This window comes from Microchirus variegatus (assembly GCF_963457635.1).
Source record: "Microchirus variegatus genome assembly, chromosome: 21".
NCBI classification, from domain to species: Eukaryota; Metazoa; Chordata; class Actinopteri; order Pleuronectiformes; family Soleidae; genus Microchirus; species Microchirus variegatus.
Window position 1 is genome coordinate 2,425,961 of NC_139822.1, and position 56,419 is coordinate 2,482,379.

The window sequence follows — 56,419 nt, forward strand, 5'->3', positions numbered from 1 at the left end:
AGAACGTGGCTCTGCAGGAGGAATGGGACGACATCCCCCAAGGCCACGATCGACAACCTGGTGATGTCCATGCGTCGCCGGTGTACCACTCTGCGTGAGGCTAATGGTGGACACATACGTTATTGAAGTTTGTGAACTTGGATCATCGACCCCCATTGTGTTCTTCCTGCCATTACTCCAGGACTTTTGTTTTTGAAATTGATCCTAATGCTCGCAAATTAAAGCCACTTTATTGATAAATTATTAATTTAAATAATTACTCTGTTTTGTCACATAACAATAACTATACGTTTTTCTTTGTGCGTTTATATTTTTGTTGAGTGTATATTTTTCTGCTGCATCTGCTGTTCAGGAGACGGGATCCTTACGTCGCGATTCCAGGCTCTTTCAGACTGCTTGTAGAGCCCGAGAATACAATAAAACCCAGCGTTCTCCGCAGTGGCTGAACTGTTTGTTTCCAAACTTTAGGGCTTCATAAACGAGGTAATGGCGCAGATACACACCAAAAAAACAGCGTAAATTGGAACTTCCAGTCTATGGGAGCTTTAATAGAAACTGTTTTCTATATCATAGCCAGACTGTGATTCACAATAATCCTTTGAAAATCAACAATTAATTTAATACACTTAGTAAGAGCTTAGTTGTATTAGCAAATGAGTTAAGCCATACCGTACCAAGGTGGCAATATATTAGAGACAGATAGATATGTTTTTGTTTTTTTTCTTCAGGGCCGATGCTGATTATTCGTAGTCAAAGAGGCCGATAACCGATATCTGGAGCCGATATTCATTTTCAGTAAAAGTTAAAATATTGCCGTCAAAATCTTGAATAATACAAACACCAACACTTTAGCTTTATGTTTCTTAAACAGCTTTTCAGATTTGCAACATGTTAAAGTTTTCTTTTAGAAAATAGACATATTTGTTTTAAAATTCTAACAAAATGTGCAGGAAGCTCACAGGCTCAGCAGCATCTCTTATAAAGTTAACTCAAATTTTAAATTAATAAATGTATATCTTAGCGTCTGTCGGATTAAAAAAGAATGGCAGATGCCGATATGCGTCAAAATGCCATATGAAGGAATGCTTTAAAATAAAACACAATCAAACTAGATAGGTTGGCACATGTTTGGAACACTGTTGATGTGCAGATTCCACCATATACGTATTTTAGAACACACTGTAACCGCAGCTTAAAGCTAATTTTCTCCAAATCCTCCACTGTTGTGACACAGAGGTGAAAAACAAAGCAGCAGCGGGACAACATTTAAATGTTGACACGTTGACGTCTCACGTGAATTCGACTTGAATATCAATCCAGCAATTAGACTGTGGAAACACGTAGAGCTCTATATTTACGTTCTGGATCCCCCTTTTTCCTCCTTTTCACCTTTCTATTCACACACACACACACACACACACTCCTCCACCTCTAACCCCCCCTGCTGTTTGATTGAAGAAATGAATTCATATTATCAGGTGCTGGAGCTTCTTGACTCCCCCCCGAAATCACATACACATACTGTAGTTTTATTTGAGGAAAAGTGCTGTTGATGATGTTGGTGGAATAAACAGTGGAGGATGTGGAGGAAATTGTTTTTTTTTTTTCTTTTCTGTGGCCCAGCAGGAGGCTGCTGGGTAAAGCTTGAATAACAAATGAGTTTTGTTGAGGATTTGGCTAATCATCTCAGAGCCACTGCTGCCCCCGAGACAACTGGATTTATCAGAGAGAGAAAGAGAGAAAGAGAGAGAGAGAGACCCAGCACTTGAACTGCGGACCCCGGACTCTAATTAACGGTGACCGCAAATGAAAAGCAGCTGGCAATAATTACACAATTAAAGTGCCTTTGGGGGGAAGAAAAGCATAATTTCTGCAGCCATCGCCATAAATCTTGTGCTGTCTGAGTCCATACGTTTAACATGAACTTTTCCTCAGCAGGTTAATGCATTACTCATATAAAAAAACACAGTATCCCTTTGTGTTTTCTTTGGACCTGCTTTATAACAAAGCGTATATATATATGATGGGGGGCGGCCTACAGATCAGTGAGCCTGCAGAGCTGTTGGAGCACACAGAGCCGACACCTCCACTTACGCCGCCATGTGTGAACTATTCTCGCCTCATTTTCTCCTCCTCTCTTCTCAAAGTCAAGCCGTGAACCCAGTGTTTCGTAAACCCCACAGTTGCTGGGATAAACCCGTGTTCCGCCGGGTTGATCTCATGAGTTAAAGGGAAAGGAAAATTCAACAGTTGAATTTCACTTGAGTCATTCTCCCCCCCCCCCCTTTGACGAAACTGAGTTACGCGCAATGGGAAAAGAAAAGAGAGAAAGAAAGAAAAAGAGTTGAAAACAATCCTACGAACACATTCACGTGTCTTTCGGCGAACATTTGGTTTTACTTTGGGTAATTCCGCTGAAACTCAAGGCAGCCGGTGACCGCTCCTCTGAAAACACGGCAGCCACCAACAGATGAGCAATTAAGCAATTACACCCATTTGGCAAAGTAAGCCATAAACACCTCTAAGTGTATTGTGAATGGAGCCAGCACACGTTCCATTGGAAACTCAGCCGTGATCTTTTGTCAGACGCCCTCGGGGATGATTAATAGTTTAATTTTTCAAAATTATTTAGACACACAAATAACTTGATAAAACGAGGGGCTATTACCACATCTTGTAATAGACGTGTTACAATGATGAAAGCTTTAATTTGTTTTTAGAGCACTTACAGGGGTTAGAAAAGCCACCTCACTCCCCGTCATCAATCATGTGTCACTTAACAGAAGTGTTATATTATGGGGGGGAAATACAAACATAGCGGCTTAAATGCATGCTCCCTGACAGCCGACTCTTCCCAGCTCTTTGAATCTCTGCTTACTGTTTTCACTGTAAAGAAAATTACAAGTAGTCGTCTGGCAGAAGGTTTGTCGTTCGCTGAATGAAGGAGTGGCACGTCACCACTCCGTAGCAGGTTGTAATTAAAATGGACAGAGCTTCTTATATGCTCGGTAAATCAGATGGTTAATGATGTGCAGGTTTATGGATGTTATCAAATGTCAGGGATGTGTAAGAAAAAAAAATATGTCGATATATAAAGGATTTGGTGTAATCAACTTGACAGACTGAATATTGTGCATTGTTAAACTGCTCATTGCATCCAGTCATTTCACCAGTGTGGGTTTATCTGTAACGTTGTCCTTTGGTAACTTCCTGTCGACAAGTTTCACCTAAATTTGGTAGGAATCACAAGAAACTATAAAAAAATAAAAATAAAGAAATCCCTGAAAAAAAAGATATCTCTGTCAATTTAACTTGACAGGATCAGACACACCGTCAGACTGGAGTTTAATCCAGATCTGATTCAGATTACAGATTTGGCAGCAACTGAAATTAGGGATAGGCCGGGCCGATTATCGGTGCCAATATTTGACATTCTGACGCAAATCAGCCTTTTTTTCTATCCGACAGCTGATAAGAGATCAATTTATTTATTGATTGAACATTTTAACTTTATAGGAGATGCTGCTGACCCTAGGAACTCTCTGCACTTTTTGTTTTTGTTTGAACTTAAAACAAAGATAAGTGAAAGATGAAATAACATTTCAGTATTATATTGAAATTTTGGAAAAATGTATTTACTGTAAAAAAAAAAAACTTTAGGGAGCTATTTATTTGTTTAACTTAATAAGACATGCCTGGTATTTTAAAACAAAGATATCTATTGTCTAAGATTTTTTTTTAAATGTAACTAAATGTGAATATCGGTTCCAAATATCGGTTATCGGCCTCCTTGACTACTAATAATCGGTATCGGCCCTGAAAAAATCCATATCGGTCTATCTCTAATTGAAATTTTACATGGTTCAGTCCCATTTAAGTTCAGATCTAAGTGACGTCTTAACAGATCAGGATGAATTTTGTCATGATTATGTAACATGGTCAGCGCTATAAGCAGGTAAAGCCTTGGTGGAGGTCCGATGCTTCCACACTAAATGTCAATATTGAATAAAAAAGACAGAAAGAAAATGATTAACACCATTTCTATCGTGTAGAAATGTTCCGTATTTTACTTTGCGGTCTTCATTTGATGCAAATAATTAAACGACACAGGAATTTGCATCACTGCCATTCCCACCGACGCTGATTAGAGCCGAAACCAAAACCCCCAGGTTTTTCTTTTACTTTTTGACCAGTAGGGATGTGGTCTAACTGTGTTGTTTCAGGACTGTGTCAAACCCACCTGCCCAGTGTCCAGTCACCTGACTCCTGGAGTACGGGATCACATGTTTCATATTAAAGTCAGTGAAATTAAGGTCAGGATTCTACGACAAAAAGTCAGGAACTCAGAGATTAAAGACAGAATTCTAAGGGGGAAAAAAGTCACAAAGTCCAGGATCGGGTTTCCATTTTGCAAACCAAACATCCTTGTGAACTTACATTCCCGAAGCACAATGATGTCACTCATTGACATCTACAATCGAAATATGAACGTTATATTTTAATGTTTGCGTGAAAATGTATTGCAAATTTTCACACAAAAAAAAAGACATGTGCTCCCACCTGCTGCTGCTGATGAGCAAATTTGGAATAAATGACATAAACAGTAGTTCCACAAAATTGAAAGGCCAAATCACCACAGACGGATAAGTCGTAATGACATAAATAAAGAACACCCATCTGAAAATCGGGGCTATATGAGAAAAAATGTTGCCTTAAAACAATCTGTGTGTTACTCTAATATTGAACTTGCACTGATAAAAACACAGGTTTACACAGGCATTTAACCACCTGTGTAGTGACTTTACTGTCATGAAAGGCGCCTCCAAATAAAATGCGTTATTATTATTATTATTATTATTATTATTATTACATGTGCTACTACAGTGGAGCCTGTGGATGGCAGCCAACTGTGCCCCTGTCACATAAAGAAGATACACACACTCAGAGTGACATGGGTTGTCAGACCATCAGTGCAATTATCTGAAGAGCACACATGATGAATATTATTATAGTTGATTAGTTTTCTTATTAAAAGACCAGTGACCCCCAGCTTTTATTTGTGCAATAATTTGCTTGAGTGCAAGTGCTGTCAGAAAAGGATGGAAGAGAGGATAAGGGCCACGTGTGAATGTTTTTTTTTTTTTTAATAAACAAAATAAAAAAAATAAATAGAAGAAAAATGAATTGTTAATCAGAATTCTGAGATTACAATCAGGATTCTGACTCTGAGAATAAAAATCAGGATTCTGACATGATTTGACATTAAAGTCAGGATGCTGAGATTAAAGTCAGGATTCTGATAATAAAAGTCAGAATTCTGTAAACAAAAAAAAAAGTCAGAAATAAATTTTAAAAATGCTAAGAATAATGGCGAGAATAAAAGTCAGAATTTGGAAATTAAAGTCAGAATTTGAGGTTAAAGTCACGATTCTGAGATTAAAGTCATGATTCTGAGATTAAAGACAGGATTGTGAGAAAAAAGAAAGACATCTGAGATAGATAAAAAAAAAAATACAAAGAATAAAGTCAGAATTTGAGATTAAATTCGGGATTCTGAGATTAAAAATCAAGATTCTGAAATTAAAGTCAGGATTCTGAGAATAAAAATCAGGATTCTGGGGGGGTCTGGATTCTGAGAAACAAAGAAGAAAGAAGTCTGAGAAAAATAAAAAATGCTGAGAATAAAATGAATTATTCTGAAGTTAAAGTTTATTATTAAACTACTAAATAAACTATTATTATTTGAGATTAAAGTCAGGATTCTGAGAAAAAAAGAAGTCTGAGATGAAAAAAAAAAAAATGCCAGAATAAATAATAAAAGAATAAAACCAGGATTGTGAGAGTAAAAAGTCAGAATTCTGTGAAATTAAAATGTCAGAATTATGACTTAAGGTTCCAAAAATCTCAGGTACAGTCATTTTACATTTGACATAATTAACCCTCCATCACACTGAGTTAAGTGTGTGGTCCACATACTTTCCCAATTTGAAGACATTTTATGTTTCAATCAAAGTGTTACTTTTAAATACAGGTGTGTATCTTTTGCCCCCTCGAAGCATAAGCATCAGGAATGGAAAGAAAGGCAGGATTATTTCTTTAATTCAAACCTGCGCTGTACAGCAAAGTGTTTATAGCAGAAGGCTAAGTGCTGTAAGTGTAGTTCAAGGGGATTACAAATCTCCCTGCTGTTCAAGGTCCAGTAACATCCTCACAGTGATCCCACTGTCCCCACGCTGCTCTCTTCCTACCAGACCTGTGTGTGTGTGTGTGTGTGTGTGTGTGTGTGTGTGTGTGTGTGTGTGTGTGTGTGTGTGTGTGTGTGTGTGTGTGTGTGTGTGTGTGTGTGTGTGTGTGTGTGTGTGTGTGTGTGTGTGTGTTTTCTTCTTCTTCACATCTGAAGATGATGTTTTGTTATATTGCAGTTCAAGTTCAAGAGGTGGCGCGGCGTATGAAGTTAAAAGGGGCTCCTGCATTAAATGTAATCACTGTGGCAGGACCAAAATCTGAAGCAGATTTCGGAGTATTTATGTTCCTTTTCCTCTTGCAGGGGAAGGATTTAAACAGTGCACGTTTCGGCTGTTCCCAAACCATTTGGCTGTGTACTGTAAATGAGTTTGGGTGCCTGTTTTTGCGAGCCGGGGCCTTGTTGACACATCAGCGTGCTGCCACACAAACGCAGAACCTTACTGGGACCGTGAGCGTTCCAGTGCATTTCAAGCGTCTTGACAGACTTCAGGGTTAAGATGTTCTGAATTAGATTTGAATTACAACCACTAAATGCCCCTGTCAAAGCTCATTATGGCTGACACTGCCCATGTGTGTTTGGCTGAATCGCTCTTCTAGAAGCGGGCTCGGAGGCTTCAACAAAGAAATACTCCAAAGGCATTCGCCTCAGAAATTGTCACAGTGTAAGGGGGGAAACAGGGAGGTATTTCTCAGCTAAGAACTCTAATCCACACTCGGCCTCCAGCTGTGGCTTGGCAAATCAAGCGGACCTGCAGCAAGTTTGCACCGGAGGTAAAGCCAACATGCGTTATTTGGAGGTAAACACGTTTTTTTTTTTTTTTTTTACTTAAATTATGTTTTAATTTAATTGTAAAGGCAACAACACCCCTTTACTTCTGCCACACTTTAGCGTTTCGTCAGGTCACATCACTTCCCTATGTGTTGACAGAGGATGAGTGGGTTTGCACGCAGCCCCGCGCGCACATACGCATATGGATGTGTTTACAGGATGCAGTTAAATCCTCCTCAGTGGCTGCAGATGTTTAAGCTCACTCCTCCTGACACAGTAATTGCTGGGTAAAGGGGGGAGGTGGTTGGTGGCGGGGATGGGGGGAGAGGCTATCCCCCCCCCCCCCCCTCCCAAAACAATGGTCAGCTTTGCCGAGAAAAAATGAAAGGCCGATAAAATAAATTAAAATTCCTGTGTGAGACGGTGAAAATAAACAGCACGCCTGGAATGGCACCGAGAGTCCACAGAGAGGGACTCTGTGATTTCTCAGGCATCCGCTCTGCCGGCACTGACACTGCAAGGAGGACCATACTCTCTCCCCCCCCCCCCCCCCCCCCTCTCTCTCTCTCTCTTCGCTGACAGCTCAGGTGTGAGAGAGTCACAGTGAATTGCCTCCCCCCTCCCTCTGAACCCCCTGCCACCCTCACCTCCAATCACATCCTTTATTCTGTGACCCAAAAATGTAATTAAACCTCTTTCATGCTAAAAATTAGCAGCTATACATACACCATAATATCGCCCAATATTCCACCTTGACTTCTGTAATTCTGTTCCCTCTTCAACTACTATTTGTATTTAATTTTTACACAATGCAGGAATCCAGAAGTACATTTTTTTAAGGTTTTCTCAAGACCTTCTCAAAATATTAAGATCTTATTGCCACTTCAAGCTGTAATCAGCAACACATATTTAAAGGTGCATTATGTAATAAATGTAAAGCAACTGGCCATAAAATCCTCCTAATATGTCACAGAGACTCAGGAATAATGTTCATATAACAAACTGAACTCACCAACAACAACAGTACAGACAAAATATTTGTATTAAAAAAAATATTTTGCAGACTGCAAATCATGTTTATGTTTTGAAATCATGTTTTGGCATGTGGCGCCACCTACCGCCATCTACCAATCATTGCAGTCAGTAGAGTCTCAGCTGCCGAGCAACCACGGGTTGCCAGTTACGTCAAAAAAGGAAACCTAAAAGACCTCGGTATTTTGAATTTGAATGTAGTAACTGTTTTTGGCCACATTCTTACATATGGCACCTTTAACTTACAAAAACGGTTTTAGTTTTCAATAAACCTACATTTTCCCATGTCTGATGATTTTGGGTTTTATTTTGTGTGTTTTCTGGTATTATTTCACACCAGGAGGAGCGTGTTCGCTGTCGCAAGATGTGAAAAGTCACGTGTACATCCACAGTCCGAGCCTTGCAGGACGAAAATAAATAGGAAAAGAGACTAAATGACCTCGGCAGTAACATATAATATGGATATCAGTATTAGTATCTGTCACTAAAAGTGTCAATTTAACACCAATTCTGATTAGGACAAGATACAATCTGGATTTGTGTTCAATCTAACGCCTTTAGTGTAGAGAGTGAGTAGAGAGTAGAGAGTGCTTTACTGTGTCACAGTGGAACAGTGTCATGCAACGGAGTCTGTATTTCTCAAATAATAATACATCTAAAGGATTAAATAGACTCTTTTAGTGTGACTTTAACACTATTCCATTTACAAGCACTGACAGTATATTGGCACGTGAAACATAAACCAGTCCACGTCCAACATCTTGCAACACTGGAAATTAATGCAAATTTACCAATGCATGGAATATTGTCTCCAGTGTTGCACATGTAATAAGCGAGGACAAATCAAGTATTGTGCACAAAATTGTATGCACTTTGACCATAGGAGCTTGACAAACATGATATTATGTCAGGGTGTTCTGCAACATGTGAATCCACCTTTTTATGGTCTTTTTTATTTGAATTTACTGTAACTGTAACAGTGTAGTTTCTCTTCTTTAAAAACAGGCCTCAGACATTTATTAAACCTGTCATAGGTATATATCCTCTGTGTCACATTAGCAGTGTGAGTACTGGCCGGGAAACAATATGTTTATGTCCATCACATTTTTGTTTATGGTGGTGAATAAAAACCCTTAAATCACCTCTATCTCTGCCAACAGAAATCTCACAGAGTTTCTCAAAACACCGTATTAATGTCCTTACGTCATTTTTTCGCACAGGCATGTTATTGTTTTCTCTCAAAATGCCGTTTTTAGAGAGCCGAGCAGTTTATTTCGCGTTTACAATGGCTCTCATGAGCACTGATGTAATTGGACTCTAAAAAGCAGGTCCAGCAACACCTCGTTACTCGCCGGGGTGGCCTCGCTGTTGCCTTTGCCCCCTCAACCCCCTCGAGGCGCCCGTTTCTGTGACGCAAACACAGCCACCCCTCTGCAACGCAGAAGCCCGCTGTCCACCCAGCCCACACCTCTCCTCCCTCTGTGCATGGGTGTGCGTTACACAAAGCAAGTGCAAATGATGTAGTGAGTAATATCCACAGAGTCGGTGCTCATGTTTAAGGAAAAACAGTTACTGAGCCGTTATTATCAGGCGTGGGATTAGAGTGGGATTTGGCCGGCTGTAAATATTTCACAGCTCCATTAAAGGTGGAGAGAGAGAAAAAGGAATGGGTGGCGGGATTTGAGAGGGGCAGTGTCGGGTGTACATGTTGGTGTTCAGGATGGGATGGTGAGGGTGAGGGGGCCTGGACACAAGGCTTAGCTAATTCTCTCATTCTGGACCTGAGGTGGGGGGTTGATGGGAGCAGTGTTTCCATCTGAAAGCACTTCATTAAGGGCAGCAGCGTGCTGCGGCTTTGCCCTGACCGCTCAGGGCGGGTATTAAACAGCTGAGTGTGAAAGCTGAGAGTCCCGAGCCAAATTCAGCCCAAAGAGAAGCCCTGATTTATGCCTCATCATCATCATCATCATCATCATCAGTCGTCCAGGTTTCAGCTTACACTTAAACTGGTGGAGAGCGCTATATTGGCCAAATGAGCTTTGATGCAGTTTAGGGATATTGCACAAACAACCAATCCTGAGTTTAGAGGGATTACTTTGCCTGTAAGTAATGCAACGTGATAGTGCACGCACACACACACACAGAGCAGAGGCCCACACACACACACACAGAGCAGAGTCCATAACGGGACATGTGTTTCTGCAAATGATATGTCCCATTTTATATTTACATAAATTATAACTGCCTTATTGTTATTATTGTTATTATTACTATTATAGTAGTAGTAGTAGTAGTATCATTGTAGTTGTTGTTGTTACTAAACTGTCCAATGCACAGTGTTTAAATAGCAGACGCCCAGAAGGGCTTTAGCTACTTCTAGTAAACAAAGAGCATAATTACATTCATTTGTACATTAGAGCGCAAGAGTGAGTTGTGAAAAATAGCTCATCTATGACGTCTTAAATGTTGTTTTAGAAAGTAAAATCAAATAATCACATCACAGAGAGCAGATGGAGAAAAGCTCATCATACTCACAGACTTCACTCATGCTGTAAACCAGTATTGGGAAAGGAGGAAATTCAAAGTCAATTTCAATGAACTTAAAGATAATATACAGGTTAAAGAAATGACCTTTATGAGTACAGGCGTGAAAAGATCAAGAAAATAGCTCAGACATTTGTATACAATGATTACATTTGGCAACTTCATTATTCTATAATTCTCTTTATTGTTTTTATTTAAAAACATTTATTTTAATTTATACAGCAATTGTTGTTTATTCACTTTTTCCTCCTTTGAAGCATTCCTGATTAAATTAAGTAAATTATGTCAACGTTTGTCACTTTCAAAAAGAAAAAAAGCTAAATAAAAGCTGCTTTAAAAGCGTTTTTTTTGGTTAAAATGTCGAAGGGATCGTTCAGGATTTTATGAACTGGAAGTATTCTCCCCTTGCTGAGTCCCTGAGCCGAGACCCAGCATAAGACAGGCATGCTCATGCTCTCTCTGATAAAATGGCTGCCAGTTGGGACGTAGAAAAGAAATTATCCTCCTGGTCTTGTTTTTGTTTTTTTCCTTTGGCTCATTTTATAGTGACACAGATTTGTTTTGTTAGATATCGCAGGTTTTTATTATTATTTATTATTTATTATTTTAACCATAAAAGGGCCAGGAAATGTACTTTGACTATAAGTGCTTTTGCCCATTTTTCCAGAATAACTTTCAATATCTGGCAGTTACTTACAATTAAGTGCATGTTAAAATAGTGCATTAACAATTTAAAATGAAGAAAACTAAATTTTAAATGTGAACAGTATTAAACATAGTTTTTGTCTCAATGTCCAAAAACTGTGCAAGTGACACCACTGGAATTTTTCCCGATAGCACAAACCCTTGTGTAATTACGGTAGTGCAAAACGGGCTTTGTGTCGTAGACAAATGTGTCGTCTACGCTCGGTGTTAAATGGTTAAAGTTTAGCTTTGTATCTCAGCTGGTAGCCATGTTTTCAGTAAGAGCATCCATGTCTCAGAATGGTTTCCATTGAAGCTCACATGTATCTGTAAAACGATCCCTCGAAGAGGGTTTTCACAAAATTGTCATTGCTGTGGAATAATGTAATCATCTATTCTCGGGGGGGGGGGGGGGGGGGGGGGGGCCTCTCAGCTTGGGGCCCCCTCTTGCACTGCCCCTGCCATGAGTGTAAATACACCACTGCAAATAAAAAAGTCAGTGCTAAAGCTGCAAGGGGCCAACATGGGGGGAAAAGCCTCCACAGTAACAGTGTAATATTATACTTATGCTCTTTATTTTTCTTTCAAAAAGTGCATGTGTCATATTGAGCTCCCATCTACAAATAGGAATTGAGGCTTTATGCACGGCAGCATTTCTGTCTGGCACGTGAACAGACGGCCCGAATGGAACCAATGTCTCATCTCTGTGCCCCAAAATGGCATGGTTGTTAAGAAGGAAAATACGTGAGATGAGAGGCATGGATATCAGATTATCATCAAGTAGCACCAGAGCCCCTGGTATTTTGTCGAAAATTTTGGTATTAAATATCTGCTTCAAAGTGGCTAATTACGCTAAGTCCCGATTTCATGGTCACAGCTGTAGCGCATTACCAATCACAACAGCTTGACGTACGAGACCGTTGCGGTTTCTCTGCATGGGGAGATGCTGTGGCTTATCTCTGCTGGTATCAATGTCACTGATGCTCAGCAGAACCATCTGTACTGATAGCTCCATCTCATCTTCATCAGCCTGCAGATTCCGCAGGTTTACCTTCAGTTTCTGTAAAAGAGCACTATTAGCAGGACTGTATGCATGGGGACCGTATCTATGTTCCCCGGGTCCTATGTTCCCCGCTTTGTATGTGACCGGGGAACATAGGACCCTTTCTCTAACCCTAATCCTAACCCTACCCTTTTTAAAAAAAAGGGTCCTATGTTCCCCTGTCACATACAAAGTGGACCTTTTTTGGGAGAAACGGGGAACATAGGACCCGGGGAACATAGGTACGACCCCGTATGCATGTTCCTCGTGATCGTCAGAATACGTTTTGTTTACACCAAGTAGCAATAGTGGATTTGACCCTATTCTTTTTACACACCAGTAGTGAACACACACAAAGTACCTGAAGTAGACAGCTTCAGATTCATTGTCATGGTTAAATGTCTTGCTGTGGAGAGAGATAATTCTGTTGTATTAGTTTTACATTGTTTTGAGTATGCTGTATGACTGAAATTGTTGTATCTGTGCCTTTACCTGTCTTGGCCAGGACCCTCTTTGCAAAAAATGTGTTTTACTCCCTGATTAAATCAAGGTTAAATAAATAAACACAATGAACACTGAGCAGCATGCTCTTTTGTAATCCGGTGTCTAACACAATTTTCAGCCCAGTGTTCTGGTTTCTGACTAGTTCTGACAAGTCGTGTGTTTCGGGGTAATCGCTCTGATTGGCATGTGATATGCAAGTTGGCAGTCCCCGAGTGTGAAATAGTCAAAGACCTGCCCATGCCTTTCCAGATCACGTACACTCAGCGTGTTAAATGCTGAAACTGTTTTTCTTTGGCCGTATTTACACGGCACGGTGCCGTGACCCAATTCTGATGCTTTTCTCCCAGTGTCAGAAGGAAGAAAAAAAAAAAAAAACACATATGGATTCAGATATTGTCAGGTGACATTCAGGCCTCATTTGTATGTGGAAATAAATCAGATATGAATCTGATATGTGTATTTGGGTCTGAAATCTAAAGCTGAGGACAATATTCACAGTCATTAGCGATTTTGAAAAGGGTAAACAAACATCGCCGTCGAGGTTTTGATTGGTTCCTGTCTTCTTCTAAGTATTTCAAGGAAATTCTTGGGAAAGGATGTCGTTCTTGTCTGTTTGTTCAGTAAAGCTTCCGCTTCAAAACACGAAATGCTGGTTTGTCTTTGGGCTCGTGAAGAAACATGACAGTGCAAGAGCAAAGAACTTGTAAAGCAAAGAACTTAAAGGTGAAGTAAGTAGTTTATAGTGCCATCTAGAGGAGAGGCTGAAATTTACAACAAAGAACTGCTCCTCTGCTCACCCCCTCCCTTCCCTGAGCGCTACGGTGTCCTCAGCTGGTCAAATGTCGTCCTTGTTGTCTTTCTCCGTCTCAGCAGATGAGGTTCGTGAGGTGAGGGAGAGGCCGAGCTACCACGGCCGTAGCAGACGAAGCGGAGAGAGAGGAGGCGGGACTTCAGCTACAACTAAAGAGACGCTTGATTTGTTCTCTCGCGTTTGTCCTTACAGGCTCCGGTAGAAACATGGCGTCTCGCTGCTAACAGTGGCTATGCAACCGTGGCCCGCGACCATGTTATTTTACATGACTTTTTGAAACACTACGAAAACGAAACAAAAAATATTATACGGCAACTAGACAATGCAGGAGCACATTATATGTATAAAAAAGTGAATTTGTGTAGTATTTAAGTGAACATAAATACTACACAGTGTCCCTTTAAAAACACATAAAGGGGTCTTAATCATTTTGAGTGTTATATTCAGTAACTGCCAATAAATGTTCCTAAATGATTAACACTGGACCTTTAAAATGTGAATTCCATCTTTCTCTCTCACACACACACACACACGCACACCGTCACTGCCAGTTCTTCTGTGGTGCTGCGTGATTTTGCTGCGTAAACATGATACTCAGGCCGAGAAGCTTAATATGATCAGGGTCTAATTTAAAGTGACACACGGAGATTACTGCAGACCAATTCCTCAAAGCACACAACAATCATTCGACTTAGTTCGTCTTCTAATAATGCACGTCTGCTGTTGGCCTACATTTCATTTCAGCGAACCAGGCACAATCATGCTAATATTTTGAGTTAGTCTAGGCTTCAGGAGAGTCAGCAGGACACCATTTTGTCTTACAGTATAGTATTTACAAAAACAATGTGCAGTACAAGATACTAAAGATCATACAGTAAATACGGCAGCAAAAGATATTGTTTACATCACGTGTCAAACTCAAGGCCCGGGGGCCAGATGTGGCCCGCCACTTCATTTTATGTGGCCCGCGAGGTCTATGCTGCTTTAAGGCGTGTGTTGACCATAAACTACATTTCCCACAATGCATGGTGATCGTGTTACCCGTGAAGTGACGGCATCCCGCCACTAGTGGTTGCTCGGCAGCTGAGACTCTACTGACTGCAATGATTGGTAGATGGCGGTAGGTGGCGCCACATGCCAAAACATATTTTTTTTAATGCAAATATTTTGTCTGTACTGTTGTTGCTGGTGAGTTCAGTTTGTTATATGAACATTATTCCTGAGTCTCTGTGACATATTAGGAGGATTTTATGGTCAGTTGTTTTAGATTTATTACATAATGCACCTTTAACATTATAAACTTACCCACAAGATGTTTAGAGAGATCCCCCTGCCTGCAGGTGTGGAGACGTGCATCACTTTCAAGTGTCCCCTGGAGATGGTGATAATGATGGTGTTACTTCAAGAGCTCAATATTTCCTCAGGTGGTACTGATCGACCAAACTTTCCACCCACAGCATTTGTCTCGTAAAAATGACATCACAGGGGATAATTTTAAGCTGCACTCTTTTGAATTTAAAGCTACAATATGCAACACACTTTCTGCGGGCCGCCATTGGCCCCCGGTCCACACTTTGAGAACCAATGCTCTAAAGCATCCATTGGTCTAATCCTCTAGCAGAGACAAATCAGAAAAAAACATAACCTTGTTGGCGGAGGTACTAACTACGACCTCCCGTAGTACTCACAGTCATGTTAGGGCCCTGACTCCCTCCGACTTTTATCAGACCATGACCCAAGATCTGGGGGCACTAAAGAGCCCTGGGGCTATGAACGGGTTTGTGCCCTATGCCACTATCACATGTTTGGCTGACCAGACCTCCGTGCCAAATTTCAAGAGTTTTTATGGACGTTAACCCCAATAAAAATAATAATCTCAACAGAAACAATAGGTACCTCGCACTTCGTGCCACGAGCCATTGACCCTGGAACATTAGTGCTCGGGCCCTAATAATAATGTATTTTATTGTACTGTAACAACATCATTCACAATAAAAATAAACTCTTCTATAATGCAGGAATTAAATAAATCTCACAACATGAAAATATCATTAGAAGCATTAAAACACAAATCTAGATCTGTCCTGCTGTTTTAATTATTGTCCCTGAGAATGTGTCTCATACCACAAAAGCATGTAATAAATACGGCATTTATTTAAAATGTTATCATTATTCATTCATGTATGCAGGGGTGCGTTTTCGAGAGTATACAACAAGCAGGTATTTGTTCATTTGTTTAAAAATACACCTCATCAGTGTGTGCAAATCTTGTCATGAGCATTAATAATTGAATAGAACCTACACAAGTATCAATAATGACACATAAAACAATGCAGTAATTGTTGCCATTCTGATATTATAAATTATTGCATATACTGTATGAGGGGGAGCTGATGGGAAGAAGTTAATAGGCTGAATAAGAAGAAGTAACCACATACCCTTGAAAGTTGAGCACTAAAGACATTTCATGAACATGGACACAATTTGGCACCATGGGAACACCAAGGTGCCAAATTGTGTCCATGTCCATTTTGACCCAAATAATCATGATTATCATTATTTATTTCATTTTTTTTTTCAATAATCGAGCAGTCCTAATTTATAGTACACAATAGGACAATAATAAAAACATAGCATATCAGGCCTTGAATGAAAAATTTTGAAGAATCTTTTTCCCCCCGCAAAAAAAACCCCACAGATCTTGCCCTGATCAGTTTTCATGGCACGTAGCAGCAGAGCAGACTGAATACTTGAAAGTCAACTCGACATTTATTGGAAATGCAGCTGCTCACTAATAAAGGATCGTTGCCTTGAACCCGATAATGAAAAAGCCAGAGAAGTCGGGGAAGAGAAATGATTCTCATACACATCTGATAAACGGAGTTTGTGCGTTGGCGGCTTCATAAAATGTGTCTCCTCCTCGCAGGAGTGAACTCCATGTGGCTGCAGATAATGTCGTATTTTTCTTGCGTTCAAATCAAATGCACAATTAGTCGAAAATTCAGTGACTGTGAAATACAGTCGGTGACAGCCACGCTTGGTGAAAATGAGCCAGGAGCCAAGGCAAAAAAAACTGATATGTTTTTCATATGTTATTATTATCATCTGTATAATAAGGCTTTTTCCAGTGGAGTTGATGTGACACACACACACACACACACACCTCTGACAGTGTGAGTATCCCTTTCCATCAGCCAACCTAATATCATACTTTTACCCTGTGATTCACCCCCTCTGTTCAGCTGGGCTCATATCATATTTAAAGTCGTGATGATTGAGTCCCCTCTGTTGATGGCATATTTCTCATTTAGGTTAAATCAAAGAGACATGGTGTCAGACCTAAAAACCGCTCATTACCGTCATCACTGGAGTACAGGGAGCAATTTACCTGTGGAGACGTGGTAATGCCGAATGGAAATAGGCAAGAGCAGGAGCGGAAATGATATTTTTAATTATGTAGCACCTCCCTCAGCGTTCCCATGCTGTTACCAGAGCCCGCGACCCCCTGGCCTCATTTCAGTTTTTACATCTCATCAGAAAGTAGAGCAGAGCAGTGTCGGAGTGCTGGAGGAATGAGAGTTGATGGCGGTGAGCATCCTCATCCAGCCGACCCCCTCAGTAACAAACAAATCATAACAATCAGCGGCGGTGGCCTGGCGAAAAAAGTTGATATTGCGTTGATTATCTGCCTAAGCGGGTGCCGTCAGCTCGTTTTCCCATTTACTAACACTCTCAAAGGCTTCAATCAGCAGCTTGACTCTCATTTCCCTCTGGTTTGTGCTGTTTATATTTATTTATTATGGAGCTGTAGCGAGTTATAAAAGTACTGACAACAGCAGCTGAAGGTGGAAACTAATACAGTGGCCCTTTAAAAAGAATCACAGCTAATGAACAAGCACTGTCAAAATGAAGTTATATACGGCGAGATATGGAATTTTTCAAAAGCTGACTGCTGTTCGACGTCGTTTCCTGTGTCTCATTTGCATTTAAAGAGACCGGCACTCAAGGCACACTGACCATTCTGAACAGGGCTGTTATGGCGAATAGTATTTTGACCAAAGCATGTCGTAAGAGTCCTTATAGTCCTAATAGCGTATAGTGCTGATGCCGTTCAACAGAAAATTAGGGAGCTAAACTCACTAATAATAGTGCTAATATGTGATGCTGATGAGCCTCAGAGTGAGGAGTGGAGATCCTTCAAACAGGTCACCAGATTTCATCGATTGGCCACATAGTGTCTACAATACTTAAAGGTGCCATATGTAAGAATGTGGCCAAAAACAGTTACTACATTCAAATTCAAAATTCCGTGGTATTTTAGGTTTTGTTTTCTGACGTAACTGGCAACCCGTGGTTGCAGCTGAGACTCTACTGACTGCAGTGATTGGTAGACGGCGGTAGGTGGCGCCACATGCCAAAACATGATTTCAAAACATAAACATGATTTGCAGTCTGCAAAAAAAAAAATTGAATGCGTATATTTTGTCGGTACTGTTGTTGTTAGTGAGTTCAGTTTGTTATATGAACATTATTCCTGCGTCTCTGTGACATATTAGGAGGATTTTATGGCCAGTTGCTTTAGATTTATTATATAATGCACCTTTAAATCAGGGAACTATGGCGGCCTTCACATACCAAAGGATGCACACTCAACTTCACTACTTCCACTTATCCACTTTTTTGACCATTTTCTCCTTCCACGGTCCAGGGTGTACTCCGCATATTGCCCTATGTCAGCTGACAATGTATAGCTTCTTATTTTTTTTTTTTATCATGATAACATTTTTGGCCAAATTGACAGTCTCTACTTCAGGTGGCTTTTTCTGGTGGACATTTGTTCAGGAGGAATGTACATTTCAGCCTGAAGGTGGCGCTGTAGGCTCACTACTGGTTCAAATCCATCATCTGCAAAGAGCACATTCCATTATTTGAACATTATCCATTAGAAAGCAAACACGCCAATGACTTCAGCAGAGCCAAGTTCAATGACCATACCATTACCTTTATTGTAGATATGCAGGGCTACAATTACTTTACAAAAAAAGAAAAAAATTAAGAAAACAAAATTCAAAAGGTATTTGTGATCCATAAGGTGCAGACCGCAAACCACTGCAGCACGGTATTACAGTATGAGTGAGTAGTTCATTAACAATTCCATATGATTCTATGTCCCTTAAATTTGCTGCAGGTTGTAATGGCCCATAATTCCTCATATACCGACAACAGTTTCAGCGCTGGTTCAGTTTAGCTCCGCTCTGCTGGTGTTCTGCGTGAGAAAAAGTCTCCGTCATTTTCTCCGTGCTGGCATTAGGACACAACGATATCCCTCCTCCCACACTCCGATCTCACCGTCTCTTCGACATCATTCACACGGTGTGAGTGATCCGTAAAGGAAAAATCCACCCAAATACACTGTTGGATTTTTGTTTCATTCCTCTTTATGTATGACAGTCGTAACAGCTTCTGAATCAAAGTAGTACATTGTTTGTTTGTTTTTAAACAGCTCTTAACGGATAACTTTTAACATTAAACAAAATGAAAAGCCAATTTTAAAACCAGTAACCGATTGAATGCACACCTAATCTCTCCATAGACCATGCTCCTTTGATACTTGGGGTTTTTAGTTACTAATGAGCTTTTAAAGTGGCTTAAAACACAAAATCATTGGATAAATGGGGATAATTTTAAGTCAATAGAGGCAGAAGAAATACAGTAAATGACTAATATGCTTCTAATTACTGCATAAAGCTGTGCTGTTCTTCATATAGCTTATAAAGAAGGTTTACATTTATAAATGTTTTTCTTGTGTCAAAAAAATCATTACATCACAGAAATTCAATGTTATTTTACTCTGCATAGAACCTCAAATAAAAAGGACTACTATTCCTGACAGTTGCTCACTCAACATGACGACAATGACTGATTTTTAGTCACTAAAAAAAGGCTCATCTAATAAAATCTATTCCTGTTTAAGTCCATGATATATTTAGAACGTTTGCCACTTTATCACAGCCTTTTCTGACCGGAAACTGAAGTTTGTGTGTCTTTGTAAACCATTCGCTTTACACAGGGACACAGGAGCTGCTGGTCTGATACCGCCCTTTTTCATCAGGTTTTTATTACCGACATAAATCCAAACAAACGAGCGCAAACACCAAAGTTACAAAACAATACGTTGCCACTGACGGAGGCAGCACCGGATCAACGACTCCCTTGTCTTAATGTAAAAAAATCACTGATTTTCTCTATGGAATTTGGAGAATGAGCGACACAAACATAGGAAAAAAGGCTGTGAAAAAGCAAGTAATAGCTAAAGAACATTCTTAAGACGACGTGGACTGCAACGGGCATAGATTTTTATGAGGTGAGATGGCAGTGTGTGCTCCCGTCTTGCAAAAGAGCTGCTGTGAGTCGTATGCATTTGAGGCTGGGTGCTGGTTTGAAGCGTTGAACAATAAATCTCACCAATAGCTGTGATATCATGTTTGTATAGAAAAGGAACACACATTCGAGCGGAGTTCCATTTTTGGCCACATTACTGCTGTTCTGTTAAAGGTTGAAGAAAAAAAAACAAAAAAAAAAACTTTAGCATCAGAAAATATTAGGCATGTTAAATATAGAGCTTATCAAGCATCTGTTTTGATGGCTGTTCCTACAGAAATGCTTGACCCTGTATATAAATATGCTGCCTTCAAACATGCTGCCTTCAAACAGGGGTTCATTTAAACACTCCTGCTATTTAGTCAAAGTTTCTCCGAAAGAACAAAGTTCAAGACTATGTGTTGCGAAAGCGTTATGCTGCTTTTCATTCGGGGGGGAAATACACTGTATTTGGTGTACACCAACAGCGTAGCAACATGTCTACGGTAAAAATGAGACAGTTATTTGATTTAAAAGGCTTCAGACAAGGAGAGAGGAGACCAGGTAAATATTTGTCGAGAGACGTTTCCCCAACGAAGAGAACTACGAGCCACTAAAAGGCTTAGAATGAAGTTAGTGACTTGCCAACATTAACCAAGTGTCTGAATGATTTGTAAAAACTGGCAGATAAATAAAGATAAAAAAAGAATCAGCCGATGCTCATTATAAAAAATAGCCAAATATTGGCCTGATTAATCGCTCTCCCTTAATCGAGTCCAGTATTTGAGTGGATTTTTCCTTTGAGTTCCAAATAAAGATGAACAAAGTGAGAAGAATAAAGGCCGGGAGTTTTGCCGGACTGACTGATCCATGTCAATAGTAGTCCAAAGAGTGTTCCAAACATGTTTAAGGCAGGACGTCAGTCAACACTGCATTTTTTTTACCCCCAAAATTTTTTTCAGTGTATGTTTCAGATGTCAACATGCAGGCATATATGTATCCACCCCATTCTCTCATATCTGTTTAAAACAGGGCTGTGTACCAGCAACTGAAACAGCAAGGAACACTGAACCACAAGTCCTCCAACATTATGGCATCATCATCATCATCATATATACACTTCTGTTTCCTCCATCTTTCACACACCAACGTGAGGTAAAGTATGGTGCCCAAGTGCAATGCTCAATTGTGCTACATGTACAAAACGAGAGGAAAAAAAATAAAAAAAAGAATCTGCCAGTACAACATGTAGTCTGTTCTGAATAACACAGGACTATCTTAACTTCAGCACTCCCAACACATCACCATCCTCACTTTCAAAATAAAATACGGGGGGGGGGGGGGGGGGGGGGAGAAAACATATGAGGCTGTTGGATACTGACATCACCTGTGGCTGACGAGATTATGTGATCCTTAGTTTCAGATCGCAACCAAAAAATAGAGTGGGTGTGGCACCATATGAGTGATTTCACTTCTTTTTTTTCTTGTTTTAGTAATCCCTCGCCCCATTCCTCCTGGCATTTCATTGATTACGAGTGTGTTAAGCCAGCGAATGACAACATAATATATAATCATGTCAAACAGCACAACTAAGTGTTGAGGGTTTGTGTGTAAAGGTCACTAAGAGAGGGTCAGATACCTGAAGTAATGACAGATTGCACTCCAAACCTGAAGACCAGCGTACTTAAGTTTCATTGTAACTGAAGGTTTTTTTTATTTTTATTTTCTAAAAAAAAAGGTGCTATACGCAACATTCTGCTGTACAAGACATCAGGAGACAAATATGTTGTATGTAAATATACAGTAGAGGGCTGATGTGAGGTTGCACTCCTGTGCCAGGTTGTTTTTGAGCCTATGTTTTGGTAGCCAGTTGCATTCAAGTACTGTAGGAAAAACTGGATTTTTTTTTTTTTTATATATGTTAACTCTTGGTTAGTTCAGGAGGTCCTAGTAATTCTACTAGAACATAACAGTAGGACTGCAACTAATGAGTATTTCTTAAAACTGATTAATCCATCGAATCTCTCAATTGATTAGTTGCCTGAGCAACATTTTCTGAAATTTGATTGCGTTTACCTGGAAACGATGAGATTTTCAAACTTGATCTATACGGATTTAATGAGTTAGCAAAGAAACCAGAGCATATTCACATTTAAGAAGCTAAAAAAAAAAAAATCAGAGGACAAAACACCGATACCAATGAATTGATCATCAAGAAGTTGAGGACTTATTTAGTAAAATAACTGAATAATCATTGCAGACCAACATTACAGTACACATGGGTAGTAACAAGCGAGACATTGTAAAAGGGACTCAAAACATCCAGGTTAAATCATCAGATTTACTTCCCCAGGAATATTGTTTTTTGGCTTCAAAGTCTGAAGACAAGGAGGGGAAATAAGATCAAGCTTCATACTGGTCTGTCATTTCTGCAATTTCTTAAGACTTGTGAAAAACTTGATGCATACATTGTGTGACCGGCTACAATAAGCATGACAGCCCTTATTATATAGCTTTCAATTTCTTTCTTTTTTTTTACCGAAATATTTAATTAAACCCAAACTAATTCAACTGATTTGCCTGAACCTAATAGTGTCACAGATTTCTACAGCTAGTGTGGAGAGAATTGCAGAAGCATCAAGTATTTTTTTAATCTCGCCCAACCATAATTAAACTTGAGTTAACGCTTTCAGATCAAATAGATGGAATTTGATGCAAAACAGAGTCTGGAAACATAGCAAAGTACGGCATCCAATTTTAGCCAATTTAACTTTGGCAAATTAAAAATGCATCCATCTACACTACTCACAAAAAGTTCGGGATATTCGACAAGAATATCCCTCTGAAAAGTTCATGCTACAGTGATATTCTACCATGGAAGCACGGCATTTAAGTAGAAGGATGCAATGGTCATTTCTTTATCTCAAACGAGAGCGAACAACAGTGATGGCAATATCACAACAAAGGATCTCAATGTCTTAATAATAAGTGTTGTCTTGGTCTCATGATGTCAACATTTGAACATCGAACAAGACGACTGTTTCAATACAAATCGTCATTGAACCAGAACTTTTAGTGGTTCAATAACAACTGAACCACTACATCAAACCGTTGTTGTGATTTCTGCGGTTAATCACCTTGCATGTGCATTCAAAAGTTTAACTTAAGTTCACCTGTAAAGGTTATAGTGCATTTTAGGGTGCATTCTGAAATCGAATCCCAAAGCCAAACATCCCTAACTTTCTGTGAGTAGTGTATATTCCATCTTGAAGCTGCAGAAATCAATATTTGTTTTCAAAAGTTGAAAACGTACAAAACTACAACTGAATTATTGTGACTGTTGAATCAGTGTTGTGTACTGTATACAATATGTATGTGGTACAGTCCTCACAGTACACCGAGCACACACTTTTCCTTTGAGGTAGAAGTATTACTGTGGGATCATGCGACTTGGGCAGTATTTTTAAATGTATAAGAGTGCAATCTGATTACCTCTACAAGCACTGATCCTCATCTTTTTTGTTTTAGCCTAGAATTCAAAAACAGATGTTTACCTGACAGACAAATAGCTGTTGAAAGAGTCATGTGTAGCAATGACACTCACCCCATCGAGAAATAATCAAGTAGGGAAAGGGGAAGGGATGACAACGCAATTCTCGTCTACGACTTGATGGCTGACAAACAAGAAGACCTAATCAAACAGGTTTCAAACTAATTTAAAAGTCAAATAAAAGAGGTATTATAGTTACAGTGCAAAAAGGATGAGAAATTCAAGCTTAATACAACATAGCACCAAAAAAAAAAAAAAGACAAGAGAAAATGCATGCAATTAACTGAGGTATTCAGGTGAAAAAAAGGGGCTTTTTGATGAGAAACAAACAACAAAAAAAGACATTTAGCGAGAAGAGACGATAGAAATTGGTATCCTTATCCCGAGGAATTGACTTGACAATCTTCTCTAGCTTTGGTAGGTACGGGATGTGAGGAACACTGGTGTGTTGAAATGAATTGGCCTTTCTCACAAAAGGTTGAGTGATTTTGAAAAACATTCCATGCACCTAACACCAGTATCCAATTTCGTAGAAAACTCTGCAGCATATTTGTAAGAGTGATGTCTGTCTTTCTCTTTTTCTATATCAAAACTGAGCGATATACAACTCCATGGAAAGACACTGAACGAGCAAGAATCACCAATTCAAATCAACTCTCTCTTGGTATCAAAACACGGTAAACCCAGATGCCAAGATAATGCCATGAACATCCAATGAAAGTTTAATTCAGACACTCTAGATATATCCATAGATTTTTGATCATTTGCAGAAGCCATCCAGTTGTCTTGGTTTATACATAAGCTACAAGAACATGCAACTTCAAGTGCAGATCAAAACTAATTTTAAATTACAGTAACAGGGAATGTTGGAATTCCTATCCGTGTTGCAGGATATGAGGGTAACTCTTAGCAAACAAAAGGCCAAGAATATCATTAATGTGGTTTATATTTTTTTTATATATTTATATACTTTGCTACAAATAGGATTTTGGTGTCAGTGTGACCACACAGTTGTCAAAAATAACAGACCCTAGTGGAATAAGTGCAAAAAAAAATAATTAAGAATACCATTTCAAGACAGATTTCAGACAGAAGTGCCACCAGCTTTGTGTTCCAGTGGTATCCGTTAGCCAGGTCTGCTATCAGCGTTTTCAAAAACCGCTATCAAACAAACTGGCACTAGTGCACAGGCTGTGGAGTTTAGCGTTTTTTTGTTTGTTTGTTTTTTTCTTTTATTCTTCTACATACTTTAATTTACACCTTTGATTTAACTATGTACAATCTAATACTACACAATAAGCTTAAGCCTCCTCGTCTTGCTGACAGTTTTTTTTTCTTCAGAAAAAAAAAAAAAAAATTGAGGAATTGGATACTGCGACCTGACCTTTTTTTTGAAAAACAAAACAAAAAAAAACACTTAGCTAAATGTTAATAAAGCACTCATGTGATTAAACAAAACACATAGGGAAAGGAAAGATTGTGTTTGCGCAAAAGAAAAAGAAGAAAACTGTGGTGGGGCGGTGGGGGTAAAAAGACCCAATGTGAAATCTACTGTGAAATCAGTTGCTTCGTTCGTTGCATCTCCACACCATAATCCTGGTGGCCTTGGGTTGTGCCATAGCAGGCAGGCGATACAGGAGCTAGGATCGGCGTCTTGAAAGGAAGCCTACAACATTTCTTTTTCTTCTGAAGCATCAATAGCTTGGGTGCTAATGCTCAGAGCTCGAAGGAGGAGGAGCTCAGTTGTTTTGGACCTGAGGTTGATTGGCTTTGAGGCTGCGCAGAGCTCGGCGTGCCGCCGCAGACTTGGCGATCCGGTAGCTGCGACCAACTCCTTTAAACTTGCCCTTACCAACGACCTCCACCGTCACCCGCACCTTCCCATCATAGGTTCTCTCTGCAGGGCTGCAAACACATCAGCGGTAACAGTTAATTTCACAATATCGAAAGAATGGTAGCGTCTCCATATCATCATTGTCCAGGCAAGTAGGCACTTGTATGTCCCACGTGTTTATGGGACATAAAGCTATATTACAACATCAATATTCCAATACATATTAATATGTTACTTCCACACTGAACATAAATAATATCTTGCCCTTGCTGTTTTACCATCATAGCTTGCAGTTTATTCAAAAGCTAGCTCAGTTTGCAGCCAACATAATGTGATAACTAGGGGTGGGGGGGGTAATTGGGGATATTATATTGCTTTTTAGATTCTTAGTATTGATTTTTTTTTGCATATACATTTTTAACTGACGTTACAAATAATTAAACCTATTTGGGGATTAGCATAAAACAATCGTTGACGTTTCAGTCCACTAGATGGAGCCAAGTGTTCACTGTCATTAGAGCAGTTGTGAGAGTACATCGCAAAATATATGATATTGCAAATAATTAATATATCGCAATGTCTTATGGTGTCTCTGGTGATGCCCACCCCTGGTGTTTACGGTCTATTGTCCACGTGAGATAAGGGGGTGTGGCTTAGCCTACAGTGGTGAAAGTAAAAGTGATGGAAAACTGTTTAAAGGTATAGCTTTACTAATCAGTAGATCGGCAATAATGTTCTCATAAAATGTGTTTATAAACAAATCTATGAATCTAATTTACAGGAACAAAATCTGTCCCAAGTGATACAAACACAAATGTTCACCTGTAAATTCAGGTGCGAATTTAAATCATTTGGTCTGAATTACTTGAATGGTTGCATTTATTATAGCATAGTAGGTACTACAGGCACTGGATCCCCCCGTTTTACCAAGACAACATTATTTTTTGATTTTACCAGAATGTGAGAAAACAAATATGATTTTTTTTTTTCTTTTGAAACGACTAAAGCTCTAAATGGAGTGAAATTACAAAAACATCCAACAAATACTGTTGTGTTTAAGTGCTGATCTTGTACCTGAACTTGGCAGTTTCTGGTTCCATCTCGAGCAGCTCTCTCACAGGAGAGCGTGGCACGTTGGCGGAGAATTTCTCTGTTAGTGGTGAAGCAACAGAAGACTTTGAGTAAGTATGAGACAACACATTTCCAGTCATAATAATTCTCACCAAAATAATATTTTTTTTAGTGAACAAGTGAAAAACAGGAATCTTAAATAAGATGATTATTAATCTAGAGGTCCAGGAATGAAAAAGATGCATGCTCCCCCTTGCGGCACTTTAAGACAAATTACTTTGTTAATATTAGTGTCTTGCCGTTCTCGCTCACTAACTTATATTCAATTTTACCCATTCAGGATTATCCCAATATGAAAATTCAACAATATCAATTTATTGTGGGTGCATTATGACACAATGTGTGATAAAACTGGCTATTGTTCCTTCCCTAGTTATGACACAAAACATTAAATGATTAAACATTCCAATACATCTGGAACACAATCCCACACCAAAAAAAAATGCTTAATCACCATGACAGACACATTATAAATAAGAAGATTTTTACTCACCTATAAGTGGCCTCATCATTGGATAATACACTTGCCACACTGTCTCCAGTGACATCTTGCTGTCCATGTAAACTGCTCCAGCCAGCGACTCAAAGATATCACCCATGGCCTTAGGAACCTCTATGTCCTCTTCCTTCTCTTCATCTTCCTCAGAGCGCCGCAGCTGATGATGGAAAAATATCCAAATCATAACATGCAGAGTTACAGCTGAGGGATATGGGGGGGGATAATACTACTAGTTTAAACTGTCTAACAAGGATGGGCATTTCAAGCAAAAATACTATTAGTCACTGGGGATAATCCAACAGATATTCATATTCATTTCCAACACAAATGTCTGTGGGTCAGTTTTCTTTTTTCCCCCGTTTGTATAAGACTGAAACTAATGATTCATTTTACAAAATAGATTAATCAGTGCATGTTCTCCCTGTGTGTGCGTGGGTTTTCTCCAGGTTCTCCAGCTTCCCAGAGTCCAAAAACTTGGACTAAATTGGACAATAAATTGGCCATAGGTGCGAGTGTGAGAATGGGTGGTTGTTTGTCTATGTATGTGGTCCTGAGATGGACTGGTGAACTGTCCAGGATGTACCCTGCCCATCACCCTACGTCTACATCCACAAACGGAGCTAATAACTTGTGATCATGCAAGACTGTCACGGCCAAGTGACTGCAATAGTCAATCAAAATTTGTGCAGAGGACAAAGGAAGAGACATGTATTAAAAAAAAATAGATCCAATGATTTTAGCAACCAATATCAGATCTTTCTGGATTTCTGTTGCTTGTCCCGCCAATCAGAGGAATAAGCAACAGGTACAGTAGATCGTTCAAAAAATAGACTGCACTTGGCACTTGTGACAAGAAAAAAACTTGTGCAGTGGCAGCTTTTGTTAGCAACACAAGGAGCAAGCAGGAATAGAGTGGGTAAAAGGTTGGAAGGTTTTGAAAAATAAGAAAATAAACATTCTACGGGTAATTTTATATTTTGATAGGTCCTAAAAATTGCCAACTGGGAGCATCAACTGTGTTGTTGCTGCTGGATTTATTATTACTTTTTTTTATTTAATTCTATTTAATACAGCACTAACTCTGAGCATTATGACGTCATTATTCATTTGTCACAGTAATACTATATAGCACAGTAAAATGTGGTGAAGGTTCACAGTATCAAAATCTGGATACCGCCCAATCCTAATGACGTGTAACATAAGTACACAACAGTGTGAGTGTCTGTAAAAATTCACTGATTCAACTTGTCCAGTTATTAAAATTCTAAACTTCTTAGACTTAAACCTTTTGAAACTGCCTATTAATTTAATTTATGGCAAGCTACATTTTCAGTTTCATAATATTGTTGTTATTTTTATTTGATGAACAGTGAGCAGTGAAGTGGTACCATATTACTGCAGACATTTCTTTCAGCTGATTTTGTACGTGCCTGCTGTCCCCAAGGCATACAAATACCTCTCAAGCAGAAAGAGAGCAGATCTGATGCCAAGATGGCCATTTCCCGGCAAATTAAATCCAACTGCATTTTCTCTTAAGTACTGAAAACATTGAAACATATTCGTAAAAACGGTGTGTTTTGTTATTCAGGCAGATCTTTTTAATTCCGTCTATTATTTATGGAGGAAATTGATAAACAACAGCAATGATTAAGTTTCTTACTTCAGGGCTTTGCTGCTCAGAAATGATGCTGGCTATTGTTCTCAGGAGAAACATGACTCACCTCAGAGTCCATGCCTTGCATCTCATCCTTCTCCAGCTGAAACTGCACAAAGTCATCAATGACCCGGAAAAGCTCAGGTGAGATGGCCTTGAAGTATTTGTGGTAGTCATATTTGACAGCCAGAGAGGCAAAGATGGTGTTGTTGACGAGTGCGGAGCGCAGGTCGGTCAGTACACCAGGAGAGTGCTGCCGTGGGTCTTCATAAAGGTGCTTTGTAATGAGGTAGTCAAGAATTGCATCACCAAGAAACTCCAGCCGCTGGTAACAATCTGAAGAGAGGGCAAAATAACCAACTTGTAAATAACCAACCAATTTATATAAACTCAGACATAAATGCGCTTTAAAATTATAGCATGTAACTCATAGAAAAAACAAATGTCTATTAGATTTAAATAATTTTCTGATGAGTTCACACAATGCTGATTAAGCCCATCAGCATCACACAACTCTGTGGCCCCATTTATTCATTAAAATACGTTTCCTGTGATCGGATAGCAACAATATAGCAATCGGATCGTGTTTGACCATTTGTAAGTACAGGTGTAAATACACCCATATTGATTCTTATCCGATCTGCCAAACCACATTGTAAACACAGAACAGAAGTGTAAATGGAACAAGTATCTGATGTGTTGCCACTCCACCCACGACAACTGCATGAGCTGAAATACATTGGTGGCTCAGTGCAGAGCTAACGTGAAAGCGGCGATAAAACTGTGCATTCTCTTCTGCATTTGACGTCTTGTCCAGCCTTGAAAAGCAGGAGACCAAACAATTTCTCAACCTGAGCTGCTGTTCCAGACCTTATTTTCATCAGAAACAGCGTTGACGCTATTATTTATGCGAGAGACCTTTGGTTTGGCATTTCCGTCAGTAGTTAGTTGTGTAGCTTTATGCAGCATCAGGACAACAACCTTGATAGAGGGGTTTGTGAAAGGGTTTACTTGAACAATAATTGTTGATCATTGGCCACAAATAAGGCAGAAATGTGGACATGAAACGCCATACAAACTTTTTTCCTCCTCCAAGGAATAAGGAAATGCACTGTGGCTAAAAGCTTGAAATAAAAAAAAAGCCACCGAAGCGTCTCTATGTCAGTTCATTTGACTTTGTTGAAAACAAACCTTTGATTGTCCAGTACCAGACAAGTGTCTATGCTATGAAATGCCGGTAAAACCTCTGAGGCAACGTCAGCAGCCGCAGGTACAACCACAGCCAATTATGATCCGTTTTGGGAAACACAGATCAACATTTTATGGACAAATTGATTAACCCATTTATCAAGAAAATAAATCGACAGATGAATCAATAATGGAAAATAATCATTAGTTGCAGCCCTAGAACAAGGCCATCATAGAGAAAAGTAAGGCAGCATCACAACCGCATTAGACTGCTTTGTATCTAGACTGGTTCAGACAAAAACAGTGGTGACTGCATTGGTTGCTAATCAGACAGTGTGGGTCTTAAAGAGCTGCTGCATGAGTGGCTGAATTGCTTCAATAACATATTGTCTAACTTCCTGTATCTGTAGTGTGTGTATATAATAATGGTATCTACAACTCATCTAATTCTGCTATTTCGTAACTATTGAGGGTATCAAGTAAATTTAAATTTAAAGAGAGAAAGTCTAACCTGTGATTGTGTTGTAATGGTAGGAAGCATGGGTGAAGGCTTGCAGAAGGTAAGCCTTGTTCTGAAAGGTGTAGTTGATCTTGCTTTCAAAGTTCTCAAAGCCAGAAATCAGGTGGTTGAGAGTTCGCTCTGCGTCTGGATGGGCCAGCATGCAACGGGGTGGAATCTTTAACCAGCCATAGCAAAGATCAGTGGCTATGGTCAGACAGTTCTGCACCAGAGCTCTGATCAGGGCCCCTTTCTCCACTGGTAACACCTGTTATCAAAAACAAAAAGGAGAAAAGAAAAAAAGAAATGCTCATCACTTCAGGACAGTTGACAAAATGTGTGGTTGTACTTTAAAAGAAATAATACACCATTTTATTTCATCAATTATGTTTGACTCATGACTCCGCAGAGTGCTGGGGATAATTATCCTAGCTTAGCATAAGGATAACGGACACAAAGATTTTCGACTGTCACAGCTCATGCTAAGAAAACTTGTGCAAGCTCAAGTTTACAATGTCTCAAAGAGCTGCTGCATATATATATTCTGCCGCTTTACCTTGCTGTTTGACAGCTTTTTCTGACTGTAAATTGAAGTTTGTGCAACCTTTTCAACTGCCCACTCCCTGCTAGGGCTGAACGATTTTGAACAAATATATAATTGCGATTATTTTGACAGGAAATGTGATTGCTATATGATTTGTGATATCGGGGGGAAATGCTAATTTTTTCATCATTATTCTCATTTGCATTCAAAAAACAGGATTAATGTGTGGTAGTCGTGTAGCTCTGTGAGAAAGATGTTCTCTTCAGTTTAAAGAATAAGATGTGTATAGATCAAGACAAAAAATGATAAAAAATTATAGTTTGACACATTTTAGCTTGGACAAATATTGCGCCTCTGCGTAAGCTGTATTGCGCTTTTGATAACATTTTGATAAATTGTTCAGCCCTACTCCCTGCACTAAAGTCCATAGAGAAAATAGAGTAGTTAATCAACTACTGCCTCCTTGAGTAAGTTCTAATGTGTTATGTTGTGCCTTCCATGTTTTAAATGCTTTGTCCGGATTTACCTATGTGACAAACTTACCAAACAAAGCAGCAGTAGACCAGCAGCTCCTGTGTCCCTGCAAACTAAAGCTGATATTTTTTCTATGGACGGTTTACAAAGTGACACAAACTTTAATTTGTAGTGGGAAAAGAACGTCCAAGAGCCAAATGAAGAGGCCAAAATTTTCTTAAATTATTGTAGGCATAAGCTGAGTGATGTGAGCTTTTTGTTAAGCAGCAGCTAGAGCAATTGTACATGTGTCAACTGGTTTCCAGCACATGAAGTGCATTTTGTGCAGTCGGTGCTGACCATCTGTTAAGTACCTTATAAAACCACACTACAGGTTTAGCAGAAGCTATCATTTCCCTAATTTCTTGATTTGCTGACATGTTAAAATTCTTCTATCAAGTGCACCCACCCCAGTCCAAACTACTCAACAGTACAGTAAAAGACACCGTCTACCCCTTTTTTAAGGTTGCTGCAACCTACAGCTTACTGTGGCTTTCCAGCAATAATTAAAACCATCTTGCTGATAAAATGGAATTACATGCTGTATGCCCATAACTTATCCTTTTGAGCAGAGCTTTTTATTGAACTATGATCATTTTAGCCTGTGTTCATTTGCTTCTCTTCTAATTTACTCAAGGCTTTTTCCTATTCAGATTCGATTATCATCAGTGCAATACTGACACAGAACAGTATGTTAGGTCATAGCTCACCTTTAGGCCCAATGAGCAAAGGAACATTTGTGCTGCTCTCTCTCCACAGCTGGTCAGGTAGCAACCAAGCAAAGCCTCCACACAGTCAGCAATGCTTTTGTCTGCAATGCACTGCTCTGTGTGCAGGTCATAGGAGATCGACTGCTTGCCGAGATCAACTCCACAGTTCTCCTCCGATGGATTCCAGAACCCCACTACAAAGTCATCCTCCTCTCCGGCCTTGCTGGGGTCCAGGTAGCACATGGCATCCCATGAGCTGTAGTCAAACTCCTCCACTGAGGGCCCACTGGATGCTGGCTCTGAGGGGAAGTGGGCTGAGGTGGGATGGAGGGGCTTCTTGGGGGCCTTCCACTCGTATGGAGTCTCCATAGAGGGTGAGGAACCCGAGGCCGGAGTGGGAGAGGGAGGGAAAGCACTCAAAGAGATCTTCTTAGCAAAGGCTCCAGATCCCAACAACATGTTATCGATGAATTTAATGTGCTCCTTGTAGTATTCCAGATCGTCTTCCATGTTGACTTCATCTTTAGGCTCATCCTTGAGCATCACATCACCATCCTCGTCTACCTCTTCTACCTCCTCATCGTCCTCGTCATAGTCGTTTCCCGTCTGCCCATTGGCCAAAAGCTCTTCTTTGTCCTGGATGAAGGACACAAACAAGGAAAACAGAGTGCAATTAAATGAAAAATCTTCATGAAAACATTTATTGCAGGGATTTTTATTTTTATAACATTTTTATTTATTACGGTAACTAATATTCAGCACCAGGGTTTCTCTGTATTCATTCAGCAGTGGCACAGAGGACAGTGGCAACAAATAGGCTGTCATAGTGACTGATAAAATGAAACACTACAGTGGGAACAAGGCCACAGCAGAGAAGGGCAACCCACTATCACAACCACAAGTGACCTCAGCACGAATTTGGCCCACTTCAACCCCCCACTGTGATTGGGAGTGCAAAAACAATCCACACTATGCTCTTTTGCCACTCTAAATCAAAGCACGGGAAATTCCCCCTTGCAACACGTACGTAGTGTACTGAAGCGGATCTTGCTCCCTTATATCTGTACTTTGTACCTGTGACTTAAGTTGTAGTGCATGTAAACTATTTTCATCTCTGCATGCTGCCTTCCTGACATCAATACTGACCTCAGTCATCAACAGACAATGTGACATGAAAAACGTGGTTAAAAAAAGAAAGAAGAGAAAGTCAACCTTTCTCTTCTTTACAGCAGCAACCAGGTGGATGTAGAAAATGAACCAGGAAACATTCCAACACTCATACGTAATATGTTATGTAAACAGCAGCACAGCTGGAAAAATGTATAGGTGCATGAACACACTTCAGTTTTTGTTTAAAAATGCTAAATTTTGTTCCAAGCACACACTACCTCAATGTTTTTGAGCCCCACAAATGAAGTAAATAAGACTGTAAATAATGCTGGCTGTTTTAGTTTAAAAACTCTATTGAAAACTCTTGGCTATTTTTCTTTTTATTTGAATGGGCAGAAATGTTGACCTTTGAAAATGAAGGGACCTAGATCCTGTTCACTTCCTGACTGTTACATAACACTTACTTTCAGTTTATCCTCGTCATTAGTCTCATCACAAAAATACCTACTCTGTTTTTCCATGTCAGTAATACTTTCTGAAACTATGAAAATAATTGCAAAGGAGATAATCAACATCTAATGCTCAGTGTATCTAAACAGTGATGTTTTTCCGTTTTATGATCACTGGTATGGATGCAGATTACTTACAGAGGTAAATAGCTCGTCTTAACACAGATTGTATCAACATTTTTCAAATAAACTTTTTTGTATTATGGGTGTAGCCAATGAGACAAACAGAAGCAGATAACTGTGTTTTAGCAGGGCTTTGAAGTGTGAGGACATGTTGCAAAACCAGCCATCATTCAGAGACAAGCTAGCATTCCTCTGTGGTTAGGCACAGCTATTACAATTACAAAGACAAAAACAACAGGGTGCAGGTTTGAAACACAAAAATTGGCCACCTCTCACAACTTACAATTTAAAATAAATCTTGCATTTTGTGTACAGTTCTGAACAAAGAACTGCAATAATGAAGTCACTCAGGTGTTGAGGATCTTTTATGGTGTATTTTAACATAGGCACTAGAGATATTTCTCAAGACATTTTAATTATCTGCATGTTATGGACTGTGGACCTTAAAGACAAAGCAAAAGTTATGTGTCCACAGACAAGGTAGAAGCCTGCCCTCTAGTGGTCTCACAGTCATACCACTCAGAAGCCAAGAAAAATCTATGAATGAACTTTTCACTCTGTGGCCTCTCAGTGACTTAAATAGTATATAAATATATAATATTGGATATTGATATTGATATTAAAAAAAATCATGTAGAGTGAATAACAAATAAGAGTTAAGCAGAACCTTTACTCACCCCTGAATCCTGTTTGTCAGAGCTTTTGTCTTGGTTGACCACGTAACCAGGAGGCAGCCAGTTAACAGGGGGATCAAAGATGGACACCACCATCCTGCTCGGGAGGCCTTTCTTCTTCCCCAGACGATACAGGTTACAGTTGCTCACCTTTGTAACAAAGTCAGGTTTAAACACAACCGTCAGTAACACAGGAGAGGGCTTCTGGAGCTTTTTTCACTTATGCATATCACACACACGTTTCCGCACGCGCACATAAGTCATATTCGTCCAAGCTCCCAACATTTTCCTTGTGTTCCCTAAAATTGTGTATTCAAATTGGGTTTCTTATGTATACAGATTAAATTTGTTCACTGATGACTTATGTTGGGATTTACACTTCACAAATTCAACCCAACAGCAAACACATGTAGTAATAAGGTGCACTGAGTAAGACCAAGTAGTTTAGAGCTCATTCTTTGACTAAAAATATTTCAGACAAGGAAAGACATTTCAATGACAAACAGCTCTATTTGCAGCAAAAGGACTCCACAATGACAAGAAGCAAGTCCTTTTCCTTCCACATACAGTACATGCATTATGTTACATGTCTGTTTTCCTTGGTGATTGGCTAGAATAGTTATGTTAGCTTACTATTATTAGCCATCACAATTTACCAGATCAAGAACTGCATATTGGACTGGAAGTTTTTATAAAAGCACAATACTATTGTTGAAATGGTGCCTGTTATAATAAATAAGTCATAAAATTTCACCTTCTTGCTGCGCATATAGCTGAGTCGTCCCTCGTGAGCATCAGGGTAGGTACAGAACAGGTATGTGGTGATGGCGTGCTTAAGAAAAGAATCACCAAGCATCTCAAGCCGTTCCAGATTGAAGCCATCACTTGCATTTGATAGGGTCAAGGCCTGCAAGATGAGACCTGGGTTGGGTCCCAGACTTTTTGAGGAGTCCCCTGTCTGGGCTCTGTGCTGGGGGCCAGAGGCAGGGTCAGGGGAAGGTGCTGTGGGAACGTGGGAAACTGGGGCTGCCTGGCCGCAGACTGAGGTAGCTTTATTTGTGTGGATTGAGGTCCTCTCTGGTGTGCATGTGTCACTAGGCGGTGGAGGACTGGAGCTGGGCTTATTCAAGCTGTCTGAGGGCTGCACAGGAATTGAGGTAGTGGTTTGTATTGATTGGGGGCTCTGCAGCGTAGGTAACTTGGGCTGGGAGCGTTGGCAATTATCGTGTTGGTGAAGGTGCTCGTCTTTGTTGCTGCCGTCTTCACAGTCTGCGACGGGGGCAGTGCCATTAGTGAGTTTCCTGGTGCAGGTGGCGTCACCAGGTCCATGCTCAGGAACAGAAGAGAGATGACTGCCGAGTTGTGTTAGGTTACTGGTGTCGGGGGTTGTAGTCTGTTGGTGCTTGCAGTGACCCTCACTATCCTCATTACAGGACTCAGGACAGGAGATGAACGTCTTGCTGTCAATAGATCTCTTCCAGCCAAAGTCCAGGTTTGGATACCTACAAAATACAAATCTAAGGTGATTCTCTAGGTGATTAACTGCAAAAATCTGATGTTGTGTTTCAATTGTTATTGAACCACTAAACGTTCTGGTTCAATGACAATTTGTATTTTAACAGTCCTCTTCAGACCAAGACAGCAGTTTAAGATTGATCAAGCTATTGAGACATTGAGATTTTTTGTTGAGGTATTGTCACCACTGTTAACTCTTTTTTTGAGATAAAGAAATTGCATCCTTCTACTTAAATGCCCCGCTTTTATGGTAGAATATCACTGTAGCTTTTCATGGGGAAATTCTGAATACATACAGATTGTACCAAAAATGTGTCCGGTACACTTGCATATTCGAACAGTTACACGCCTACTGTTTCATAATTGATTCTAAGTCGTTTGAAAAAATAGCAATGCATCAGAAAATGGATGATTTCTCTCACCCCTACCACTGACCTCATATAACCACGCTTCAAAAAAACCTGAACTGTGACTTCTTCATTGGATATTATGTCCGTCATGAATGCATTCTTCATGATTTAGAAGTTGCCTTCCAACTATGTAGCTAATAAAGCAAAGCTCCTCCCATTTTTATATAAGATAAGAATGCGGTGCTTGCTCCTTGTTAAGGACAACTGAACTTTTTTTCTTTTTTTTTAAATCAACAATTAACTTGTGTTTTCTGTATGTAGTAGCAAGAACCTGAATTCAGGAGGGAGTGTTTGAGCTCCCACTCCAGCTTCAGTGGCTGTCTGGGCTCTCAGCTCCTCAGCAGTCAGGAGGCAGTGGAGGCGGTAGAGGATGCTGGGCAGACACACTGCCTTCCTCCACAGGGAGGCAGGGATGGGGTGGATGGCACACAGCTCTGGAACCAGGATCTGAGAGACAAACATTCACCACAGTTTTCTTAGAAATAAAAGTGACGTAGCTGCAAGCGGACACAATATGTAGGGAAATTGTGTTCAGCAAGTATTCAGGCTTATTCCATTTCAACATTTAGTTATGCATCACAACCAACAGAAATATTGTTGCAAGTCACAGATGAGAAGAGAGAGCGTGCGGTGTAGTGTCCCCACCAGTCTTGTAACCAAACCTACGTCCTTGCTTACAATAACAATCCGAGCACTTTTTATGGATATAACCTCAGGATGGCGCTACTGCCCTGTAAGATTACACTACAGCAATGATGAAATGTTTTGCAAGTACTATTCACATACCCACCCACATCTATAACATAGTCCCCAGGTCGAAAAATGGTTCACAATGTAGCCAAATTGCTATGTGTAATTTGGTGGGTATGTCACACAATTTAGTTTGCAGCACCCCCTGAACAAATAAAAGAATAGTTATTACAATTGTATTGAAAATAAGATGGCACCAAAGCATCACCTGTTTGTTCTGCAGACTCTCCCACTTGGCCTTCCTCTTCTCAGCACTGCTCAACGGTAGGGCTTTGCCCTTCTGGTTCAGGTGGCGAGGGGTTAACAGGTTCAGCCTGAAAAAAGAGTTCCAACTTTATCCCTGTCCAACAGATGCATTTCACGGATAAAAATCAATGCAGCACAACCAGAGATTCCATTGTTCATTTGTCGAAACAGGGCTCCTGCCATGAGCCTAATTTCTCAGCTCCATTTCTGTCAGGTTCGCCGAGATTCAGATTTCTGATAAATGTGTGCATTATTTAAGTATTTAGCCTTTGCAAAATGTTTCCTCTCTACTCAAGATTTCTATCTGCAGTACATCTCCAAACCACATAAGAGATGTTCAAACATTTTCAAACAGCTGCCTTCATAATCCACACTTTCACAGCATTTACTAGACTGTCACATTAGAGGTAAGGATGAGGCTGGCCGTCAACCAATGAAATACAGACGACCAGTCAAAGAACAGATTGTTGCAACATTTGATGTCATGAGCCTTGCATGCTGCTGCTGACCTGGAGGAGGTGTGATCTACATCCAGTAGTGGCTGGTTCAGGTTGGACAGGTCCAGGTTGTACTTGGTTTTGTAATATTCAGCAAAGGTCTCGTATTCTGGTGAAGGAAACTTGCTGAGAGGCGTCAGGTCTGTGTACACATCGGCCACATAGAAGCGATGAGGCTGGTCGAAGTTACGGTACCTGGGCAAAGAACACTTCAACGGTTATGACTAGAGCAATAAATCAGAGAAACTTCTACACATCAATTGTACAGTATCTGACAAAACAACAGTTGTTTGTAGATGTAATATCGTGGGATGTAGTGTCTCTGAAGTTTCTCAGTCATCCATGTCATTGTATTTTCAGGAAACTGGAATTTATTGTTTTCTGGAAGCATTAAAGACTCATCAAATGACTGGTAGGAAACTGTATTAAACCTATGTCGGTCTGTCCAGTCGAGAGACGTAACATGGCAGGTGTTTATTGACTCAGATTAATGTTGTTGAGAACACGCTGGATCTTAAGTCTATGTATATTTTAATGTCAGACAAATCTTCTCAGCTAGTTCAGATCCAAGTTCTTTTCACAACAGACAGATACTCCTTGATCAGTATGTTCTCCTATGAATATTTTTTGAACCAGTATCAGAAATTTCACATGAATTAAAATCTGATCGACATTCCTAATTATCAACATTGCCATTAGTGTTTGAAGCTCTTGTGGAGAACGTACAGTATGTGGCCCACTGTGGAATTCTGACTAATTACCAAATCACTGAACCACCACACCCCCACTTCCACAATTGCGTGTTGGATATCTTGTCTCCCATAAGTTCCTGTTGTGTTTTATAGAACGGCTTCAGAAAGTCAATCAAAAAGCCCAGTGTGTCCGGTGCCTCCTTAGCATCCGCTTTTGCATCTTTCTCGCGCTAATCGAACCGCATCACACGCAAGCCGGAGCGCAAGCCCACGTTAGTGTAAAATGATAGAAATTAAGCCTGAAGCTGACCCAAAAACCTTCAGCTCCAGTGTGAACTTGAACAAAGCTGACATTTTCTTATATTTTAAAGTTGCACGCTACAATGCATTGATGCCATCATGCATTATATCTAATTTAATCATGTAATTTTCTGGTCAGGGAGGTTAACGCTAGTTTTGTGGTGCTGGTGGTCCCTGGTACCTTGGAATGATGACGGCATCCTGATAGTCCTCCAACTTGAAGGTGAAGGGGTTCTGCTTGGTGTACTGAGTGGTTGGAATACCAGTGCGGGCCTCAGACTTCTCTATATCCTCCATGAACTTAAAATCCATATCAAGAGTGTCGGAGTCCCCAACTAAACAAAGCAACAAGAGAGGAGAGTGAGGAAATTGTAATGAACTGACGAGGTATAGCATCTCTATCATATTAACATCAGGTTTGACAGTGTTTCATTTGAAAACCACACCTAAAAACATCAGTCACATACACTGGGCATGTCTATGCTGGTGTGAACAGGAAGATTTTTCTCCCCTGCAAGTACTGCTACCCAGAAGTGTATGGCCTGTCCATTGTAAACGTTTTATCAATGTTTGCATTTGTAAAAAAAATAATTTTGTACTCCAATGACTAGCTACTTAGTGGTGCATCAATGAACAGAGGGTGGCAGCAGCAGCAAGCATTTAGTCAGTGTGTTGCAGAAGTAATGAAATTTAAGATGTTTCTTGAATGCATCTTGAAGCTGCTTCTGTTAGCTTAACATACTGTGAACCCTTCATTACTTTTCACTAGCTTCCATGTGCTTGAGTTTAGAATATTCCAATATTCAACAAATATTAACATCAAATATTCCAATAGCATTTCTCTAGGAGTGCCTATTCCAAGTGTTTTCCATTTTCAGATCTCATATACACTGTACTATTGTGGATGACATGCATATTTACAGCAGAGTATATGCGTTTGAAACAAAACATAATAACGTGGGTGTAGCTAAAGAGGAGACCTTACCAACATTCAGAGGTAGAACACAGTAAGCCGAGTCAGCCAGCGTAGGCTTGAACTCCAGTGCAGGTTTCTCCAGGCGGAGGATGTGGGAAAAGATGTACTGGTGCAGGCGGGTGATGAGGTCCAGCTGGGTGGTGGTGAGTGTGAAGCCAGACTTTTGAAGCTCAATGGAGATCGTCACTTCACCCGAGCGAGTGTACACCGGGAAATAGGGGATCTGAATCAAAAGAAAAGCAGCAAAATCTCTATTTACAAGATAGTGTTTTTGATTTTACCTTAAAAAAAACAATATTGCTCGTTGCTATTCTAAGAAAGCAAAGGTTTTGGGGCGTACTCGAGGTATGGGTTTGGCAGTCAGGATACCAAAGCACCTGGTGGTGTCCTCGGGTGGGTAGAGCTTCCTCCTGCGGAAATTGAGTTCATCTGGGAGTGGCGTGGTGAGGACCATGCCAATCACATACAGATAGTATGTCTGGCCTAATACGGCATAACTGTCCCTCAGACACTCTGGTATCTGAAAAAGACAGAGGAAACCAATGACAACAATCTCCAAGAGTATTAATGCGTTTGTTTTTTAAACAAAATAAAAAACATTTGTTGACCTCTAGTCATGCAAGTCTACGTGTAATGAATGATGAGCTCTTTCTTACAGCTTTTGGATAACACTGCCGCCTCTTGGTAGAACCAGGGCGTCCTGGAACGCTGGTCTCCTCCTCATCATGGAGGTCCAGCTCCTCCTCATACTTGACGGTCTCCTTCCCCACTGGCATCAGGTGATCATCCAGCTCACCTGGAAGTAAAGTAAGCAAAATAAACAAGCTAAATTAAATGTAACATCAAGTCCTACAGAGGCTAAAAGTGAAAATTACAGTGATAATGCTGCATTTGTAAAAAAAAAAAAAAAAAAAAAAAATATCAGCTTTACCTATTTTGTGGAGTTTCTCGCAGCAAAGAAGTGCAACAGCTTTCTCTGCCAGTCTGGCGCAGGTCATTGTCGGACCCTGTCAAGACATGACATATCCATGATGAATGAAGTGGCATGGGGTAAACTTCTGCAAAAAGGCACTGTGCAGATACAAGTGCAGCTTCAAGAGTTGGGCAATAATAGGACAATGTCGTATCTTGGATACCACATTGAGAGTTGGCTGGAAAACCACAAAAACAAACCACAGAGTGGACAAAGTCCACATCTACGAGTAGCCTCTTATACCGTATGCTGATAACTCTACTGAGATATTTTGTGGGGTTTTGTGTTATTTAGGTAAGAAGCATTACAATTTGATGCAAAGACTGCATCTAACAGCGCAGCTACATCCTAAGCTGCCTCTCCCACGATTGAGAGACGTTCCTGTTGAGCTTGAGGGATTAAAATCCGCACACAATGGTTAATATCTGTGCGTGTGAAATCACATACATCACTCGTGAGTCATTGTTTTGTGCATGGGATTATTGACCCAATTCTGATTCCATAGAGGAGCCAAAGGAATGGGAGAAATGCTCTCATGTTTGTGTGTGAACAACAGAAAGAGTGAATGACAAAACAGTAGTGTAAAGCACATTGAATGGTCATGAAGACTAGAAATGTGGAGTGAATTAAGAACATTCAGTGCGATAAGAAAAGTCTTGCCATGTAGATTACCTTAACAGGTACTCGCAGAGGGGAGTTGATGGGTAAGAAGAGTGTAGACTGGAAGCAACCAGACTTAATCTCTGCAGTTTTACATTTGGGTGCCAAGTGGGTAAATGGGTCGCTGGGCAGCCGAGCACAATACCTGACCATGACAGGAAAAAAACACTTCCAAATCAACTTTACTCAGCTCATCTGTTGTGTGCTGAATACAGTTTGTTCAGGTGATTTTATCAGAAAGCTGGGGCTTTGAAGACTTCAAGAATATACCTGTTAATGTGTCCAATGGCTGTGTTAATGGTGACCCGAGGACCACCATCCTCAGATCGAAGTACGTAGGGTGGAAGAACGTTGTCATCATCCAGCACCTGCTCCACTTCATACTCACTCACCTCCACTGACTTGGAACACTTGTTCCTCAGGATCTGCTCAAATGACAAACAATTCAAAGCAATCAAATCAAACAGATGACGATGTTAAGAACTAGCCTGAGATGCAGTTGCCCATATTGAGTAAAAACATGATTGCCCATGGCGACATTAGGGAAAAATGCATTTTAACCACATAAGAGACTCAGTGATATGCCTGCTTTAGTCTTACATTTTAAGAATATATTATTACCAATCGCGGCAGCTTTAACCAATTGGAAGCTGAAGTTATTTTTGCTTTAGAAATTGCCTATTCCCCCCACCAAAATCCACGATTTTACACCACAACACACAGGAGTTGTCGATATCTTCTGCCTCCATCAGTCAATTCAAACACATTATTTGGTAGCTAAATCAATCAAAGTAATTAACTGACCAATATGACACACATTTAGCTAATGAGGCAGCAGAACACCAGCAGTTCCTGTGTCTCTGCAAACTAAAAACACAGTTTTCGCTATAGACTCTTGTGCGGGAGAGTGAGCAGTTTACAAACTTAGTTTGTAACATTAGCGTTGACCATTTCTGAATTCCACTTTAGGTTACCTTCTCTATAGCCTTGTAAGTGGTGAGATCTTCCTTGAAAGCTTGGGTCCTCTCGGTGTCAGCCAGCATGATGTAGTTGGAGACTGGTGCCCGAGCTCTGCCTTTGGACTGGACATAGGACCTGTACTCTGTGGGCAGGTCAAAACGCACTACCAAGTTACACTTTGGAATATCCACACCTTCCTCCACAATGCTTGTGGCAATAAGGAGGTTGGTTTCATGAGCCCGAAATTTGCGAAGAACCTATGGGAGAAAAAAAAAGAAGGGTGGTTAGATAAAGCACTTGGGAGAGCTGCTTTTAATAAACCCATGCATTTGCATCTTAATTAATCTGTTTAGCTCACATTGTTAGTGCCCAGGCCCTGAATTACTAAGCAGAGTGCAGGTTTCGAAAATAATTTCACCAATAAAATTATACAAAATATCTCCTGACTTTGTCAACCACCTTGCCAAGTTTGAATGATTATAAAAGTCACTACAAGTTTTAAAATCATGGACATGGTCACTGGAGGAGCCCAACACACACAAGGATACTGACTGGCTGAAGTGGGGACCAAAGTCTGCGAACATTGCTGTTCAGTGTTTGTACAGAATAGGAATGTAAACACACCGTTATTAAACTTCCTGATCAACAAACATGTAGAGAAGCAACATTCTGCAGTTTATAGCTACAGCCCTACTCTCTTTTTTGCCTACCCCCCAAAGCAGTGGACCACTACCGGCATGTTATAATGGCAACAATTCAGTTTGTTTAAAATGTTAAATTCATCGTGAAATGTGTACCTCTTCTTGTTTCCTAAATTCCACTTCCATCTGTTTGTTTCGTGGCTGGTTTTTGCTGATGCTGTGGCCGGTGATGAAATTGCTGCTGATGTAAGCCAGTTCTGGGTCCTGCTTTCCAGCCTCCTTGATAAGACTGAAGAAGAAACACAGAATAATGTTAATAAGTCAGTGATGACACACTGGAAACATTATACAATTTTTATAAGCTGCAGTAGAACAACCATATTCTAGAACCTTGAACATCCAAATAATGTATGTGCATCATATGAATGCGTTTACCCCCCTTTACAAGGCACAGAAACATTTTATATTTAAAAGGGTAAAGACAATTAACTTTGGAAATAAATATGAAGTTTTTTGTTCTGCACTTTCATTTTAGCAGCGGCTTTCATGAGAAAATTTACCAAAAGATTAACAAATCTCGTTTTGATATATAAACTTAACTTTACTTTTTTTCCCATCGTCTACTGTTAAAAAAACAAATGTAAGCAGCCTTAAATAACAGAAATTAATAGTCCAAAGTAACCCTACCGATTGAGCACAACAGCTGTGTAACGCCTCTCCACAAAGATGATGCCACACAAGATGTTGGTGAAAGGTGAGGGAAAGTTGGCTTCAGGCCTCTCTTTGGACTCCACCTCCTCATCTTCATCTTCATCCTCAGAGTCACTCCAGGACACATAGTTGTCCTGGTTACGGTTGTTGTACCACTCTACGCTTTCAAACTGCTGCCGCTCAAATGGCTTGTATTCGTGCAGGATCTCGAGCAGCCGGAGAACCTTCGGGGTGACAAACTTGAGGTCCAGTGCGGCAGGGGAGAAGTGCTCCTCACAGAGGGCGTGCACTTTGCGTAGGGTGGTGTCGGTGAAGAGCAGGAACTTACGGTTGAGCTCTTCCTGCTCATGTTTAATATACTTCTGAAGCTCCCGCACCATGATACCTGCTGCCTTGTCTGCACACCAGGGCCCCAGCACCAGAAGCACAGCCCGGCAGTCACTCAGGATCTGGACAGAACAGGGACATTGTTAAGAATAGATTCATAATGTGTTACTGTAGGTGGTTATCAATGGCACTGTTCAGAAGAAAATTCCCTCCGTCACACACGGGGGATGCTGGTGCCAGACCCAGCCGACATCGCAGACCTCGAGTACATCAAAGGGACACAGAGACAAACAACCATCCAGCAGATACGCATTTTGACATAAACTATGCTACTAGGATGCGTCACTTCCAACTACGCGAAAAGGGAATAGTAGCATTCAGTTCATCTGTTAACATGCATCAGTGTAGCAGCCCAGAGACTACAGTCTGTGGGTCTAACTTGACCAACTTTAGCCTGCTGGGAAAAGACAACTTCGACCAGTCATTGCACTCGTTTTTATCCCTCTCGGTCCATTTTGATAGTCTCGCTAGTTTTACATAAAAGGGTGGCGCTGAACGCCATTCCAACTCTAAATAGACCGTGTGTGCCTGCAGTTAACATGATGTCTGATGAGGATACATACAGGGTGAGGGGAGAGCAACAAACCTGAGCAGAAATATGTGCCCCACAGAAGTCTGTTTAAAAGATATTTTTCCGTTATTTCTGTAATGCTAAAGTCCTGTTTGAGGGACATAACATAGCCCTTCCAGTTAGCTTATGTCAAATATATTAAGACCTACAGTTAGATCCAAGGTGCTGTCACTGTCAGTGAAGCAAGCCATTATTAGGCTGAAAAATCAAAACAAACCCATCAGAGAAATAGCAAAAGCATTAGGTGTGGCCAAATCAACTGTTTGGAACATTCTTAAAAAGAAATAATGCACTGGTGAGCTCAGCAACACCAAAAGACCTGGAAGACCACTGAAAACCACTGTAGTGGACGACAGAAGAATCATTTCCCTGGTGAAGAAAAACCCCTTCACAACAGTTGGCCAGATCAAAAACACTCTCCAGGAGGTAGGTGTATGTGTTTCAAAGTCAACAATCAAAAGAAGACTTCACCAGAGTGAATAAAGAGGGTTCACCACATGATGTAAACCATTGGTGAGCCTCAAAAACAGGAAGAAAAAAGCTGTTACAATTCTGGAAAAACATCCTATGGACAGATGAGACCAAGATCAACTTGTCCCACGGTGATGGGAAGAGAAGAGTGTGGAGAAGGAAAGGAACGGAACTGCTCATGATCCAAAACATACCACTTCATCAGTGAAGCATGGTGGTGGTAGTGTCATGGCGTGGGCATGTATGGCTGCCAATGGACCTGGTTCCCTTGTATTTATTGATGATGTAACTGCTGAAAAAAGCAGCAGGATGATTTCTGAAGTGTTTCGAGCAATATCATCTGCTCATATTCAACCAAATGCTTCAGAACTCATTGGACAGCGCTTCACAGTGCAGATGGACAATGACCCAAAGCATACTGCAAAAGCAACCAAAGAGTTGTTTAAGGCAAATAAGTGGAATGTTATGCAATGGCCAAGTCAATCACCTGACCTGAATCTGATTGAGAATGCATTTCACTTGCTGAAGACCAAACTGAAGGGAAAATGCCCCAAGAACAGGCATGAACTATAGACCATTCCAGTAGAGGCCTGACAGAGCATCACCAGGGATGAAACCCAGCATCTGGTGATGTATATGCCTTCCAGACTTGCAGCCAAGTATTAAACAATTAAAGTTTGATTTATGATTGTTTAGTTTGTCCCATTACTTTTGGTCCCCTAAAAACTGGTAGGCACATATAGAAAATATTGTATTTCCTACAACGTTCACCTGATTTGGATGTAAATACCCTCAAATTAAAGCTGAAAGTGTTCAATTAAAGCGCATATTGTTCGTTTCATTTCAAATAGATTGTAGTGTTGAACAGTAGTCATGTAATGTTCTGGGACCTGTTTGGAGATGAATGCAGGATCTCGGTCCTCTCTGGTGACGGGTATGTTGCAGTCATTTAGAAAGTGGAGAGCTTCATCCAGCTCCTGCTGTAGTTTGTAGGAAAGACCACTCTTATCCATGTAGGGTCCACAGTCCAGCACTACCTCTCTTGGTTGAGAGGCATATCTGAAACAGGTGAAAAACAACATTGACATCAGTATACACCTAACATGCTGTGATGTTTAGTCGTACCCAACAAAACTACACATTTAAGTTACACAGTTTAATTTAGCACACCAGTGACAGAGATCTATACACTCATTGGGTTTTTGTAGTGATGTGTGAGGTACTTTAGACATAGTCCTCACTCAGAGGGAAAATCTGTGTTTCATGCACACGGGAAACGGAAGCAGTTGGTCTACTGCTGCTGTGTTGCGTAAGTTTGTGCCACACAGGTAAAATCCAAACAAAAGATTTAAAAATGCCAAGTCACAAAAACACATATGAGGCAGCAATGGATCAGCAAATCGTGTGCTGGTTGATTTTCTCTATGGACTGATCCAGGGAGTGAGGTGTTAACAAAGCCACACAAACTTAAGTTTCCAGTAAGAAACATTGTTACATTGAGAAAAAGGGGCAGGTGTAGAGCACACTAGGTCAGTATTGACTATGTGTCAATGCTTTACACAACTGCCACCTCAAAAATCCTGAACTAACCTTTTGAATATGACGGTCTGATTTATTTACCTGTCCAGGACCACAAGGTCTGTGGCAGTTTCAGCGTTGCTCTTCAGGATTCTCTCCAGATTCAAGATCTTCCGCTCCAACTCTGAGGGATCACATTTTCCATTTAAAATAGAAGCTGTGAGCCCCAGGACACGAGGAGTGCACGAGCAGCCTTCAAACAGCTGCAGAGAGGGAAGGTTTGGTCATTCACGAGGCTGCTACATGATTTGACTACCACCAAACAGTTTGGCCAAACAGGAAGTGGTTTTCTTTGACAACAATCTCACCTTCATAATCTCACAGTAGGGATGGTTTGTGATGGCCAGGTGACAGTCATCAAAAACCACCAAGTTGATTTTAGACAATAATAAGATTTTATTCCTCAGAACATGCAGAAATATGTGGCAAGTCATAACCAGCACCTGTATTAGACAAAACAGAGAAAGAAGACAGGGAAGACGAGAATTACACTCAAAAATTTCAACATTGTAATAAAACTATACACTATAACTGCAACTTAACCCCAAATGCTATGGTATTTAGTAGTGTTGAGTATTTACAGATTTGTATAATACAATTGATTATATAATTAATGTCTATTTATCTTACCATCCTGCAAATGCTTCACATAAAAGCCTTGTTAAAATAATATATAGATTCGATCACACAATAACACTATCAGTTTGAAACGGGTAGAGAACATTTTCCAAATTATATACAGTATTGTGCAAAAGTTTCAGGCACCACCAGCTCTGTTGTTTTTTCTGTCTGTCAAATTCTGTGATCATTGGAATTTGGAATCAAGTGATGCGAGCTGTCAATGAGTCACGCATGCAACACGTGTATGTAATGCTCAAGCTTGTCTTGAATAAACTTGGTGTAAGACGTTTTTACAGGAGATATTTCTTTAAATGAAATAGTAGGACAAACACAGGGTTTACCAGTTAAATTAATTAAGGTTCCACTCCAGTTTTGTTTGTTTTGTTTTTTAAACAACAAAAAACTGCATACTTATTTTCTGGATGTTTTTCAGTTTGAAGTGAAATAGAAATAATTGTCCTCTATTGTTGTTACGGCAACAAATCTAATGGTGTCCCTAAGATTTCTGCACAGTATTTGTGAGACATTCTGTGATTATAGAGGACTCTCTTTTAATTGATACAAAGACGGATGTTAAGGATGTAACACTAAACATAAGTCATAATTAAACAAGGTGCTTAATGCATTGTTTTTAATAGGTGCCAATTCACGTTGCACCCGACAACAAAAGAGACAACAAAAGACATTTTAATACAAGTGGAATAAGGCACACCTGATTCTCTTTGATTTCTTGACTCCATTGTTGGACAGTCCATGCTGATGTCTCCCCCAAATCAGAGTACTCTCCCACCTGAAGGTCAGAGTGAGTCCTAATAGCAGCCGCTTGCTGAACTGCAGTTGAAGCTGGACAATGACAAAAACCGTCATAGTATTGGTTGTTTTGAATGCCAGCAGAGAGTGAAAGGCCCTGAACCAAAACTGATTATTATTTCAACTATTTGTCATCTGTCTGTAATCAACAGTTCTAGCCATGCACCATAGCTGTGGTGCAGGAATGAGAGAAAAAAAGTCACAGAACACATTATGTCACGACTGGTGTGCACCCAAAGTCAAAATATATGCACATAACAGTCAAAACAGAGCAGAATTAATCAAATAACTCAAATTCATAATCATAAACATAAATAATCTGCACAGCTGGCAAAATATTTTTTGAAGATTTTCAAAATCTGACATTGGGCAGAGTCGGCTTCAAAACCTGAGGGGAGATCTCTTAAACTTCTAGTTCAATTAAAAACATGGGATAAATGGACAAATATAACTGTAGGTGTTGTTCGTACCGTACCTGTGTTCACCAGAAAAACAGTCCTCTTAGCATTTCCTTGATAACTCCCACGGATTTGGTGGGAGAGCTCTTTTGTTAGAAGTACTGCAATAAAGGTCTTCCCTGAGCCAGAATTCAAGCAGACAATAGTATTATGTTCAATAGCTGCTTCCAGAAGTTCTACCTGTGGAGGAAGGTAGAGGAAGAAGTGTCAACTAATGGATTAGAACAGAGGAACAATAATCATCAACCAAAGTGCAAATATGTTTTTCAGTAAACACATGCATGTGAATAAAAGATGACTTGCCTGATATTTCCTAGGTGTGTAGATGTTATCATGTATGGCCTCCTGCTGCCATGGCAGACCAAAGAAAGGCCCCATGGGTGAAGTAGCAGGGGTAACAAGCTGTAAGCCTGCCATTCTTCAAAGAGTCGGAGGTAAGGGGCTGGGCTCCTCCAGAAGCTCAATTTATCTCATTTCATTCTCCTCTTCCTAGCATAAGTTCACTGGCAAGGCAAATGAGGACAGTGCGTTAACACACCACAGAAATAGATACAGATGTCAACAGGTTTGAAAAAGGTTTAGACATGAATTAGATATAGACCATGATATGTTAACATTTTCTGATTAAGGTCATGCTTGGGATATAACGAAACTGATTTAAGCAATTTGCCACACATTTGTTTGTGGGATTTATTTGGACTAGAGCTGCAGCTATCGAATATTTTTGTAATGGAGTATTCTACCAATTATTCCTTGATAAATCAAGTAATCAGAATTAAAAGTCTGTTTGTGTGCACCAGTGGCGTTAGCATTAGCAACTGGATGCTTTCGGCTCAGATGCTGAATCATAGAATCGTCATGCTGTTATGGTACGCCAGTAGAAGCCAACAAAGGTGCAGTGGTTACACTGCACCTTGTTGGCTTCTTGTTTAAGCTTGAAATGGTCCCACACTTTGGACATTTTCTGCACTTAAACAAGAAGCCAACAAGGTGCAGTGTAACCACTACAACCTATACTCAACAAAAATATAAACGCACAAACTTGAAATGGTGAACAAAAATAGAATGTCATGACATTTGCTCAGATTCTTGATGCATTGGTTTATGGAACGATTTGCTTTGCTCAAACCCACTAGTCCAGTGTCACTTGGCCACTCATATTGACTACAATCTCAGATTGAGTATTTCAACTCACAAGAGTCATGGAGCATGGCAGAGTGGTGGTCAATATGTGTGATCTGTACACAGACACTACATGGTCTGGTCAATAAAGGCCACACAAAAATGTGGACTTTTGTCACTTGTCAATATGCCACAGATGTCACAAATCATGAGGGAGCGTGCCATTGGCATGCTGAGTGCTGGGTTGAGCGTTACAGCTGTGGCCACGATCGACAACCTGGTGATGTCCATGCTTCGCCGGTGTACCGCTCTGCGTGAGGCTAATGGTGAACACACACATTATTGAAGTTTGTGAACTTGGATCATCAACCCCCATTGTGTTCTTCCTGCCATTACTCCAGAACTTTGGTTTTTGAAATGGATCCTAATGCTCGCAAATTAAAGCCACTTTATTGATAAAGTTGTACTGTTATTTTTGGATAGTTACTCTGTTTTGTCACATAACAATCGATACAAGTTTTTCTTTGTGAGTTTATATTTTTGTTGAGTGTAAAACTGACGTACCACAACATCATGTACTCAATGATTCAGCATCTGAGCTGAAAGCAGCCAGTTGCTATTGCTTCTGGCACACGCTAACATTGATGTTAGCTGATTCAATGTAACTTACAGACAGAGACACACACATCTCTCCTCATGACTGGGAACAGCGTCATTGACAAATGGCTTGATTTTTTTTTTTTGAGTTAACATAGCCAAGTAATGATGATTGGACATAATTTAGACTCTAAATTATGTCCAATCATCATTACTTGGCTGTAAATTTTAGAGTTTCTGAGGAAATATACTTACAGGTAGTGATTGAGGCTTTCTGGAGAAACACAAGCTTAATCTGGGCTTCATGATAAAATACTAGTCATTTAACACCTGGTGCTTCCTGACATTTAAATGGGAAAAGACCTGAAAAAAAACAAAAAGATTTTGGTTTAAATTTTGGGTTTTGCAAGTTGAACAAGTATATGATAGTACTAGATGTAAAAAATTTATGCAAAAATGTATTCTGACACAAGACTGAGAAAATACATTTTCAAATGTAGCAGCTACTCTTCCCAGGAACCAAAACATGCCACATTCAAAATATGCCAATAAAAAAAAATCAAAACATTTCAAACAAAATAAGAAATAAAATCTGAACAGATCATCTACATTTCTGGTGGTAAATTGACTTTTTGTAGTCCTTCAAAAGGATGCCTTCATGAATTTGTTTGCCTGTAAAATGTCTTACCTCTGTACAAATAGGAAGTGGCAGGAACTGTGCCCTAGAAAGACAGAAAGAGGGGGAAATGAAAATTGGAAGGGGATTGCTGGTTCCCAAATGCCACATTAAGAGATGGAATTAAAGAAAAACATTTTCGACACATTTTTGACCTATTTAGCTTCACCAAGAGCTTGGTACAGGAAGAACATGTCCATAATAATTAATAAATGAAACATTACAGAGCAGAGGCATCCGACATATATCCTGCCATTTCCTCCCTCAAAGCCATCTACTACTCATGCTGTTATAGTTGAGATTATATATAGTCAGCTTCAGCTAATTTTACAACAGACTTTCAACAAGCAAAAAAAGCATCCAGAATATATATTGCATATCGATAGTCAGCCTAAATATATGGTGATATGACTTTTGGTCCATATCTCCCAGCCCTAAAATAGAATACATGAAAATAAATCAAACTTCTCAAAGTTGAACTAACACACCCCTATATTGTGACTGGGAGTCAAATTAATACTGCCTGTATTCCTTTAGTGGGACCACAGTCTGACAGAGTGAAGCGATCTGCACAGGTTACCAGCTTGAACAAGAAATAATAGTAGAGCTGGTACGAACACACAACAGCAACAAAAAGATGGAAAAATTCAGTCTAGTACATGGTTTGGACTGAAGGAGACCAATCGTATGCATTCTTGAAAATGGTAACTAGCAGCTGCAAGCTTAACCAGAACCCAGATAATACTGACAAGCAAAAAGGGGACACGTTGCCACATAGCATAGAAGAGGCAGACGTGTATCAAACCTTTAGTCAAACTCTGATAGACTCAGCTCCTGGCAACTCTTTTTTTAACAATAAGTTAACAATTGTTAATAAACAATAAGGCCTAAGTGACATATGAGTTTCTCCTTAAGAATGGCAGTTTTTCTTTACAGTGTTCATGTCTTCTACTATTTTGGATTTGTCCACATGACTTCATAATAGAGAAGACCGATCTGAGAAGAGTTTACAGAATAAATTCAAAGACACAAGCATGGTTTAAAATACGTGGCTGTGTCCTGAGAGATGAACAACAACACAAAATCACCATCTTACTGTCTGATTTTTCCCCTTCCATCCATGACAACATCAAGACATAGCATCAAGTCTTTAGCTGGGTAGTAGGGCTGCAGCACAAAATAGCAAAGATTTCCCACCAACACAATATCAACATGCACAATATTGCATAACTGCATCCTGCGCCATGCGCTTCTCCGTGTCCAATGCAGACTGGATAATTTCTCTACGCTTTATCCCCACATCCAAATAACGGTCTTGGCCTATGATCTATGACAAGGATCGAATACAGTTGCGATGAAGTGATGGGCCCGGTTTTTCAAAAGGTTTGATCTAGATAAAATTGATCTGGATTTGGTAATCCTATTCCATGATGATGTAATCCATCTTACTTTTCAGCCAGTTTTTCAAAGCAACATCGGATTGGATCAATCTGATCCGGATAGAAACTTTTCAGGATCACCAAATCTGGATAACCAGAGCTCAAATAGGATAGGCAATCAACAATGTAGAACTATAGATATGTAATGAGCAACAAGTAGAATAGCAATACAATTGAGCGTTTAAAATGGAGGTCTTAAGAGGCGCTTTGCATGCCTTAACTATATGAGAGCGGAACCACAGAAAGCATGCAACATGACCCTTGCCTGTATTTTCCTGCACAACATCGCTACCAAGTGCAATGTCCCTCTCTGTGCTGACAATGATGCACCTGAGCCCCTTGGAGACCCTGACCAACCTCCTTCATTCTGCAAGAACAAGCAAACAGGACATGCAACAAGGGACGCAATAGTTGGACACTATTTCTGATTTGGATTTGTTTTGGATTTCAAAACCAGTGATGCCTTTGCCATTGCTTTGCTATTCTGTTTTATCATTGCATGCAACAATAAAAAAATTATCTAAAAACAAAACTATTTTTGATTGTGATGAATACATATTAATTAGTTACAGAATTAAATATATTATTTGTGGTCAATATTGACAGCTGCTTGGGGGATTATTTTAGGAGGCCAAACTCTTTCTACTTTGCTGTAGGCCTATACCGAAAGGCTGAATATGTTATAGGCCACCTAATCAATGTAGCTTGATGCATGACCAAATCAAATTAAAACCTCATGAATAAATAGGATATCTTGTAGGCTATACTGCATGATCAAACTATAGCATTATTTGTTTTGAAAAAGTGGGACATGGCTAGTGTAAATTAAGGTTTAAACAAAGAATGTGAGGTCCACGATAGCCTTTTTTTTCTTAGTTCTTACTGGGAAAGTGTTGCATACAGCACTGAGTGAACCCCCTGGAGCAGAATTACACAGGCTACTATCACCTAGCATGGCTAGCTAATATTAATTCGCGCCTGTCCGGAAACAAATACTGACCTTGCTGCTTTAATGACAAAAGCCACGTATGTCCGAATGTGCTTGGCTGCTGCCACACCATTCGTGACCCGTGAAGCTACAATGCTTGAACGAAACGCGACTTCAGCCAACAGCTGCAGCGTGTAATGCAACAAAACCATCCACCATGCACCAGCACCGTGTCACCCAGCTACAACGCTAGCGAGCAGATAGCTGCCAAGGCCAAGAGAGCAAGAGGAGCGTTAGAGAAAGAAGAAGTATACAGCAGAGCATACATTCTTACCTGCTGTGTGTTTTTCTACTGGGTTTTTTTGTCCAAAACATAAAATGGAAAGCATTAGTTGGATATCCTCAGTGCTTGTCACACTTGCCTTTGCGATATGGTGACTGTTCGATAACGGTGGGACCACTTCCTTTCACTTGGGCCTCTGCTACAACAGAAACGGAAATGACGTAACTGCCGGTCCCTGACTTACGACCAGATGACAGCAAGCAGGACCGGCCTTCATTATTTTATGCTCTGTGCAAGATTGGGGCCCAATCATTTATTTGTTATATGATTAAAAGAAACCGTATTTTAAGGAACTGAAAAATGACAACTTCTTTTGATTATTAAAAGAACCTTTCTAACTAACACAACTAACTAAAATTAGTTGACAAATCATCCACAATTGATTAAAAATCAATGTTGCAATGGGTACAAAATCCTATTATCTGCACTTTACTTTGTTGTTATTTATTTTCCTCACAACTTTTGATTTTAGTCCTCTACATTTCCTAGATAAATTGTGTACTTTTACTCTAATGCATTTCCCCTAACTATGTTTGACTAATAACTAACATCAGAAGAAGAAGAGTTGGTAATGGTTGGTTATTTTACTTAACTTAAGTACATTTTATATCAGAAAATTACTTTTGATACTTAAATACAGCAAACCTAATAGTCAGCATGAATGTGATCCATAGTAATGTTGTGGTAGCACCAATAGATGGAGTAAAGGGACTGGACAGTACAGTATGAGTGTTAGCTGGGAGTGAGGGAATCCAGAGAGTATGAAGATGTGTGGACAGTGTCAGTCATAACCATGGGCTGCTTTTTGTAAATATACAGGTTTTAATCAACATTTGCAGAACATTGGGAGCAAGAAAAAGTAAAAAAAACTGAAACAAAACAAAAGGAGAGCATGGAGTGACATATAAATGTGTGCAGTCATTTGGCCTTTCATTCATTTCATACATTTTAGTGATTTGTGACAACAATGCATGACCGTGTTGGAGGCAGTGGTTGTGTCGTTCCTTTCACATTTATGGATTTTGGATATGTTTAATTCCAAGTCTTTCACATACATACTGTATATCATTGTACAAGAAAAAGAAGAAGAAAAAAGCCAGTGGTGAACTATCAGACACAAAACAGATACTCAATAGTTTCAGGACCAGGACCAGAACCAGAATATTTTCTGCAGTGGCCTTCTTTGACTTTGGAAATATGAGGAAAGGTGGACCTAGTGTATACATCATCCTAGAGATAACAATTTGATTTCAACGTTCTGTTGTCGTATAGTTTTTGTCATCCTATATGTTAAAATGTACTTTCTCTTCGCTGGATGACCTGATATTTGGTTGGAGATGGTTATTATGAACATGGGAAAATGCACCCTCTTACCTGTTTTGAAGATCTTTGCATGTTGGACTAACATGTTTTACAGAAGGCTTGATAGATAGAAAGACTACAACTCAAAATTAGGAGGACATAATAATTCTCTGTGTGATATTTTCAGTTCCCACTGGTGATCAATGTAATTATGATTCTGATTCTGATTCGTGTGACACCATTTTATGAGCCACAGATTAGTGCAGTCAGATCATGAATATGTGCATCTGATTCACCTGTGAAGGTGGATACGGGATTTCTTCTTTTGTTAAATTGTAGTGCTGTAATTTGACATTTAAGAGCACAATACAATACAAAAGCTGATCTATCTTTACACAGTCCTTTCAGTGGCCTGTGGTGGTTTGGGGAGGGGAGAGCCTGATACGGTCCTGCGACTGTGTACACAGTGTCTCTTTGGGAAACTTTAGAACAGAATCATCTGTGCAATCAACACTTGTGAAATAATAGACGTGGGCGTGCATGGTTATAGCTTTATCCACGTTTGCAATTCAAAGGTACACCTGGTACATTTGCATGAGCTCCATGTCCAAAAAGTGAGTGAACATACTTTTCACTTCTTTGTGAATAAAATAACGTCAATTTGAGAACATTTTCTCCCTCCTAGTGGTACAGATTCACTTTAGCACTCGAGCTTCAGAAGCACCAGATGAACAGTTAGACAGCTTCTGCTGTATAGAGCTCCCTGAGTTAACATCATAACAACAATGTTAACAGCTCATGAAGATTTTAGTAAAATTCCAGTGTACACCTCCTTCAAAGAGAGAATTGGTGTCAATTATACAAACTCCTTTACTCGACAACAAAAGAAAGACGTCTATTTTTTTACATCAAGATTCATACTTTATTTCCTGAGAAATTGATTAAAAGCACAGTGTTAAGCATGTACTTGTGGGAACCAACAGCATGAGTAATGTTAACATGGTTGTGTTTAGGGAACTCAAACTTAGGACAACTTTGGTAAAGGGAGTGGATGCCTCTAACGCACCATTTACACATCAAAATAAGTCTACTTCAGATATACATTTTCAACATTTATGATTATCGATCTTTAAAAAAAAAAACATTCCCACGTATGTTGTTAAGTTTTACTGGCAGTGGTATTCTGTAAGTAATACAGAGAGTTTAAAGCTGGGGTAGGCAGGTTTTTCTTTTTTGCATTACTGATCAAAAATTC

At 39.9% G+C, this 56,419-nt stretch overlaps 1 protein-coding gene across 1 annotated transcript; it reads right to left on the minus strand.

The window, feature by feature from the left end:
• Window positions 1-25,276: 25,276 nt before the first annotated feature.
• On the minus strand, window positions 25,277-50,810 carry dicer1 (dicer 1, ribonuclease type III). The gene is made up of 28 exons (XM_083908124.1): window positions 50,732-50,810; window positions 49,061-49,260; window positions 48,775-48,937; window positions 48,202-48,332; window positions 47,177-47,311; window positions 46,911-47,071; window positions 46,181-46,349; window positions 43,838-44,310; window positions 43,307-43,439; window positions 42,524-42,766; window positions 41,820-41,974; window positions 41,562-41,694; window positions 40,848-40,923; window positions 40,573-40,712; window positions 40,257-40,436; window positions 39,926-40,139; window positions 39,122-39,275; window positions 37,961-38,143; window positions 37,414-37,519; window positions 36,727-36,902; window positions 35,285-36,032; window positions 34,534-34,680; window positions 32,115-32,750; window positions 30,360-30,615; window positions 28,728-28,996; window positions 27,001-27,163; window positions 26,451-26,526; window positions 25,277-25,447 (listed from the first exon to the last, which is right to left on the minus strand). The coding sequence occupies exons 2-28, from the start codon at window positions 49,172-49,174 to the stop codon at window positions 25,282-25,284; spliced, it is 5,700 nt and encodes a 1,899-aa protein (XP_083764250.1). The 5' UTR covers window positions 49,175-49,260; window positions 50,732-50,810; the 3' UTR covers window positions 25,277-25,281.
• Between the last annotated feature and the right edge of the window lie 5,609 nt (window positions 50,811-56,419).

Coding starts and splice junctions, on each gene's coding strand:
- dicer1 (XM_083908124.1), bottom strand. CDS start 49,174: ATGGCAGGCTTACAGCTTGTTACCCCTGCTACTTCACCCATGGGGCCT. Junction 41,975..42,523: donor CTTACAAGGCTATAGAGAAG/GTAACCTAAAGT, acceptor TCATTTGAGCAG/ATCCTGAGGAACAAGTGTTC. Junction 40,713..40,847: donor CGAGAAACTCCACAAAATAG/GTAAAGCTGATA, acceptor CTTTACTTCCAG/GTGAGCTGGATGATCACCTG.